Source organism: Acinonyx jubatus, chromosome X (genome assembly GCF_027475565.1).
Source record: "Acinonyx jubatus isolate Ajub_Pintada_27869175 chromosome X, VMU_Ajub_asm_v1.0, whole genome shotgun sequence".
Classification (NCBI taxonomy): domain Eukaryota; kingdom Metazoa; phylum Chordata; class Mammalia; order Carnivora; family Felidae; genus Acinonyx; species Acinonyx jubatus.
Window position 1 is genome coordinate 120850016 of NC_069389.1, and position 71599 is coordinate 120921614.

The 71599-nt window shown below is 44.7% G+C and overlaps 2 protein-coding genes and 1 pseudogene across 2 annotated transcripts; 2 read left to right on the forward strand and 1 right to left on the reverse strand.

The window, feature by feature from the left end:
• Nucleotides 1-382: 382 nt before the first annotated feature.
• Nucleotides 383-7463, forward strand: FATE1 (fetal and adult testis expressed 1). The gene is made up of 5 exons (XM_015086632.3): nt 383-690; nt 1701-1828; nt 5559-5665; nt 6073-6151; nt 6897-7463. The coding sequence occupies exons 1-5, from the start codon at nt 585-587 to the stop codon at nt 7026-7028; spliced, it is 552 nt and encodes a 183-aa protein (XP_014942118.2). The 5' UTR covers nt 383-584; the 3' UTR covers nt 7029-7463.
• Nucleotides 7464-19235: 11772 nt separating this feature from the next.
• CNGA2 (cyclic nucleotide gated channel subunit alpha 2) lies at nt 19236-28497 on the forward strand. Its single transcript, XM_053201664.1, has 7 exons — nt 19236-19314; nt 21662-21797; nt 22012-22264; nt 22670-22917; nt 24011-24118; nt 25763-25869; nt 26218-28497. Exons 1-7 carry the CDS (start codon nt 19236-19238, stop codon nt 27630-27632), a joined length of 2346 nt encoding a protein of 781 aa, XP_053057639.1. The 3' UTR covers nt 27633-28497.
• Nucleotides 28498-65099: 36602 nt separating this feature from the next.
• Nucleotides 65100-65423, reverse strand: LOC106988197 (thioredoxin-like; annotated as a pseudogene).
• Between the last annotated feature and the right edge of the window lie 6176 nt (nt 65424-71599).

The window sequence follows — 71599 nt, forward strand, 5'->3', positions numbered from 1 at the left end:
TCCCTCCCTTGGTTCTCATGGTTCCTGCTCAGGCTGACTGAGGGCATCAAAAGACCATCTCCCTTGCCTGGGAACTCCAGACTGTGGGAGACAGGATGTGCCCTGCAGAGGATGCCTATTGAAGGGTGTTGTGGCCTGGATTACTAGCCAGAGCTGGGCTTGCAGAAGTCATGCGAGGCTTGGGATATAACCATGCTTTGGCTACTGACTGGCTCTGAGCTCCTGTGCCAGTACCTGCCTCTCTTTAGAAATGATGGATGGTGGCCTTTCAATGGGGCCAAATCAGGTGACCTGAGAGCCAGGGTAGTTCTCATAGGCAAAGCTTCTGACCCTTATCTCTTCTCCCATGTTGCTTACAGAGTAGCAGGGGAGAAGGCTGTGGACCCAGCCAACAAGATACAACAAGAACAGAATGTGCTGGGTGCAAGGCCTGAGCCCAGTGAGGGAGTCTGACCCCACCCCCATGCCCAGATATATCTGACTTGAGCTCCTACCTCTTGAAGAGTTGATTTTCCAAGTGCCTCTGCTGTGCCCTGCTTCCTGTGTATCCTTGGCCATAGTTTAAAAGTAAAAAACTGGCTGCAATGGCAGGAGGCCCCTATAGAATCAAGGAGGAGATGGAAACATCCATGGCTGAAGAGCTGGTTCCTGGAAGCTGTGTGCAAAGCCAAGAGCACCTAGTGATAGCAGGTGAGGAGCCCGTGAAATTTCCCTCTCCTTGAGTGTCTGCACCTGTGCCTTCGTGGTGGGGAAGGTGTGTGTATAGCTGGGCAGATTCATATATATGCATGTATGTGTTTGCATGTATGTGTGGCTGTGTGTGTGTCTGTGCCTTGGTGTGCATATACATGTATTTGTGGTTTGACTGACAGGGAAGCTGGGAGAAAGGAATTGATGATGTGAGCATTTTGCAGCCCATGAGAGAGTAGGATGGTACCAATATGTGTGGTCCAAGCTACCACTGTGTCTATGACAAAGCATCCGGAGGGCTCAATTTATAAGATTAATCAGATCAATTCTCTCTCCTAAACCTTCAATGCCTCTCCTCATTTAGAGTGAAATCCATACTCCTTTCTGTGATCTATAAGAACTGATCAAGGTCGCCACCTCAACATATTTCATACTGTGGCATGGTGACCCACTGCAAACTGCATTTATTCTTGTCCTTATAACACGCCAAAGTTGGCTCTTCCTCATAGGCTTTGTGCTTTCTGTTCTCTGTGCCTGGGATACTCTCCCTAGATTTTCCATGGCTGGGATCTTTTTTTTCTTTTTCAGGTCTCTGCTTCAATGTTGTTTCTCACTCTTCTAGAAGTAGCCCCTACCTTCTGTCATGTTGCTCTATTTTTATCATTTTGGGAGAATGTATCCCTCATCTGAATCTACACTGACAGATTATTTTCTGTTTTGCCCCCTCACTCCCCCTGTGCACACACAGTTGATTGTTGTAATCCTGTCTCTTGGTCATTGCTCTCCCTCCAGTAACCTAGTCCAGAGCTTGGCCCTCAGTAAATACTTGCTAAACTTTTGAACAGATGAACAGACTGGGGCCTGAGATCTTCCAGTAGATAGCAGTGAATGAGTGTTGAATGATTCCTAAGAAGTTTGGGGACCCTGTCCTCTTTCTGGTGTGTCATGTGCCCAGGAAGCCTTGGTACAGCCTCTATGGGTGTTCCTGGGACCTCTGTTCTTCTCCCTAGAAATGAAAGAGCATGGATCCCAGCCCTTGGGTGCCTCTCATTGGCGACAAAAATTGGATTCAAAGGCTGCTGACTCTGGTTCAGGCCAACCAGTTTGGAATAAGACTGCCACCCGGGCCAAGAAAATGGTACTGTATGGAGGCCTTGGCATGCAGTGACTGGGTTGGGGTTGGGAGTACTGGCTGTAGGGGCTGCAGCCTGACAATGGTAGGTTGAGTAGAGCCAGATGTTGACTTGGGGAGAGGGGAGGAAACTCCTGTGTGCCATTCGGGCAATGAAGGTTAGGGAGGTCCAGCGAAAGGTCAGGGCCATCCTTTGGTAGGCTGGGAGTTCAAACTTGGGAGTGCAGAACACCTGAATCACATATTACTTGGGGACTACATGTATACTTTACTCTGCAAAACTCTAGTGTATGTGAAATGAAACTTTCCTCTATAAATAAATAAATAAATTTCTATAGGTATTTTATACATTTCTCTATATAAATATATATTTTATAGAATCTATTATATTAAATATATATTTATATATTATTTATATTTATAATGCTATATATTTATATATTATTTATATTTATAATACTATATATATATATAAACATAACTCACGAGTGGGACAAAGTAAGGCAAGTGAGGTTCCTATGCTCCCTGGCTTTTAGGAAATCCAGTCAACTTGATACGACTATTTTGTGGCCAATCCTTTAAGCTACATTTAACGTGAGTTAAGGCATGTTCTAGAAAAAAAAAGGCAGCTATATTGTCACAAAAGATACTGGGAAAAAGCAGTCTGTTTGGAGAAGAGGGAGACCTAAATGTTCTAGGGAATATCTCATTCTGTAACCAGTCCTTGAAGTTATGTTCACTGGTGGGTGAGGGAAAGTTTTAGAAATGTGGTTGCTATGCTGTTGCAAAAGTTACTGGGAAAAGACAACCAAGCTGGAGAGTAGGGGAACTTGACTGTTGGAGGGAATCATGTGAGTCTCAAGTTCTGTAGCCAGTCCTTTAAAGCTGCTTTCACTGTGGGTGAGGTAAAGTTTTACTAAAATGTTTTTTATACTGTTGCAAAGATTACTGGGAAAAGGCAACCAGTATAGAGAGGGAGGGAGACTCAATATTCTTGGGAGTCACCTGAGTCCCATTGTTCTGTAGCTAATCCTTTAAGCTACATTCACTCTGGGTGAGGGAATGTTCTAGAAAAAAAAAATGGTGGCCATATTGTAAAGGGGACTGGAAAAAGGCAGCGATTTTGGAGAGGAGGATGACTTGATGATTCTAGGGAATCACTTGAGTCTGATAGTTCTGTAGTGGATTCTGTTAACCAGCTTACCATGGTTGTTACAGTGTTGCAGAGGTTAGTGGGGGTAAGGCAACAAGATTGGAGAGGAGGGAGGCCTCCCTGTTCTAGGGAATGAGTTAAAATAAAATGCCCAAATGATTCCACTGCCAAAGAATAAAGAGAAAAAGAGCCCCCAGAGAACTTCTGGGAATGAAAATAAGCCAGAAATATTGAATTGGCTTCTTTTGTCCAAAGGTAGAAGCCACATCAAGTTGTTCCATCAGGTCAGGCTCCAGCAAGCCACCCATGCCCCTGAGACTGAGGCAGAATGGGGTGGGCATGGGAGGGCAGTTGAGGCGGGGTATAAACTCTGGAGTAATTATAGTTACCTATTAGGACCGCAGGAGTACTTTAAAAAAATCATATTGAATTTAGAAATTAGACATTTAGAATTAAGATTTATCAATTCTATTTATTATTTACTTTTGAGCAAAACAAACAAAAATGAATGGAACTGTGCCCACTTCTGAGAGAACCACAACATGAAAAGATAAAAAAGTTAATAATACTGTTCTTCTGTTTTGGGGGTGAAAAGTAGTGTGCCTTGAAAATTACATGAAAATAAAAATAACACTTTTTGCAATAGTAGAGGGAAGCTATGACTTGTTGAAATTCACAGATTTCCTTAATCTCTATCAAACTGATATAAAATGTTATATTTTATAATGCATATAATTCTAAATGGGGAGTTTCCATAATTAAAAACAAAAAAGCAACAAGACAACTGTTTTTGAACAGTTAGGCCTTATGATGAGCAACCCACAATAGGCTATCATCGACCTGCAGATGTCACATTAATTCCTGTATATTTATGTGTTAAAAACAAACTATGTTATCTCAAACAAACAAATCCCAGCCACCAGTTTCTCATCCTTATGTACCTACAAATCTCTCAAAAAAACTTTTTGTCCTTCTGACCCCAATCTGTAGGAAAATCAAGGGGATGGTGTGGAAATTATTCTAGGAGAAACTCTCAATCAAATTCCTTTTTATAGTCTTGGGATTTTCTTGACAATACTGTCACTTTTATGCTATTTTTGAGGTATCTCAAGAAGAAGATGAAGAGGAAAATCAAATAGTAGTATTACTGTCAAGTACGGTTCACACAGAAAAAGACATGCCAATATCTGTGTGCACTTCTGAGAACGACAAATTTTGCATTATTATAAAAAATGGAGTATGGAGGCCACTTGCAGTTTACTGTTGTTCTTAAGAACATAGGAGGGCTGCAGATATTTCTCAGGTGATAGGCAAGACTTGGTTGTCTATTTCTCATTAAGAGTGAGGCAAATAGAACCATAAAAAAAAAAAAAGAGTGAGGCAAATACAGCCAACCCAGAACTCTGTGTTGGTGAGAACGGAGAGACATTAAGTTCTACTTTAGCAACATGGACTGTACAAAGGGCACCTGTAAATGCCAGAATGGAGAGGGATCTGTTTTGTGGCACAACCACCCCTCTCCCCCATTCATTTAGCTCAAGTTTGGGCTTGGGGGGAACTGCCTGGCTGACAGCCAGGTTGGGTGAGAGGGCTGGATGGCTGTTCCATTTACAGACCTTCAGCCAAGGCCCCTGTCCCTTCCATCCATCCCCCGATGGGTCCTTGAGACCACCCCAGTGTCCCTGCAGCCTCCACATCTGGGTCCTCTCTGGCCACTGGCAGAAGGGGAATTCAGTGATCTACTGCTCCCCATTTGCTTCTGAGCCATAGGCCCACTTCCCTTGGTTTGCTCTCAACACCTTCTGAATGCTGCAGCTTTGCTGAGCTCTCTCACCACCTGTTGCCTCTCACACGACTGCTAGCATTTTTTTTTCTTGCTAGCTCATCTTTTGTAATGAGCAAGCAGGAGGCTTTGCAGCCTCTGTGAGAATCCCAGCAGCTAGGCTTCAGGCATTAATTAGTTAATTTGGCCAGGAGCTGAGTGCTTCATATTCCATGCCTCCTAACTTGCCATTTCCTAACAGGACCACTGAGGCACATTGCTACTAAGTGAAGAACTCTTGGCCAGAGACATCCACTCCAGGGAGTGGTTAGCAGATGGATAAAAATGAAAGCCCCTGGAATGGTCATGCACACACAGAAAGAGGCTATTGTTACCCAGTGGCTAGGGTTCTATCTTGAGCTCAGACACTTACTGTGTGTCCTTAGGAAGAAGTGCAGTCACTTGACAGGCCTCAATTTCCTTGGCTCTAAAATTGAGGTTTTCCATTCTCATCTTGGACTCATCTGATGTCTGTATGTGACAGTGCTGGCGAAGGATGGGGATCCCTGTCACTATTCTTCCTTCCCCACAGCCTGGATGGTCAGAAACTACTGAGGAACATGGTAGGTTGGAGTGGTGACAAATAGCCAACTTGTGGGATTCCCAGGCTCCTCTAGTGGTCTGAAGCTGCCAGCCTGTGATTTCAGAGGAACAGGTAGCACGTGACTCCTGATGGGTACACTATTGGTCCTGGGCAGTGTGGAGCAGCTGCTCAGCTGGGACTGAGTAGGCTACCTTTGCTGACCATTCCTTTTCTTTAGGGGCCCCAGGTGTCAATACCCAGAGTGTTGAAAGAACCAGACCATGGTGATGCCAACCCCCGGGAGTATCCTGGTGGCTTCCAAAGCAGGAGATTCCATTATGAGCGGTAAGAAAGATCCCAGGGACCCTGCAGAAAGAAAGCTGTTGCTCTTTGGGCAGGAACCACAGTGGGCCAGATGGACTGGCAAGCAGACTGACGAGGAGGGTATTGTGAGCAGCTGGCCATGCTTAGAATGTTGAAGCTCTGTTGCCTCCTTACCATAGCCCCTGAGCCTCCTGGCCTCTTGCCCATTCAGGGACTCCAAGCAACCTGAGGATTGGCTGGGCTGGTTCCCAGCCCTGAGGCCCCAGGACCTTCTTACCAGGGAAGGGAAGGACTCAAGGATGACTGAGTCATTGTCTACAAGAGACCCTGCCTTTACCTGCTTGCCCTCATGGCCTTCCTGTGCTCCCTGCCAGGCCTGGCCTGGGACCACCAGTAGCTCTGACCCTCTATCTTTTCTTGTTTCCCAGCAACCCAGAGGCAGATATGGTGGCAGAGATTGGCCTGGAAGAGCTAAATGAACTAGAGATGGAAGTTATGAGAAGGCAGGTGAGCATCTCCTATGCTCATGGTATCTTGGGGCAGGTGGGGCTCGACAACAATGACACCACCCTCTTTGAAGTCATCTTAGCCTCTAGCAGCAGAGTTGAGGTCATGCTCCCCTTCCTTTCCTCCCAGGCCTCAGGCCTCTAGTGACCCACCTTCATGGCAGCTTCAGCCCTGCCTCTCTTCCTGATATGTGGAAGGGAACAGTGGAAGCCAAAAGGAGTACCAAGAGGCAACAGAAAAGGCTATAAGTCTGTGCACAGAGAATGGTGATAAGAGGTCTGGGAAAAGATGTGTCTTCTCAAGAAGAGAACACAGCAGCCCTGGACCCGGAGGGGCATCTACCTTGGTGGCTGTCTCCGGCCCCTGAGTGTCACCCATCTTGGAGTCCTCAGTCTGGTGCTGCTGATGCCCTCATGCCAGCCTGCCCCAAGAATGAAATGCCCTTCCTCACCTCCCCCAGCACAGTTGGGATAGGCTGGCTTCTTCTAGACAACTGGGTGAACACCCAATGAGTGGGCAAAGTGGCTGGTCCTATGAACACAAACAGCCTGGACATCTATCCCATGGGCCCAACCCAGCCCCCTGGTTTCAGTTGTTCTGTCTGCTTCTCACCCAGAGGCACTTTGGCCTACCAAAGGACATCAAATCCCCTTTCTGTACTAAGTTCATACTTTCCCTAGTAGTGAGCCAAGGGCTTCTCCAGAAGCCATTGGCTTGTCATTCATTAGCCTCCTGGTCTCTGCAGCTGCAAGTGATCACCTGCCGGCTGCAAGCCCTGGAGGAACAAGGTGCCACCTGGCGCCACAGGGAAACTCTGTTCTTCACCATGCTGGTGTCAGCCTGTGTCGTCAACCTGTGGCTGTGGATGCGCCAGTGATGCTTCCTGCTTCCTGAGACTTCTTCTCCTTCCTCTCCTTCCCTTTTCTCCCTGGGCCACCCTTGCCCATCCTCCTTCCATCTCCCAGCAGCTCTTAGCAGCATCAGGGCCATTTTCTACTCTGGTTACACCCCTGGCCTGGGGAGGCCCTCGCTGCTGGAAAGTAGAGGTCTGAATGGGCTGAGGCGCAGCCACTTTGGAAGATGAGGAGGGTGGCATGTGGCCCCCACAGTGGCAGGTGCTTCCTGCTTGTCCATCATGGCTCCATGGTGACCATCTCAGAGCTAAACCTTGCCTCTTTGCCCTAAAAGTCCCTTCTGTTCCATCCTCTGTGGCAGTGACTTGGCTGTCTGTGTCTTCCCAGTTTTCTCCCACGTTGTGTATGGGACTCTGCATAGAGAACATGCTCAATAAAAGTTCACTGATAGCAGCAAACTCTGGTGTCTGAACTTCTTACATCCAGGATTCATGTGAGGACAGCAACTCTGAACAAAGTCACTGTTGCAGGGACTGGGATGATGCCACACCCAATAAGTCCTGGTTACTTCCTCCCCTTCCTCCCCAAGGCTCCCTGCCCAGGTAGAGAGCCTGCTTAGGGACAGGGATTGGCAAAGTCCTTCCTGTTGGGTTTATGCCAGTGAGTGCTTGTGGGGAAGAAGTTCTGCAGCAGCTTGTATGGGTCAGGAATTGTAGGCACTCAATCAGAGGAAATCTCCTGGAAGGGACCAGAAACTTTTCTATTTTCCCAGGAGGAAATTGAGTCCTGCAGAGGGAGAACATGGTCCTGGGTCATCCAACAATACTGAGACAGGGTTAGGGCTAGAACGGGTTCTCCTGTGTCCCAGGCTAGGGCTCTGCCTGTCTCATATAGACTTGATGGGGACAAGGCCCCAACTCAACTCTAGAGGCTGGATGCAAGGCCACATGGAGGAATCTTGAACCTCTCTCCCCCATGTCCATGACCCCATGAAGCTCACCTCAAAGTGGATTGCTGGTAGGGCAGTAGGACTTGGCCTGGATGAATATAAAGGCAGTTGTGCTCAGCTCCAGGAGGCCTTGGGAAGAGCTTTTGCCCCTTTTCCTGGGACCAAGGGATAAATACATATGTTTTGGGGGGCAGGGACCCAGAAGCTACTCATAGGCTTTGGTGGCTAACTGGACTTTCCCCAATCTTCCAAATCTGTCAAGGCTTTTCCATCTACAAAAGTAAGAGAGTATGTTAGTCATTAGACATAAAATAAACATGACTATATGTGTGTGTGAGAGAAAAGGGGGTGGGGGGCAGACAGAGAGAGAGAGAGAGAGAGAGGAGAAGGAGGATGAGAGATAGTGGGAGAGGGATGGAAAGAAGGAGGGAATAAAAGAGAGAGACTTGAGTCATGAGCCTACTTTGCCCCTGCCCCACCCATCTCTGGTGCTCAGTGGTCCCCATAAAATGAGGGTATTCTTCTACTCTTGAGTCTCAGGAACCTCCTGTCAGCCCTGAGGGATACCATACATATGGTCACTGGGGCCTGGGCCCTGCTGAAAGCGGAGACAAGAACACTTAATGAAGAAACAGTTGGGAGCTTCCCTCTTTGGTCTCAAAGTAGAGAGGGTAATGGGGTGCCAGAGGAAGTCCCTCGGTGAAATGGGGAGAGGGCTGCTGCTCTAGAGACAAATGCTTCTAGTTGGGAAATCCAAGAGGCCTGGGGAGAAGCTGAAGCCTCTGTGCCTCCTCCAAATGGGCCCTAGAGCACAAGAATCATCTGAAGGCTAAGAGTAAGGCTGGAGGACTTCTTTGCAGGCCACCCGTTCCCTCCCCACAGCCTCAGGCAGACCAGGCCCCAATGTATAGGGACTTATTAAGGGGAACAGCGACAAGGCCAAAGTTCCCACTGCCTTTGAAGGCATGGAAGACCAGCCAAGCAGAGTGTAGAGGCCTGGAGTTAAGGATGCCATGAGGTCTCCCCTTGAGTGGCTCTTTGAAAGCCACCCCTTTCTTCTGTTCCAGCTGGCCATGCCAAAAGGCTCAGAGGAAGAGAAGGGTTCTGTAGGCTGGGGCAAGCCTTTGGGATATGGGTCTGCATGTGTGAGTGAGCAGACACGGACATGTTTGCAAAAGAAGTCTGGCTGAAAATATGTTGTGAAACAAAGGTTTACTCTTGGGAGCAATTTAGCTAAGTTGCAAACAAACAGTGTGGCAGCCCCCTGGAGAAATGCTTCTCGGGCTAGGTAAGCTAAGGTGGAGAACTTGCCTAGGCCCTGGCTGGCCTCCATATTTTGCCTTGCGGTGTGACTACTTGGCTACCAGCCTTGCCTGCCCACTCCATCTATGGAGCCCTCCAGAGTGGAAATGGAGCCAAAGCTTCCCTATGCTATTCTCCATGGCAGCCTGGGAGACAGGCAGTGTGGGTCCTTCTGCAGAGTTCTGTTATGGGCCCTATTACAGGGGTTGGCACCTCCTACTAAGCCCTCTGACTATAATCCACTGGGAGCATCTGCTTCCTTGATGCTGTTTCCCTGCCAAGCTGCTCTGGCCTTGCCCAAGCACTCCAGCATTAGCCCAACCCATCTCCCAAGAAGGTTTGAACTTCTTGGGCAAGTGGAGGAGCAGAGAGACTCATTTATACTTGGATGTGGTGGAAGGGGTTCTTCTGGACTGTGCTGTTTATTGTTCCTCTATGAAACTTCCTATGGGCTGCCCAGGCTTTGCATTAGAGGAGTACATAGCTGATGCCCACACTGGATCAGGAGCTGCTAGAAGGAAGGCACTGCTTCCATTGCCTTCTGCATCCCTGGCATTTAGTAGAAGTAAAGGTCTGGTAGGATGGCCTCTGACCAGGGTCCCTGGAGAGCAATTCTGACCTGATTGCCTCCTGAAAGGAGGGCTGGCCTTGCCTTAGTCATACAAGTCTGGTCTTTAGGACATGCCCCCTGTGGAAAATACTTTGGCATAAAAGTAAGTCAATTCTGAGCACTACTTTCTTTGGTTCACCTACTATGTGTCAGCACATTACATTTAAAAAATAATTACACAAGTCCTGCTTGATGATATCTTTCTGAAAACAACAAACATTATAGGTTTAGCTAACAAATCCCTTTATCTCACAATGTTAAGCCCCTCTATAGAACTAACTCCCATGTTCAGCTTGGTGTGCATCCTTGCAAACTGTCACTGTCACATGCAGATACACGTACTTGTTTGTGTCCTGGGCCTTGTGCACACGATCTCATGTAAGCCACCCCACGCGACCTGCTCAGGGATGAGGTAATTCCCCAGCTGTGTGTACAGGTAAGGAAAACTGTAAGCCTCTGGTCATGTTTGCCCCACTGGACTCGTCCCTAAACCCCTATCAGCCCTGGCAAAGGCTGAAACTCAATATTCTAGTTTTGTCTCAGGTTGGCTTCCCAGCAGCTGGGGAAGCCTGGCAGAGGAAGGTGGGCATGTGGAGAGAGAGATGTGAGGTGCATGGAGGGGGCTCTGTTGTACCTGGTAGCAGGCTGAAATCCCGGTCTCTTGCAAAGGAGCTAATGACTTGCCACCCAAGGGTCCTTGACTTCTTTCACTTCCCCAACCATGGCCCCTCTTAGAGTCCAAGTTCAGACAGAGCTGGAGAAGAAGTAATGGGTTCCTCTCCAACCTTGTCCCACCCCAAGAATCTCTTTTGTTTCTCAGGTTTCTCCTTGGTTTGCCATCTAGTGAGGTAGTCTGGCCATGACTGTGACCAAGACCAGGAGGCAGCTGCATGGGGACAGTGAGCTGGCAGCTTTGAGTCCCCAGACGCAAGGCCCTGAGTGATGCATGCTCCATGTAAGCGAGGGCTCCTCAGGGAGCTTGGGAGGGGCTGGCTCCTAGGTCTGGGCAGACAAGCAGCTCCCACAACCAGGCAGCACAGCATTCAGCCCTTACCTGCTTATAGCCTGAGGTGTAGAAGGCCCACAGTGACAAGGTCACACATCCAGCCAGCAGGCCCAGCAGCTTCTCCAGTGGGCAGGTGCCACTCTGAGCCAGGGTCTTGAGCTTGCTGCAGCTGTGGGCATGAGCTCCTCTGGGCCACTGCCAGCCTCTCCTGTTGGTGTCAGGGAGTGTGGGGAAGCTCTCTGACTGGGGGGGGGGGTCCCAGCTGGGTGGGGATTAAGGGACCCCACAGGCTTGGGACTAGGAGCACTAGGAGGTCACTGCTGGCGTCAAGTGCTGATGATTCCCCAAGGTCTTATCTCTGATTGGAGGCTTCACAGATGGACCAATGGATGCTGACTGTGGCCAGGGGACAGCCTGCCTCTGAAACCATCTGATTGGTAAGGAAAGGGACAGGCATTGGGTTGAGGCAGCCACTGATCAAGGGCTGACACCATCTTGTGGCCAGGGCTGGTGGTCTCCATGTGGTAGGGGCAGGAGCCCATGAAAGTGTACAGGTCCTAGAGCCTGTCTTGACATGGTATTTCATGTGATTGGTCTTCCCAGGAAGCTGAGGGAAAGTGGCTGTGTGGGGAACCATTGTCCCTTGTCATAGCAGCTGAATGAAATCCTGGGGGCTCTAGGAGTATATAGACACGGAGTTCTATCTTAAGCTTGGTGCAAGGCTGCTAAGTCTTTGTTCTCTTCTAAGAGAGTGGAAGAGAGTGGTTTGAGGAGGCTTGAAGTAGAGGGGCTGAGGGGCTACTTGGCCAGACAGAGTTTGGTGGGAGAGAAGGAGAATCTTGTGGGTCTTACCTTCTACACCTGCCTCCACTGTCTGCCTAGCCCAGGGCATTTCTGTGTATCCCAGCCTCAGAGCATGGGGAGTGTGCCACTTGGAGCTCCATGGCTCTCTGCATATGAGGAACAATGGAGGTAGGGGTGGGGGTTATGTAGTGCTTCTTTCAGAACTCCTACTGGGATTTCAGTCTTTGCTTTCAGCCCTTTGAGTTCACTCTGGCTTCTTCAGAAGAGCCTTGAGGAAGAGTTACCACTACAGGCCTCTCAGGCTTTGGGAGCCAGCCCTTCTACCATTTGATTACATCTGCAATCAAGTTTTTGGAGCTTCTGACTGAGGAAAGATTCCACACCCAGGCCTAGGGCAGGGACAGGCTCTCCATTTTGGCCCCTCAGCTGAGCTTGCCCTTTATCTCAGCTTGACCCCAGGCCAGGAAGTGTCACCTCCATCCATGTTGGCCTGTGGCCATAAGAGGCATCTACTATTGAGGTGGCCCAGTCTCTAGATTTCCTGCCAGTGTCCTGTCCCTGCTATTGAAAGAGCATGAGAAGAGCCTTTAGTACCACTTGTGAGGTAAAGCCTCCAGGGTGATGGCTGCCTTACCTAAAGGGAGTGACATTAAGTGCTTGGACTGGATACATGTGCTTTGAGTTGAACCCCAACTGTGGCTGACAGGGTGTATACTTGGTTGGCCCTTAGGTGCCATGGTGGCCTCAAAACTTCTAGGACCAGACCTGGCCACACCCCACCAGGCTCCAACATGAGATGGTTCCATAAGAGATGAGGTTGCAAAGATAGGTCTGGTGAAATCCAGAAGAGATTTGAATGCCCAAATGCAGAGTTTGGAATTTGTCATGTAGATGATTCATATACCCATTCAATAAGTACTTAACACACCATGTCCTTATTCATGTCGATGTAACTATCTTGTGAGGAATAGACAATAAGCATGTAAGGAAATGACAAGTTTATGATACAAATAAAGTGGGTAAAAGTGAAAATAAAACAAGATATAGATTTGGGAAAGTGCAAGTTCAGGAAATTCATTCATTCATTCATTCATTTGTTCGTTCATTCAGTTCCCAAATACATATGTGCTTATCATTGGGCTAGGCTTTTGAGATTAATGACTAAACACAATAGACAAGTCCCTGCTCTGAAAAAGTTTATTTCTAAGGTGAGGGCATCTGCCCATTCCATGGGTTTTGGATGCAGGAGTGACAGACAGACCCTGGTATAGACTTACTGAACTCACTCTTGTAGTGTGGAAGGTAGAGACGAGGTAGGGCTGTGGGTTTGGAGGCAAAGAAGCAAAGAGTCAGAAGGCTGTGACAAGGGTTGAGGCCAGGCCTAAGGCAACAGCAGTCAGGCTAGACAAGAAAGAAGGTACTGAAGGAAGGTTTCGGCAGTAGAACCAACAGGATTTACAGATGGAGTGGGGCATACCAAGGATGATTCCTAGCTTTCTGGACTAAGCACCTGTGGGGGGAGATGTGGCTTTCTCAAGATAAGGCACTGGGGAGATAAGAGTTGGGGCTGGGGTCAGAAGGTCATGTCAGATTGGGACATGTTGAGTCCAAGGCCCAATGACTGCCCCCAGGAGATAGAGATGGCCAATGGGCACCTGGGGATGTGGAGCACAGAAGGGGCTTCTCAGTGGGGACAACAGGTATTGGGGATATGAACTACTATCTCTAGTGTCCAGCCTGTCCTAGGAAGAGCCTCCCTCCCCTGGGGTATGGACTGAGTGTGGCTGATGTCAGAAATAATGCCCTAACCCCAAGTTTGTAAGGAAACGAATTCTGTCTTGGCAAAAGAAGCCAAACCATGGCAAGTTTCTGATGTCATGGTGTCTACACTAGAGGCTGCAGCCCATTGCCAAAGGAATGGTCAACTGTGCTGGCCTACTAGACCTCTTGTACAAAGCCCTGTCTCTCTGGAGACTTTGTTCATTCAACAAATAGTTCTTAAGCATCTGTTTCTTAAAGAAGCTATGCTGGAGCCTGACCTCAGGGTGGCTGATGATAACTAAAAGTGGATAAACATCAAGGATTTACTGCCTTCCAGGTACTTACTCCACCTCCAGCTTGGGGTTGCCCACTCTCAGCTCCTGCTAATTCTCCTTTGCCATAGCTGGGCCCCTTTCAGATGTCCCTCAAAGCCTGGGGTACAAGGAGTCACTGCAATTTCAGCTCTACAAGAGCCTGCAGTGCCTGGTGCAGTTATGACCTAACTCTCCTCTTGGTAGTCATGCCCGATTTCTTGATTCTGTTCACCTTCCAGGCTGGCCCTGTGGCTGAGTGTGCTTTTGGAGCCAGATTGCTTAGGTTTGAATCTGTGAAGTGGGAATAATAATAGTATCAGACTCATCAGATTGTGAGGATTAAGTGAATTAACTCAGGTCAAATACTCAGCACATGATAGCTACTGAATGAGTGAGAAGCTGCCTCTGTACCCCCAGGTTCTAGCTTCTTCTTGGTTCTTCTTGTCACTGTCTGCCTGTCTGCCTACTTCCCTGCTTTCCTGCTTGCTTGCCCTTACCTCCCAGCCACCCATGGTGTGCATGACTCACCTCTTGGTACCATCCTTTGCCTGCAGCGTAGGACCTTCTCTGCTGTAATGGCTAGGATTGAATATCTGAGGCACTAGTTTCTGGCTTGAGACTTGGAGCCCACCTTTCTAGGCTGTCAGTCATGGAAGAATTCCCTTCCCAATCATAGAATAAAAACTCTGGCTGGTATTAACTTGAATCTGAGGCCAAGATGGCCTGGACTGTAAAAGAAGTTGGGATAGTTGGTCACCTGGAGGGAGTCATGAGATTTCCAGGAAGCGGCACTGGAGTGAGTCTCTCTACTAGCAGTTTCCTCTTCTGAGCTGAGTCTTCTGAGATTCCTCAGAATTGCACTAAGGTTTATGTTTTCTTACCCCTCTCTCCATCTCTTCCTTACTTTCATTCATCAATGTGTATATCAGTGCTTTCCAGGAGCCAGCTTCAGTGCTATGTGGGGATGCAGTGCCTAACAATGCAGATACTGATGCCTGCCCTCAGGCAGTGCACATTCTAGTACAGGACGGTGTTGACAAGAAGGGTGGCATAGTGTGGATTTCACCGTAGGACTTTGAAAACTTGGTGAGAAGCTGTGCACAGGGAGACTGAGCCTGGACATGCTCTTCAGGAAGAAGCTTGAGTACCAAGCCACACTGAAGGCCAGAAGCTGAAGGCTTGAAGTCTCAGTTGGTCACAAATGTCTTTTGAAAGGCTGATGGTGGTGGTGAATTCAGTGTGATTTGGGATGAGGTGAACTGCTGTTGTCCAAGGGGAGCCAGAGAATGATGTCCAGTTGGAAGTTGAAAGGAAAGCCTGAGAGACAGATTTTGCCTTTATTACTATCAGGTCCTACCTTTATTATTGGACATTTGATTTCAGTTTTACTTTTGTGACTACATAATGTGTCTTATTTCTCTGGTTACTTTAAAGATTTTTCCATTATCAATGGATTTGCAGAATTTGATTATAATGTGCCTTGGTATCATTTTCTTGATTTTTCTTGTGCTTAGGTCATTGAGATTTTTGTATCTGTGGGCTTATAGTTTTTCTCAAAATTGAAAAAAAATTGACCATTATTTCTTCAAATATATATTTTTTTCTCTCTCTCCTTTAGGAACTTCACCAACACCTATATTAAGCCACTTGAAGTTGTCCTACGGCTCATTGACGTTTTGCTCTTTCTTTTCCTGTTTCTCTTTTCTCTTTGTGCTTCATTTTGGACAGTTGATTTTTTTAAATTTTTTTAATGTTTATTTATTATTTTGAGAAAGAGAGAGAGAGAGAGAGAGAGAGAGAATGAGAGAAAAAGACAGAGACAGAGACCAGCAGAGGAGGGCAAAGAGAGAGAGAGACACACAGAATCTGAAGCAGGCTCAGCTATCAGCTATCAGCACAGAGCCTGACGTGGGGCTTGAACTCATGAGCTGTGACATCATGACCTGAGCCAAAATTGGATGCTTAACTGACTGAGCCACCCAGGCATCCCTCATTTTAGATAATTTTATTATGTTAGACAAAATACACTAAACAACATGAAACTTGTTGTCTTCAAGTTTACTAATCTCTTTGCAACATCTGATTGGCAATTAGTTGTATCTAATGTACTTTTCATTTCAGAATTTGTAGTTTTCATCTTTAGAAGTTTGATCTGGGTGTTTTCATATATTCCATACTCTTACCTAACTTTTTCAACATATGGAATATAGTTACTTTAAGTATTTTAATACCCTTGTCTGGTAATTTTACACTTGTATCAGTTCTGGATTTATTTTAATTGGTAGATAATTTCCTCATCATTATGGAGACATTATCTGTATGCTTGGTAATTTTTAAGCAGATGCCACACATTGTGAATTTTACCTTGTTGGATGCTGGATACTTTTTTTTTAATTCTTAAAAATATTTTTGGGTCTTGCTCTGGGATGAAGTTAAGTTATTTGGAAAGGGTTTGATCCTTTTGAGTTTTGCTTTTCAGACTTTTTCATTGGGACCAGAACAGGGTTCAGTCTAGGAATGAATTATTCTCCATTACAGTATCAGGATCCTTCTGGATACTCTACCCAATACCCCATTAATCATTAGGTTTTCTAGTCTAGTTGGTGGCATCAGACATTATTCCAAGCCCTGTGTTAGGGTTGGGAGCTATTACCTCTAATTTTTTGGAATCATTATTTCCCCAGCCATAGATAACTTCCTTCATCATAGGTGTGTGTTAATAAATGGTCAGGTGAATACTTGAAAGGGTCTCTGCACATCTCCAGAATTGTGTCTCTTTGCAGTTCTCTCTTCTCCAGTACTCTGTTCTGCAAACTCTAACTGCCTTGATTTCCTTGGATATTCTCGTCTGTCTTCTCAATCCAAGGAATCTATAAGGCTCCATCTGGGTTTCCTGTTTCTGTGACACAGTCTGGGACCTGTCACAAAAGTAATCTGGGGCAAGTGTAGGGATAATTTTCTTCCTGACTCTTAGTGGTCATTGACCGTTGTTCCCTATGTCAGGGAGGCAAACTGGAGTTCAGGTGAGAAGCTGGGCTGGTGTTATAAATTTGCAAGTCATCGGAATACAGATGTGTTTAAAGCCACAACCCTGACTGAGGAAATGAAAGAACAGATAAGGGATCCATCCAGAGACTGAGTTCAGGAAACTCCAAACTTTAAAGTTAGGAAAGAGGAAGATGCTTTTATAGGACACTGTAAGAAGTCGCCAGTGAGGGAGGAGAACAAAGAGAGTGGAACCCCTTATTTCAAGAAAGAGAGAGTAGATAAGATGTGTCAAATGTTGTTGACAAACAGAATAGACATGAATTGAGAAGTGACTCTGAGGATAACTTGTGCTCCTCTCTTCCCTTTTATTCTGGGAACAACATTTTCAGAGACTCGGCCAAACTCTTTAACCTCAGCACTTATCACAGACCTGATGCACAATAGGTGCCATGGAAATATGCATGGGATAGGTGAGTGAATAAAAGAGTACCAGGCAGCAGTGAGCATTTGAATGAGCCACAAACGGGAAGCTAATCTGCCTTTTTGTCTTGGCTGTATGACTACTTTGTCCCTTCTGTCCCTGGCTTTAGCATCTCTGAAGGAATTGTCCTCAGAATGCTTTCAACCAGGATCCAAGAAACTCCTTGGATCTTGTTTTTCTATAAAAGTTTTGGGTTGGTTGCTCAACTTGTAGGTGAAGAGAAAAGAGGTCCAGAAGTATATCATGATTGACGTCAGCCTTTTTACAGAATCATTGTGTTACTCTGAAAGCTTTCTTCCTTGGGTGTCCCACTTTCCATCTAGGACCCTACCCATTTCCCTTCCCTTTGCCAGTTACATGGTGTGCTGTCTTTCTTGCCCAGCCTAGTCCTGCCCTCACACTTACTCAGTTTCCCCTGTGTACCCCTGCAGCAGCCATTGCAAACCTTCTGGTCTCCAGTCTGCATCTACTGTTGCCTGATGCCTCTGAAGATGAAACCTCTTTCATTTCACTGAGAATGTAAGAATTCTCACATGACTGAGCCCCTTCGGGTGTTTCTCACAATATCCCCATACCCATCTAACCTGTCTGTCTGTCACCTCCTTCCTTCCTAGTCTATTCATTATTGGCCCCTCCCTCTATGTTCTTCGTAAGTCTCCCCTTACTCCTCTGGTACCTGGAGCCACCCATTATATCCATCTTTCATGAGCTCCAGCCTTAAATGGAATTGGTCACATGCACAGATACTTTCATTATCTGTTGAATTGTTCTTCAAAAACTTTATACCTGCTTTTTAAAAAATCTCCTTTTAGTAAAAGAATAACAGGAGCAACACAGAGAACCTCTATCTCTCTCCTTTCTCTCTCAGTCAAGCTTCTGGAAAGAGTTAGCTATATTCATATCTTTTCTTTCTCACCTCCTACTACTTACTTATGAAACCCTGCAAAACATGCTGTTTTTTACCACCACTCCCAGAGGCTGCTCTTTTTTTTTTTTCTTAGAAAATTTAAGTATAGTTGACACATAATGTCGCATTAGTTTCAGGTGTACAACATAGTGAATCAACTTCTCTGTCATGCTGTGCTCACCACAAGTGTAGCTACAATATGTCACCTTGCAACACGATTACAATATCATTGACTATATTCTCCACACTGTACCTTTATTTATCCTTGTTATGCATTAATTCCATAAGTGGAAGCCTGTATTTTCCACTCCCTTTCACCTGTTTTTCCCATCTCCCCACCAACAAACAAAAAGTAGAATCAAACCTATAAATACAGAGAATAATCTAATGACTGCCAGAGGAGAGGGAGGCGGAAGGTTGGAGGCTGCTCTTGCTTGAGGCAGTAGACAAAGACAGGCCCCACAGGCAATCCTGCTCTTCTTGATGCAAGGGTGGGCTCCTGAAGCCTCCTCCCTTCCTGAAAATCTCCCTTCTTTGGGGCTTGTCCTCAGTCACTCCCACTCTTTCAGCTCCTTGGGTTACCTTTCACCTTTACAGGCCCTCAGAACTCCCCTCCACTTCCTTCTATGCTTTCATCCCCTTGGAGAGCTTTAACTCCCAGCAAACCCTGATAGTGTCCATGTATTCCCTCCAGTCCAGAGCCTGGTGAGGATTGGGCCAGTCAGAGTCTGATGCAGCAGGTCTAGAGAGCAATAGTGAAGACTTGAGACCAGGCCAGTGCCTTGGGAATGGAAGACAGTGGATGGACAGATTGTTGACACTTTGGGGGTTCATTTGACTGAGGATAGAGACTCTCTTGATGTGATGATGGAAGGAAACAAAGAGTTATGGTTGACATCCAAGTTTCTGGTTTGGATGACTGGGTAGAAGGCAGGCCCCTTTATGAGATGGGTAACCTGGCGAAACCAATTTGTAGGCAAAGGTGTCAAGTTTAGTTTCAGCTATGTTGCATTTAATGTGCCTCAAAGGAGATTTCTACCAGGCAGCTGGTGATATGGGTGGGTAGCTTTGGAGAGACGCCTGGGTTCTGATCTTGCTTTGGGACATGATGGTAAATGAAGCCTTAGGACTAGATGAAATTTTTGGAGAGTGTGAGGATGAGAACCAGTGGCCTAGCTGCCTACAGGGTAAGGGGATTGCTGCCTGCCTTTGTTCCCTGCCAAGCAGCCTGAAAGGGTGGTTCTGATGAATAAAAGTGTGTGTGGCAGGGAAGCTGCTGGGCAACCAGACTGAAGGAAGGGTCTGTTCCCAGCAGAGAAGGAATAGAAATCATGGGATAGGAATCTGTCTTGGTGCTAGGACCTTAGAGAGGACATAAATTTTATGTGCCCCCAGAGCTGTCCCTTTTGTGGGCTGAGAGCCACTGCTATTAGGGATGATTAGTAAGTGAGGAAAAGGTCCAACTGTGACCATCTAGTGCAGCACCTGCACTAGATGTTTATCAGTGAGAGGCTGTCCTTAGTCCTCTGCTTGGTGTTTGCAGCCTCCCTGGGCTGGCTTGACCTCCTCTGCTCACTCTCCACTCTGGGTCTAGCCCCCTCACACCAGTGTACTTTCCATCCTTGCAATGGATTTGCCCTTTACTGCCCCACCTGTACCCCTGCTGTTCATTCACTAAACAGTGCTCTACCGAGGCCCACTCTGATCAGTGTGAATGGCATCAACTTTGTTTGCATTGCCTGGAACTTTCTGTCTCCATGGTCTGCTGCCTCTAGGGTCCAAGCAGGGACTCAGAGATGCTGCTTCCTATTCCTCAGGTGCCCTCATTAGCATCCCAGTGCAGTAGTCCCACAGAGAGCACCAGGGGAGCAGCTTTGAGGCTGCTTGTTATTACCACTCACCACGGAGCTTGATGTACCTGCCATCACCATGGTGACGGCTTCAGACGCTGGAACAGGTGGATGGGGAGGCGGAGATGAAAAGGTGGGGAGTGGCAGGGTTTCAGCAGTAAGGGCCATAGGTAACCTGGGGAGTGTGCTGACCATTTATGATCAAAATCTGGTGGGGCATGCCGACCAGCCTGAGCAGAGAAGAGCTGCCCTGAGTCTCTCTTGCCCCAACCCCCCTGACCCCATGCCAGGAAATACTGCAGAATACAATCTCCTGTCTCTCTTCTGGATTTTCCCTCTCAGGCTCCTTGTTCTTAGTCTATTTTGTGGACACCTCCTCCTCTACTCATATCTTAAATGTTAGGGTTCTCCAGAGCTCTGAACTGGTCCCTCACTCTGTATTCTCTTTTTGTGTGATTCCACCCACTTGCTCTCCCATCCATCTCTGAGTCCTGCCTTTTCTCCCTCCTGAGTAGTTTTACACTCTACTCACCTCAGGCTCTCTTGGCACCATCTTCTTCAGCTTTCTCCCTACCACCTTGCCTTCAATCTTGTTCCCCATTTAATCCAGTCTCTACCTAGCAGCCAGAGGATATTTCTAGAATATTATGCTGCTCTACCTATGCTACTTCTCAGCTCTTCCAAGGCTCCCTGTAGCCCAAAGGAGAGAGTCCTGCCTGGTACCACTGCCTATGGAGCCCATGGAGCTCATGGAGCCTATGGGAGCTCTCCCTTCTCTCCTCTTCATTCCCTGCTCGACACACAGAGCTCCTCTTTGTTTCTCAGCTTGTGCGACATTACTTGGAATGTGTGCTAGAAAGAATATAACTGGAGCTGAAAGGAGGATCCCCAGAGACAGTACCCCTGGTTGAAATAGTCAATGAAAAATGGACTCCCACCTGAGGAGCATGAGTTTTAACGTGGTCTTGGGTCAGGAGAGTCAGAGAGCCAGGGGAGGTGGCAGCTGTTTTGGGCCAAGGAGATACATCTCATTCCATGGGGCGGGAGTTTTGGGGCAGTGGCTGGTTTGGAGGTGCTCAGCAGTGTAAGCATGTGCAAGACATCTGCAAAGCCAAAGCACCAGAAGATGTCTTAGACAGTTTTTATCTATTTTTTTGTTTATTTTATTTTATTTTGAGAGAGAGAAAGGGGAAGAGGAGAGAGAGAGAGAGAGAGAGAGAAGGAAAGAGAATCCCAAACAGGCTCCATGCTGTCAGCACTGAGCCAGACATGGGGCTCAATATCACGAACCGCGACATCATGACTTAAGCCAAAATCAAGAGTTGGATGCTTAACTGACTGGGCCACTCAGGCGCTGCTGTTTTGTTCCATTTTAGCATTAATAGTCAATTTATCAAAAAATTCACTGCAGTAAAAGAAAAATAAACACATTTTGCAATTTACTCCTGTTTCCTTTTAAATTACCGGGCATGGTGGGGACAGAACCATCACCTTTTGGTGTTTAGAGCCTGGTACTTAGGCAGTGCTGGATCCCCCTGTCCTGCATTGCCATAGCAGTACCCAGGAATGCTGAGGTTTGCCAGGTGAGCCCTGGTTCTGTTCTCACTGCTCACCTGCAACTCTTCTACTTTATATGGTATCTAAGATTGTCTGTGAGCTTCCTCCTTGGCCATCTCTCTAGCAGGTGAGGATATCAGTCATACATGGAGGATGACAGAAAAATCCAATGGTGTGAAGAGTTCCCCAGCCAATAACCACAACTTCCATGCACCTCCTGCCATCAAGGCCAATGGCAAAGATGACAACAGGACAAACAGCAGGTGAATCTATTGGATTGGATGGTTTCAGAGATGACCTGGAGGCTTCTCCTTTCTCCCAGCTTTGCCTTATTGCCACAGAGCAAACAATCTTTGGGTTAAAGTTACCCTCTAAAGGGACCATGGGATTTCTAAGCACCTTCCAGGAGATAAAAGTATAATAGGAGACAAAGTATGCCCAGAGAAACCTTGGTCAACTCTGCTCCTTCCTCTACAGGCCACAATCTACAGCAGATGATGACACCTCCTCAGAACTGCAGAGGCTGGCGGAGATGGATGCCCCCCAGCGGGGGAGGGGTGGCTTCCGCAGGTGGGTTCCACCACTGCCCTCCTGCTACCTGTTCTTGCCCATGGGGCCTATCAGAGTGGTTACCATGAGTCTCTTTGTCTCACTCCAACTGAGCCTTTCTGCCAAGATCCCTAGGAAGCAGTTTTCTTCTGAGGAGGCTCCTGTGAGCAAGCTAGAAGTGGTCAGTGGATCATTCCCTTTAGAATTGTCTGTCTGCTAATTGAGAGAAGGGGGGGGGGATCTTTTCCAGCAAAAGGGTCTAAGTAGAGGACCTTGAGATCTGCAGCCCAGCGTCATAAGGCTCCATAGGGAAATCAAGAAACTTAGGCCAATCCTCCTCCTGGCCTGTCCTCCATTAGCACAATCTTTATCTTGCTCAAAACCACCTATTTGTTCTTCATAAGCAACTGACATGGCACCTCCTACAGGGAGTCTTCTCAGAGCTATCCCTTACCCCTCAGGCTGCATTCAGAGACATACCTGAACTCCTCTCTGCCCTCAGTGCTGGCCCCCTTCCCAACTCTTAGCATGGGGGACATCATAGACTGGCCTGTTTCCAGGGTCTCCTCTCCATCTCCCTCAACAGATAGTGAGCTCTTGGGCCCGGGTCCTTTCTGAACAGTATGATTCTCCTCTCTGGCTCATGCTCCCTGTCATCTCTAGGATTGTCCGCTTGGTGGGGATCATCAGAGAGTGGGCCAACAAGAATTTCCGTGAGGAAGAACCTCGACCTGACTCATTCCTGGAACGTTTCCGTGGGCCTGAGCTCCAGACTGTGACAACACAGCAAGACGATGGCAAACGCAACAAGGACGGCGAGGGCGAAGGCACCAAGTATAGTTTTCCAGCTTTTGGGACTGGAGGGACTCCCAAGCATGCAATTGTAGGGTTTGGTGACCTTTCTTATGCCATCACCAGGGACAGACTGGGGTCTATACCAAACCCTGCCATGACAGGTAAAGGAGTTGGCAGAGGAGACCTGCTATGGTTTTAACTCCAGTACATTTCCATTTTCCTTGTTCACAAACTTTCCAACTTCCAGGGGCCAATTGCCATGGGAGCCCCTGGTGGCTTTTCTTCCCTTAGCTGCCCTTTTTCATATGTCCTCTTGCTGCTAATGAGGCAAATAGCAAGGGCACCTAAATATGTACCAGCCCCTCTCAGTTTCAGCAGTCAGTAAATGCAGAGAAGGGTGAAACTGGGGAGTGCTGCTGAGAGTATGACCACACCAGTGCCAATGTAGGTACAGAGGTGGGCCTTTGGAGAGGCCATACTGGGGGCTAACTGGCTAAGGAAGGCCTGGAACAACTGCACAGGAAGGAGTAGGGAGGGCAGAGATGGAACCAGAGGGTCTATTCTTTGAGGAATGAGTAGGCAACTGAGGATGTCTGGCCAAGCCGGCATTCCACAATTCTGGCCAGTGGAGGAAAAGAGCTTTTGCCAAGACAGGACGTAGCTTCTGGGAAAGTGATTTGGGAGCTGGAGGCCAGAGACCAAACAAGGAGAGTGGGGTGGGCAGGAAGCACATGGCACTCACTTGCTTGGAGTTCCTCTTTCTTCCCAGGAGGGATCCCTGAGCCCTCATTACCATCCTGTGGAAGTCCCTCCCTAGGTCCTGAGGCCAACCCCAATAAAGACACTGCCCCTTGCCTTGCCCTCTGAGCAAGGAGTCTCCATAAGTCATTGGAGCCGATGGGCCTATGCGGGGTTAAAATAGGAAGAAGGGTGACTCTTATCTATGTGACCTCTACTCAGATGCCCAGTACCAAGTTGTGGCTTTCTGAAAATGAGGCCCTGAGCCAACTCAGTCCTTACTCTGTACATCATCATAAGTGTTACTTTTTAAGGGACCCCTAGCCTCTGGGAGCTGGGGTGCTGCCACACTGGGGACCTAGTCCCCAAGCCTGGCTTCTGTCTGTCTCCTCAGGAAGAAATTTGAACTATTTGTCTTGGACCCAGCTGGGGACTGGTACTACCGCTGGCTATTTGTCATTGCTATGCTTGTCCTCTACAATTGGTGCCTGCTGGTGGCCAGGTGAGCAGGGAGGGATCTGGGAGGGGGTGGCCAAAGAAACCCAGGGCACAGGCTTTGGGTTTGAGAGAATACCAGTCTCAGCTATGGACGCAGAGCTCATTCCAGCTCAGCCTTCTTTCTGAATTTTCTGCTTGCCAATGGCACCTCCCTCTGCCCTATTAACCCTCAATGCCCCCTCCCACCTTCCAGTTTAATATGCTACTAAAGCTTCATCTCTATCCTTTTCCTGGTATCCATAATCTGTTGCTACTTCTCCATCCACACCAACACTGTCCTTGGTAAGGCCACACTCCTTTCTCCCTGGGACAAGTACAACAGCCTTGCACCCATTTCTTTCAGTCACTCTTGTCCCCTCTAATGCATCCTTCACACTTGCAACTAGTATGCTTTGTATAAACTGGGATTTGATTGTCAGTCATTCCTCACAAACCCTTCAATTGTCCCTCATTGCTGACAGGATGAAGTTCAAGCCCTCAATGTAGCCTTCAAGGCCCTCTGGACCTGGCCTTCTCACTAGCTCTACCTTCTGGACAAACCCCAGCCCTAGCATTCTCTACTCTTGGATAATAACATGTTCTTGCCTCAAGAGAAAATTCCCTCTCCCTATTTTTAGCCTATGGAGATTCTTCTCACAATTTCAGTTCCAAAGCCACTCTCTACAGGTAGCTTTCCCATTCCACCCCATCCCCCACTTCAGTTATTCATTCAGCAAGGATTTGACTGAACATCCATCAGGTCACTGCTGTCTTGGAGCTCTCAGGCTAGTGGGAGACACTGGCAGCAAATATGAACAAAACAAATGCCCAAGAGACATGAGGTTGGTGAAAGAAACTTTCTGGGAATGAGGAACAAGTATCAAAACCTTGTCTCAGGATGGCCTAGTGTGGCTGGAGGACTCCAAGTGAGCATGAGGCAGTCACAGGACTATTCTGTAGGCTTTGTGCAGCAGAGGAGGGGGTTGGGATTTTATGTGAAATGCGACCAAGTAGTTAGAATTAACTGCTTTTCCCTTTGACTAATACAATCATTGGGCCATCATCCTGGGTTCTATCTCCTATTATGTCCATATCCTAGGTCTCTACCCATTCAGTCACCAAGTCTTGTTAATTCCTCCTAAAACTGTCCTGCATCCTCCAACCTTTCTTCATTACCACTACCTTTAGGCTAAGCCCAACTACTATCTTCTCTCTGACATGGATTGGCCAGTGCTCTGTATTGGGCTCTCAGTAGGTGTATGTTGAAAAGATGGGCATGGAGGCTATTCAGCTGTGTATTATAATTCATACTTCCAATAACTCGTTTTTCATTTAACTCACACTTGTCAAATCCTGGTGCTCTGGGCTAGAGCATGGGGCATGCAGTAATGACTCAGAGGTAGTCTCTGTCTTCTTGGCATTCATGGTTCAGTGGATGAGATAGACAAGTAATGGTCAGTGTAGATGTTTATTTAGGGATATCTATGCAATAATAAGAGTTGGAGTAAAAGTTGCTTGTCATTAAGTTTCTGCATGACACCAGACTGACTGTGAATCATCAGCATCCTGGTAGCCATCCCAAGACCTGTAGTCAGTGGGCACTCAGTTTGAGGCCTCCAGGGATCCTTGACTGGCTTTGAGGGTGAAGTCCAGTCCTGTCTTCCTACAGAGCCTGCTTCAGTGACCTACAGAAAACCTATTACCTAGTGTGGCTAGTGCTGGACTACTTCTCAGATGTGGTGTACATTGCAGACCTCTTCATCCGACTGCGCACAGGTAAGTGAATAACTGTGATGCATAGGCAGGAGCATGACCCATAGGTCCAAAATCTTGAGTCCACATTTTCAGGAAGCTCTCTTGACACAGTGTTAGACTCAACTGCCTGGCTGGGACTCGGGTTGGTGTCTGCTCCTCTTTGAATCTTACAGTCCCCATGTGCCTAGTGAGGTTTAGACCTTGGGATCATCTCTTGGGGTCCTTCATGCTAGCTTTGCTATGTGAATTTCCTATACCTCTCTTTAGGAATGAGGGTTGAATGCGCAGTTTCTCCCTTGCTGAACATTAACCAATTAGGAAGGACAGGCTTGAGAGCAGAGCTGATATACTGATTTGCATCTCTACTAGGCTTTCTGGAGCAGGGGCTGCTGGTCAAAGATCCAAAGAAGTTGCGGGACAACTATATCCACACCCTACAGTTCAAGCTGGATGTAGCTTCTATCATTCCCACGGATCTGATCTATTTTGCTGTGGGCATCCACAGCCCTGAGCTGCGTTTTAACCGCCTGCTACACTTTGCCCGCATGTTTGAATTCTTTGACCGCACTGAGACACGCACCAGCTACCCCAACATCTTCCGAATCAGCAACTTGGTCCTTTACATCTTGGTCATCATCCACTGGAATGCCTGCATCTACTATGCCATCTCCAAGTCCATTGGCTTTGGAGTTGACACTTGGGTTTATCCCAATATCACTGACCCTGAGTATGGTTACCTGGCTAGGGAATACATCTACTGCCTTTACTGGTCTACACTGACACTCACCACCATTGGGGAGACACCACCTCCTGTAAAGGATGAGGAGTACTTATTTGTCATTTTTGACTTCCTGATTGGTGTCCTCATCTTTGCCACCATTGTGGGGAATGTGGGCTCTATGATCTCCAACATGAATGCCACTCGGGCTGAATTCCAGGCCAAGATTGATGCTGTCAAACATTACATGCAGTTCCGAAAGGTCAGTAAGGAGATGGAAGCCAAGGTCATTAAGTGGTTTGACTACCTGTGGACCAATAAGAAGAGTGTGGATGAGCGGGAAGTTCTCAAGAACTTGCCAGCAAAGCTGAGGGCTGAGATAGCCATCAATGTCCATCTATCCACCCTCAAAAAAGTGCGCATCTTCCAGGATTGTGAGGCTGGCCTGCTGGTGGAGCTGGTATTGAAGCTTCGTCCTCAGGTCTTCAGCCCTGGGGATTATATTTGCCGCAAGGGTGATATTGGCAAGGAGATGTACATAATCAAGGAGGGCAAGTTGGCAGTAGTGGCTGATGATGGTGTTACTCAATATGCCCTGCTCTCAGCCGGGAGTTGCTTTGGAGAGATCAGTATCCTTAACATTAGGGGCAGCAAAATGGGCAATCGACGCACAGCCAATATCCGCAGCCTTGGTTACTCAGATCTCTTTTGTTTATCCAAGGATGATCTTATGGAAGCTGTGACTGAGTACCCTGATGCCAAGAAGGTCTTGGAGGAGAGGGGCCGGGAGATCTTGATAAAGGAGGGACTGCTAGATGAGAATGAGGTGGCAGCCAGCATGGAGGTAGACGTGCAGGAGAAACTAGAGCAGCTGGAGACAAACATGGAGACCTTGCACACTCGCTTTGGCCGCCTGCTGGCTGAGTACACGGGAGCCCAGCAGAAACTTAAGCAGCGCATCACCATTCTGGAAACCAAGATGAAGCAGAACAATGAAGATGATTACCATGATTACCTGTCAGATGGGATGAACAGCCCTGAGCCAGCTGCTGTTGATAAGCCATAAGGTCTTGGGCCCAACTGCCTTACCAGCCTTGTCCTTGACCCCAGGAACTAGAAGAGCTGTGTAGGTGTCCATATTTGTATGCATTACCCTCTTGAATTCTCCCCAAAGCCTCTCTGTCCTAGGTTTTTGGCTCAATCATCTAGGAGCCCTCCTCCAGGTCCAGCTAATAGCCAAGCTTATGCACAAAGTAGACCATGTTGGCTCAGTTTCCAGGAGCTTTAGCCTGTCCAAGTCTGAGGAAGAAAGAGAGGAGCATATGAACTGTCTTCAAGGGGTCTGTCCTAGGGCTGGAAGCCTGGGCAATGATCTGTTTTGAAGAAGCAAATCTGCAGGACAGTGTGTACCCTAATGTGAAACTGCCCTCTCTCCCGGGTCCTTTGCACATAGCCACTTCCCATTTGGTTCTGGCCCTTGCTTTTCTAATATGTGTTGTGAATATCCCCATTTTCCTGCACATGTATGTAGTTCAAGAAATGACTACAGACAGCACAGGTACCCAGTGTCTGTATCCCAAGGCAAGGAAAGGAGGGGGGCAGGTTGAAGAGTGTTCTCTTAGGGGTGCCACTCCATCAGGCACTCCAAGTCCTAGTCTGTTCATCCATTTTAATGTTGCCATCCAGGAGTAAGGTCTCTGCATGCTTCTCTGGACCAGGGAGATGATTATTCTCCTTGTTTCTGGTCCATTCCAAGGCAGGGAGTGAGGAGCAAGGAAATGCCACCTGGAGAAGGAGGTGGGTGGGAGCTCTGGCCATCACCCCTCTATACAGAACATTACTGAAGAGGCCCTGAGGCTGGCAGTGTGTGGGAGGCTCTTCAAGTTCATATCTGCAGTAGAGGCGCTTATAAGTTAATAAATTAATTTAAACTAGTGGTTATTGCTCAACTCTGCTATTCATATTCTTTCCTTTTCTCCCCTCTTTTTTCCTCTTATCCAGGACTCACCCTGCCTGGAACACTCTCTCTGCTGTCTTCTGTCTATCTAAGCCCGACTTGTCCTTCAGGGCTCAGCTCAGGCACCACCTTCTCAGAGAAAGCTCCCACATAGGCAGTCAATCATCCCCTCTCTAGGCTCCCACAGCACTTGCTAGTCTGTGTCCTGGCTATTTGCTGTATGGTTGGTTTTCTGGTTTCCCTTCCAGACTGTGGGCTCTTTGAGGGCAGGGCCAAGACACTGTCCTTCACTGCTCTGCCTTCAGCCTTGGGGACATGCCTCGCCCAGGTCAGGCTTTCAGAAAATGTTTAATTACTGGGGCAGTAAGTGAACACACTGAAACTCTTAAGTTTCCATTTGCCAGTATCCAGGTCTTGACAGAAACACTACGTCTGGTGATTCGTGGACGATCTTCTGGAGAAGCAGATATTTGAGTGGGTACCACTTGACCAGGAATCCAAAGGACAAGTGCTAATTAGTGAGCAAGAAGCTCTAGATGCAGATTTAGATGCCTTTGTGCACACCACTTATCTCTATCATCTACCTACCTATCTTTCTGCCTATTTGTCATCTATCTCTCTATGTCTCTATTTCTCTATCTACTAATCACGGTACAATACATATCAAATTTACCATCTTAACTATTTTTAAGTGTACAATTTTATAGTGTTAAGTACATGCACATTGTTGTGAAACAAATTTCCAGAATGTTTCAGCTTCCCAAACTGAAACTTTCTTCTCATTAAACAAAACTTCCCATAGTCTCTCCCTGCTAGCCCTTGGCAACCATCATTTTAATTTCTGTTTCTATTACTTGATTACTTTAGATACCTCATACAAGCAGAACTATACAGTATCTATCCTTTAGTGACAGGCTTATTTCATTTAGCATAATGTCCTTAAAGTTCATCTATGTTGTAGCATGTGTCAGAATTTCCTTCCTTTTTTAGGCTGAATAATACTCCATTGTATAGATAGAGCAAATTTTGTTTTTCCATTCATCTATCAATGGACACTTGGGTTGTTTCCATCTTTTGGCTACTGTGAATAATGCTGCTATGCACATGAGTACACAAATGTCTGCCCAATTTCTTTTTTTCATTTCTTTTGAGACTATAACCAGAAGTAGAATTGCTGCATCATATAGTAATCCTATTTTTGTAATTTTTTGAGGGCCCATCATACTGTCTCCCATAGAAACTGCACCATTTTACATTCCCAGTAACAGCACACAAGGATTTTAACTTCTTTACATCCTCACGAATACTTGTTTCCTGTTTTTTTTTTTTAACAGTAGCCATACTGATGGGTGTGGGGTGGTATCTCATTGTAGTCGTATATTCATTTCCCTTGTAAGTAGTGATGTTGAGCATCTCTTCATGTGTTTGTTAGCCATTTGTTTATCTTTTTTGGAGAAATGTCTATTTAGTCTTTTGCAAATTTTTCAGTCATGTTGTTTGTTTTTTTAAATGTTGAGTTGTAGGAGTTCTTTATATACTCGTGATGTTAACTGATATCAGATATGTGATTTGCAATTCTTCCCCCCATTCCATAGGTTGCTTTTTAACTGTTGATTGTACATTTTTATACACAGAAGTGTTTAATTTTGATGTAGTCCAATTTGCCTGGATGTAGGTGTCATCATTGATTTTCATTGGAATTCGTTCTTCTAGCCAGAATTATTTTACATTTAATGTACTTTCTTGGCCTCTTCCCTACCTTATAGTAACAAATCTTAACCAGGGGCAGACTCACTTGGAGGGATCTATAACCCATCTTACCCATGCTTAGACTTGGTCCCTGAGAGTGGGAGCAGTAGGGAGGCGGCATTCATGATTGAACAGCATTCTGTGTATGCTTCCCCTTTGGGTGCTGGGCTGAAAGAAAAGCTCTAACTAAGCCCCTTCACTTCAAGACAGACTGAGCCCCCAGGAAGTGGAGTCCTTGGGGAGCCAACCAGTTGCTTGCCCAGATACTTATAGATAAGGCTACATGAAGGAGCTAAGTTTCCCTACATGCTGGAAGCCAGAGTGGTATTAGTTTTGTTGCCCTAGAATGGCACTGGGCCCAGAATAAGGGGGAAGACTGCATTGAAAAATGTTTCCTTGGTTATAGTAAGAAATCTGCAGTCTTTCTCCCTAGAATGTGGTTTACCTTCTGTCCAGCCCCCACGGGTGCCTGATTTCACATCATCAACCTGGCAGACATTGAATCTTGGACCTGGTTTTCCCCAGTGCAAAGCAGCTGACTCATGTGGGTCATGTGGGGAACCCATTGTGTTGAGATGCAGGATTCAGGGCTCTGCTCCCACCCTCTCCCCAGACATCTTTGAATTGAATCACCCATGAGCTTTTGTGGTTCCTTGAATGTCTACATTCTCTTAGGCTTCTAGGACTTTTCTCATGCTGTTCCCTTTGCCTGGATCACTCTTCTGATTTTTCTTCCTCTGATACTCAGTTCGCAGGCTTACCACAGCCTTCTATGTGAGACTTTCTTGCATACTGGACTGTGAGGGTCTGTTTAGCAATTGGTCTCTTCTCATCTTAACACACTTTGCTCATTGAGAAAAAGATGAAAGAGTGACAGAAAGAATATCCATGCAGCTCAGGGTGTATGTGTGTGTGTGTGTGTGCCATGCAGCTCTGGGTGTATGTGTGTGTGTGTGTGTGTGTATGTGTGTGTACGTGCACACATGTGTGTGCAAACACACACCTGTGTGAGTATCTGGATGTCAGCCTAGACAGACAGTGTCTGTGTCTGTGCCCCGTCCCAGTCCCCTCCTTGGTTGCTTTCTGCAAAAGCATGACTCTTTCCTGGCCATTTCTGGCTACCACCCCCACTTCTCTCCCATACCTGGGTGTAATATAAGAACTGAAGTACATTTTCCATTATGTGTTGTATTTATTCAGCACAGTTTGATGTTCCCTGCTCTTAATTTTAAAATATTTATATTGGAATGTTTTTTATTTTCCTCTGAAAATACCCACTTAAGGTAAATTGTCCTATTTGTATATAGCCACCAATGTGCTTTTCTTTGCATTGGTGACCTTCTGTAGAAAACAAAAGTCCCTGCTCCCACCCATCACTCTCCTTCCCCTCTTGGTCTGACCTTTGGTGGTTTCAGCCTGGCTTGCAGACTGCTGCTCCCAACTCAGCCCAGCCTGAGTCCCAGCCTCAGCAGCACATATCTGTTCCTTAGTCTTGAGCCTAAAGCTAATCTGACCTCTTCCTCCTTCCTTGAAAGGAGGTGGAAGTAGAGGGTCCCCTACTGAGTAGCCTGAAAATAGGAGCTCAGAAGCCCCCAGTGTACAGAGCCAGAAAACCCAGCCACCAGAGGGCGCATGGACCTAAGAAAAGGGTGGTGGGCTCTGCTCAATGAACCCCCCCCCCCGGCCCCCCCCCCATCTAGCAGAGGGCAGAGCAGGGCTCACTGAGGCAGTTAGGTATCTACCCTCAGGGCTTCACTGTGCTGTTGGACCAGGTCTTCCTCTCTGAATGCCTCACTGCAATCCCTTCAAATGCCCTCAGAGGCTCCTGGGTGTCAAAGCCAATGGCTCAATTCAAGTCTGTGTATGCTAGGTGCCCAGATTCTGCTGAGGGTTGGGTATGAAGGAAATGTCAGGGTTGAACTTCAAGGGAATCTGGGAACTATGTTTGTAATTATTGATTTTAACGTGTATTGAGCAAAAAACACCAGTAGGTCTGTAAAACCCTTGATGTTATTGCACCCCAATGTTTATAGCAGCACTATCAACAATAGCTAAAGTATGGAAAGAGCCCAAATGCCCATCAACAGATGAATGGATAAAGAAGATGTGGTACACACACACACACACACACACACACACACACAAAATGGAGTATTACTCGGCAATCAAAAAGAATGAAATCTTGCCATTTGCAACTATGTGGATGGAATTGGAGAGTATTATGCTAAGCAAAATTCGTCAGAGAAAGACAAATATTGTATGACTTCACTCATATGAGGAATTTAAGACACAAAACAGATGAACATAAGGGAAGGGAAGCAAAAATAATATAAACAGGGAAGGGGACAAAATATAAAAGACTCTTAAATATAGAGAATAAACTGAGGGTTGCTGGAGGGATCATGAGTATGGGGATGGGCTAAACGGGTAAGGTACATTAAGGAGGATACTTGCTGGGATGAGCATAGCAGATGAATCACTGGAATCTACTCCTGAAATAATTGTTGTACTATATGCTAACTTGGATGTAAATTTAAAAATTAATTAATTAATTAAAAAATCCCTTGATGTTATGAATATTATTGCTTAGCATGGAGCTAAAGGAAAAAGTGAGCTGATTTAAGGTTGATTTAAAGAAAATGATTATATGAATAACTGTTCTAATAGCACATGAAGGTAGTGACCAGATAATGGTGAATATCCAAATGCCTACCAGATGCCACTAAGACATTTCAAAATCAACACCATCATAATTTACCTTTTGATTGTTTTTCTCCCAAACCAGCTGCATCCAATCCTCTCCATGTCAGTAATGGTTTATCCACCCTTTCAGTTGCTCAGGCCAAAACACTTTAACCCATCCTGGATTTACCTCTTTCCTTCATCCACTATATCCAACCAGTCAGGAAATAGTCTCTGTTTAACTTTCAATGTAAAGTCAGAATCCACACACACCTCTCCCACCTCCACTGTGGGCCAGACCACCATAAGTTCTCTTCCAGATACCTGCAGTTGTCTTCAGACTAGTGTCCTTGCTTCTACCTTGTCTCCCTAAAATCCTCTCCACTTACCTGCTTAAAACTTCCCAGTGACTTCCCATTATTCCTATAATAGAATCCAAACTCATGACTGTGGTCTCCAGGCCCTGTCTGTTATAGGCCCAGGCTATATCTCTGACCTTTCCTGCTCTTTCTCTCCCCCTGCTTCTCTCTGCCCCAGGCCTTCTGGTCTTTTAATTCTTAACACATGCTCACCAAGCTTGTGGCCTTGCACTTATTGTACATCTGCCTTGATCCCTCTTCTTCTATACTGTTTCTTTGTCTTCAGGCTTCTGAAGGGGCCCTCACACAGATGCACATAAAAACAGCCTGCACCTCCTGTGTCACACTCAGTCTCATTGTCCTGTTTGACTTTCTTTAAAGTATTTATTACTCTGTAATCCTCTTGCTTATTTGTTTTCTTGTTTATTGATTGTTTCCCCCATTTCACTGTCAACACCCTGAAGCAGACATGATTGCTCCTCCCCATTGTATTGCCAGCACCTAGAGCAGACACTAGCAAGTTACAGTGCTCTTTAAATGCTGAATGCTGGGAACTCCTTGAAGGGCTGCCTCCATTCCCTCTCTCTAATGGATTATATCTCATTTTCTAAGCTTCGTCTCTCTCTCTCTTCGTATCCTCATATGCTCTAGGTGTGCTGTGGCCACACAAGAGTCTTTGGCATTCCATAACCCACCCAGGGTTGTCGCATAGGGAACTCAGCTTATACCTACTTCTTCCCTCAAATTTCTGTCTGCAACATCCTCATCTTTCAAAGTTAGCCATAAAGCTACATTTCCCTGAAGTTTCCTTTGATGCTTACAAGCAGGTTTATCATACTTGTCCCCCATGCTCATCTGTGTTTGTGTCTTTTTTTCTCCTTGCTTCTTGGGGAGAGGTCTGTGTGGGATTCACAGTGCCCTCCCCACAGTCAAGGCTACTTGGGGCTACAAGTGTGGGTGGGGACCATAGAGGGCCCTCCCTAGAGGGTCCTACTGAAGGGAGAGCTCCTCAGACTGAACAGGGAGCTGGGGTAGGAAGGCATGGGATGCGATCTGTTTCCAGCAGGAGGAATGGCTTGCTATACCGACTATGGGTTCTGTAGCAGGTCACCTTCCCCCTGGAATGGACTGAGCTGCCAACTACTAAGTGATTTTGCTTTTCTCCAAGACAGACATTTCCCTGGAAGGACAGTCCAGCCCTGATTTAAAACCTGGCACCAAGCCAGCAATATTTGGCACCATTTGGGATGGTGATGAAGATGAATTTCTAGCTAAAAGGCTTGGCAAGCACAGGTCCAAAGGGGCTCAGTGCTGTGGCTGGACCCAGGGCAACACCTGTATAGGCTCTGATAGGGGTACTGGCCTGGGATCCCAGGAATGTAAGGTAGGTTGCTCCACCCCTATTTACTAGATACTTGGAAATTTCTACTGTTGGAAACCTGGGGCATAGCACAGTGGGAGAGTTGGGAAATAAGGCATTATCTTTATTTCCAATCAAACCAATATTTCTTGGTTCCACCAGGCATGGTGATGCTCTGCTCTTTCCCAGAACTTTTAACCTACTTGTACTTACAGGACTCAAACAGGGTGGTGCTCTAAGGGAGTCGGAGCAAGCTGCTAATTTGCTATCCATATACAGATATATACCTGAAAACCTCATGTTGTCTTGAAGGATGGAGAGATGTCTAGGCAAGCAAGATGATGTGCCAGGTCCAAGGATCCAATTGGGCAAATAACCTGAAGACCAAGGTCAAGGACCCCAGTCTCTGGCTGAAGTGGAACATGAACCTGATGCTCTCTTGAGTTCCACAGACCCTGGAATTAACTTGGCCTCACTGGCTGAACTTGAATGAGTTCCTTTCCCTTTTAGGCTCAGTTTCTCACTTATTTTAAAGAAAGTTTTCCAGGACCCTTTGAAGCCTTTCTGAGGAAGGGAAGGGATGAGTTTCTTAACTCATACCCTTGCATCACTCGTTTATGTAACTGCTAACTTCCAGGCAGACCTTCAGAGTTGCCAGTTTCTATGGATCAATGTATTTAATTAGATACATTTTCTTGTTTCTCCTTTATTGGATTGAGTAAGAAAATTAAATTGGGCAATTTGTTGTTAGGTTATTTAAATGCCAACTCAGTTATCCAATCTGGAGTTGTGCCACATCCCAGTCCTTCCAACGTTTTCCCGGAGTGATGGAATCAGAGGCCAGCTGGAGGAATGGGTATCCCTCAGATCCATAGGTTGATCCTCTGGCTCTTGAGGGTCTGAGTCCTGAGGCACAGCCTGCCTCTCTTTGCCAGTCTAAAAGGGCAAGGTGGGTGGCTAGAAAGGCTTCAGGGCTGGTGTTGGGTGGGAGAAGTGGTGAGATGATAGTAAACAGAAGTTCCTAGTATTGCCTCATGAATTTGTAGCCTATTTTCTTATCTGTACAATTAGGAAGGTCTCTGGAGACCCTTCTGTTCTGGCTTTTTCGAGAACTCTGGTTCTAAAGTGGTCAGGACTGTCCAGTGCTGGAGCGGGGAGAAACCTTTGTGACCCAGGTCTTGGAGGCCAAGCGACGTAGGCTGAACAGGCGGACAGTGGAGGTGAACAGCAGCCTGGACGAGAGTCTGAAATGAGCTGTCTGGCCAGGCTGCCTCAGGTTCAAGATCGCTCCTCCAGCTGCTGTTCCACTTCTGGCCGGAGAACACGGCGGGAGCGCTCTCCTGCAGTAAGTGGAGATTAACACCCAGTTTTCCAAGCCCTTGCCCACTCTACATGTCACAGGAACCCTTTTGCAGGACCTGGACTACAGGAAACTGGGGCACCCCAAGAGAAGAGGGAGAGAAGAGGAGAGAGAAGAGAGCCCCCCCGCCCCCCGGCGAGATAAGAAGTGCAGCCACCGGCACAAGGCATGGTAGGAGGAAGTTCTCCAAGCGCCAACACCGCACCCACTCCCCCACCCCCGCCCCTGCCAGTCAGCCCATCCCTTCTGCATAGGATCCCATCCCATCCCTTCACACCCTCCTGTCACTGACTGGGACCCTGACCACATCTGCCAAGAGCACAGTGGCACGCTGCAGAGCCATTTTTGGCAACCCCTTCTCTTTCTTGCCCAAGGAAAGACAGGAGAGGTGTAGCTCTGGGACATTTCCCCGTGGGACCTGCTCTGAGAGGTAATGGGGCTGCAGCCAGTAGGCCACCTTCTTGGATCCTGGCCCCCTCCCCACCCCCTGAATGAGCAGGCAAGTCTGGAGACAGGCTGCCCAGACTTGTTGAATTCAGGAAGGCATTGACAAGATGCGACAGGCGTACAGGGACAATGCCTGGAGGGCTCTAGCAGAGGCTGTGGACAGGCATTGGGGGAATTGAGCCTGGTAAATAACATTAACAAGGCGACAACCTGAGCAGGCAAATTGGGAATGCAGACAGGGCTCTGTGACTGCGCTGGCTGTCTGCCTGTGAGTCACCTCTGCAGATAGATTTCATCACTGAGCACTTGGATATGCAATGTGCTTGGAAAGACAGGCTGGGAAGGAACCCTCCCTCTAAACACTGAAACAATTTGGGGAGTGACACATGGGCCTAGGAACACTGTCTCTTTATGTGGGTGGAGGCTAGAAGCCATGGCCCTTGTCTCTTTCCTTCCTTGGCCTTCCAGCCTTTGCAAGGGCTGAGACCAGTTCCCTAAGTTTCAAGTTAAATTTGGCCTTTCCCAAAGCAACCCTGATTTGGGGGTCTCCAGAGATCCCCTTGGTCCTGCTTGATCAAGTTACCTCTTGTGGCATGATCTCCTTGTCCCTGTTCAGTGCCTGGCACAGAGAAGATGCCAAAAAATGTTTCTTGAAAGAATAAGGAAACCAGTGTATTTATTTTTTAACATGTGTGGATTTGTCTGTGTTTCCTACTATACCTATGGAATAAAAGTATAGCCTTTCAGGAAACAAGTGTGTGTCCAGTATGTCCATAGCATAGCAGTGGTTTCAGGAAATATATCAGTTCTGTGCAGATGTGGGTCAGGGAATAGGTGGGGAAACAGAGTGTGGGAAAGAGGAAATCTGCCTGAAAAGAGTCCCAGAAATGCCGCTCATTTTGCAGACACAATCTGGCGCTTTCCTTTTTGTTCTGATCTTGTGGAACAGAAAATAGTTTTCTTTGGCCCAAAGACAATGTAAGGTGAGCCAATGACTGTGTCCAAATGTGCTAAGAGTTAATTGTGCCTGCTTACGGAACACCTTCAGATAGATCCCATCGTGTGAGTGGTTCAAAGCACTGGCCACTGTGGGCAAGTGACCTGGAAGCTACTCCTGAACTTCGTCTAAAGTAACAGAAGCCCCCAGCTGAGTCACCATGGGCCCAAAACTCAGGTTTCTGGTGGGTTGTTTATCCAAGTGCAGAGATAACATTGCAGCCAGATGGAGTAAGCACTAACTGGTGACATTTGAGGATTTTGAGTTGGAGCTGGCTGGAACTTGATTTTTGTCTATTTTCAAATCTTGTAGTGTATTGAATCATTTGTGAATGGCATGAAAATCCTATATTAGCTCATTTTGCCTATTATTTTAAGAGCATATTTTTCATAGCCAGTGACTATAACTAGATCTGTAATGCCACCTTACATTTGGGGATGCCTAGTACTTTGGACTAGTGGCCCTGCAAAGCCACAACTTTGATCTGGAAGCAGATTTTCCCTTCCTACACAAAGGAGTGGAGACACTAGCTAGCAGCCAGCTGTGAGGCATTGCTGCACAAGCACCTAGGTTTTGCCTGGCTTTCACTGTGGGCTTCAACCTGGACCTGGGGCTGAATCCAGACCACCACCTACCTCATTAGGGTAGTTGAAGAACTTGGAGGTGAGGTAAAGCTGTGATCAGCTCTGAGTGGAGAAAGAAAGATGGATGGAAGGAAGGAAAATAGGTAAGGAGGAAGGGAGAGAGGCAGGGAGACTTCTGGGCCCCTATCCTGGTGAGTCATGGCCACAGAGTAATGACAGCTGGAAAAGCTTAGCTACTTCTCCAGCTAGGCCAGCACCCAACACTCAGAGCTTAGTGCTCAGCTATGCTGAGTAGTGGGCTTACCTAGTGGTGGGCTGGCATAAGTGTCTCTCATGGAGTGGAAAGAATCAATGGGTCATGCAGGTGTGCTGGCTTGAATGCTGAAGTGTCTTCTGGGAGACTGGCCAGCAGACCAATGTCATACCCCCTTTAAAATGAATCTTCACAGGCTTGGCTGGTCATTCCTCTCATCCAGGTCACAAGTGCCATCTGAAACGGTCCTCCATTGCCTTCAAGCCTTTTTTGGTTGCCTGTCTTTGGCTCTTTCCTTGCTGTTTTCTCTTCTCTCACCTTCCTTCATTCCTCTAACATTTCTTCTCTGCTTTCCCGATGCCCTCCCTGCCTCCTCATTCTCTTTCTTTGTCCACTCCTCCTTTTTCTCCCTCAGTAGCTCCCTTTCTTTGCCTTTCTTTCCCTTCTTATTTTTCTTTCTCCTCCTCTTTCCCCACCTCCTGTCTCTTCCCCTCTCTCTCCCTCCCCCACTCCATTACTCTGTTCTGCTTGCCTTTTCACTTCTCCTCATCCTTTTCGCCATTTTCTTCTCCCTCCCTCCTCTCTCTCCTCAGAATCCTTTCCCTCATCTGCTGTGCTTTCAATATGTCTCTGCCCTCCTTTCCTACCCCTCCCTGCCCTCTCTTCTCTGTGTCTTCTCTAGGTGGCCCTTGTCCCACCGTTCAGCCCTTGCTTCTCACAGCTCTTCCCTGAACCAAGTTATTTTCATCTCCCTTCTCTTCCTCAAGCTGTGTCTCCAGCCCCTTCCCCTCCTCCTTTCCTTCTTAGCCTCTCCCCTGCCCATTTCTCTGAGCCCTAACCTGTCCTGCCCCTCCATTCCTCCCTGCATCCCAATCTCTGGACCTGGTGAGGATTGGGCCTCAGTGGACTTTGTGCTGAGCCCAAGGGCCTGTACCCCAACTCCCAATACCAGCCCCACTCCCCCAGCCATCCTAAGCCCTGCCTCAGGCCGCAAAGAGTCAGAAAAAGAGCAAGCCTTGGGAGACAGGCATGCTGGGGCAGAGTCCCACCTCTGAGCTAACATGCCAAATGGGGCTGCTGATGGCCACCTGGACAATGATGAAGTGGGTCTGTGAAGGCTCCTGCACTTTAGTGAGCTGTGTGCTATCTTTAGTCAGTGTTCCATCAGTGGGAATTGCTTCTGATGGGTACCCCCAGCAATGAGCCATCTGTGAGGGAGCAAGTTCATGGGCTGAGCACCAGGCAGATCTCCTGTACAATGACCCTTTTGTCTTCCTCTTGGAACAAACGGTCCTCTTCATGGTTGGATGGCTCTCCATCCTAGCCTCTTCCTATAGGGTTTGGCCATCCTTGCCCATAAATCTGAACCTTTAGCTGCTCATTGCCTCTGCCTATGTCTCTCAATCCCAAGGCCCAAGTCCTGGCCCTTCATTTCCAGCTTGCCTCACTCTCTTCCCCTGCCCATTTTGCTGATCCGTCCCTCTGCTCCTAGCCTGTTGTGGAGCAGCCAGGGGAACCTCCTTGGGAAGCCATTGGGGCTGCTCATGATTAAAGAGGCAGTGTGGGGGAAGGGGGTTCCTGAAGGTCACAGGACAACAGTACAATCTGATCATAGGCTCTTCATCAGAGCAGGAAAAGCCATCAGTCCTCCCTAGTCATATTCCCAGCCAAATGAGGATTCTACTCTTCACAGAGACAGCCCATGAGGCCCAGGGGAACTCCTGAAGACATAGCTCACCTACAAGGTGCAATTATGTCATAGCACCAAGACCTGCCAGAGGACAGCAACAATGGCATTCTGGGGACTCTTAGAGTCCCCAAGGGAGCATGGGTAGGGTGGCTGCACAAACACTGTCTCAGAAGACACTGAAGGCCAACTAGGCCCCTAGATTCATGTAGTCCAAGAACTGGAGCCAGAAGCAAACTAGGGTGACATCAGGCCTCAGGGTACCTATATTAAGCAGAGGACTAGACTAAATGGCCATTCAATTACGGTGATATTGGCTTATTTTGCTCCATACACATGTGGTTCCATTTAAACCTCTCATTAACTCAACAAGCTGGGTTTGCCCATTTTGCACATACAATAGCCATGGCACAAGAAGTTTAAGTGATTGGCTACAGATGTGCAGTGAATAAGTTGAAGAGTTGGGTCTTTTGGCTCCACACGCCTTGGCCTGCTATATCAAGGTGTTTCCTGATGGGGTTTGTCCAGGGATATGGCACTCCGAGCTCTTGCCCAACAACAATAATTTGATGAGAATTAAAGGCCAATCTACTGGGAACAAACCTCAGAACTGATCAAGGGAGGTGGTTGCCTTTGACAAGCTGTTTTCCTTCCATCCCTATGGCTAGCTGGGAAGTAGGACACCTCTCCCAAGGCAGTGTTTGTTTATTCATTGTTTCAGTGATGGCAGAGGCTCTGAATTTTTGGTTAATTACTTGCTGTTTCTACTTCCTACATCCTCTGTCCCCCAGTCTCTAACATTACTGGCTCCTTCTTCACATTCAGTCCTCAGCCTAAATGTCACCATGTTTGGCCACCCAGTCTAAAGTGGCCATTCAACCAATCTTTGTCACACCACCTCACCTTTTTATTTTCTGGCCCACACTGCTCACTCATATTGTCTTTATCTGTTTATTTGTTCAATCTCCCTCTCAGCACCCCCTCCATCTTATTCTACTTACTAGGCTGCCAGCTCTGTGAGTGTAAGACTAGGTATGTCTTGATCCCTTTGCTACCCTCTAAGGCCTGACACTGTGCTTGGCACACAGCAGAAGCTTAATGAATATTTTCTGGAAAGCCCAGGAGAAGCAGTGACTAACCATGCCTGGGAGAGTTGGGAAAGATGAGTAGGAGTTTTCAAGGCAGAAGGGTAGGACAGGCATTTCTAGTAAGGAAAACAACATGTGCAAAATCTAAGGTAGGAAAAAAAAACCCTGGTGTTCATAAGAACAGTATAATGTTTTAGCTAAAGGGGTAGGTGTAGGAGAAGACAATAGATAAAGCAGGAAAGGCTACCTGGAGCCTTATAATGGAGATACTTGAAAGACAGGTGGAGGCATTTGCTTTGTTAGGTTGTCCATTTGCAATGTTTGAAAGCAGGGGAGATACACATTCAGATCTTTGTTTTAATGCTGTTTCTCTGCTGGCCAGCAACATAGATGGAGAGGAGGGGAGCTGTGATTAGTCTGTCTACTGAAAGAGGAGTGCATGCCAAGGTCCTCCTTAGATAGGAAGGTACATGTGGGCTGTTCGTGGTGACCTGGCTTGTAATGGAACAAAAGACACGTGTGTTGGAATGTTAGCATTACTAGCTCCAGCCTTAACCTTTTCCTACCAAAGGTGCTGAACTTGAATACCAAGGCCATAGGGAAATCTGCCTTCCTAAGCATCCTGAGATCTAGTAGTACCAATGGGGTAACTGAATGGGTCTCTAAGCAAAGAAAGAGCTGCCAAAACCTCCTCTACAGAAAGGAAATGTCTTGATGCCTCCCACTAGCTTGTCTTGCAGCATGAAAGTGTCCCATCTCTGCCAGAGCTGGCTGCTCTGAAGACATCTCCATGCAAGGTGAAGATAAGGCCCCTGGACATGAGTGTGATGCATGGACTAGATCCTGTACAAACATATGCTGTAGGCCTGGGACTCTGGGACAAAGCAACCTTTGCTTGAGAAGACATCCTGTGTATGACTGATGGTCTCTGAACTCTGGCCCCAACACACCTCCCTGCACTGTACACCTCTCAGTTGTTTTGACATCAGGAGGATGATCAAATTTTTGGCAAGCCCTGGGAAAGAGAGGATGGTTGTGATATTGCCCCCTCAAAGTCCCAAGTCTGAAATGAAAATTGGCTGCCATATCAGGAAGGAATAAGGGAGAGAAAATTGCCTTGTGTGCAATTTGGCTTGGTCATAAATATCCCCAACAATCCTTCACACCAGCATAGTGCTTTCGCAGGTGCTGAGCTCTTTCCTATACATCAGCCTACTAGATCTTCACCATGGGGCTGTGAGGTAACCAGGGCCAAGATTAGCTTATCAAGGGAGGCATAGGCAGCCCAGCTCATTGCCATCAATTCCATTATTGCACAGGGCCAGACCCAGGCCCAAGAGGTCCTTGTGCTACATTGGAGAACCTTGCCCATGGGCAGGAGACAGGGTTGTGGTGAGGAGACACCACAGAGCAAGCTGCATTCCAAGGAGCCCTGAATGGCCAGCTCCTCTTTCCTTCTCTTCCTTTCTTTTCCTTTTCGTTTGTATTGAGATAAAATTTACATAACACAAAATTCATCATTTAATCCTTTTAAAGTGCACAATTCAATAGCATTTAGTACATTCACAATGTTGTGTAACTATTACTTCTTTCTAATTATAGGACGTTTTTATCACCCCAAAAGGAAACCTCATACCCAGTAAGCAGTTACTCCCATTCCCCCTCTCCCTTTCTTTTCCTTTTAAAAGACTAATTAAAACTTATTTGTAGACCTCAGGTGCAGAGAGTTGAATTAAATCCACCCTTCATTTCAGGCCTGGCTATGAGAATCATGGACAGGGTGTACATGGTTTTGTTTTTCCCCCTTCATTCTAGATCTGCACATCACATCTTTTCCCCCTTCCATGGACACCCACTCTAATGCATTTGAGATTAGTCTCTGAATATGTATGTGTTCTTGTAAAATACATTATACAAATTGTAAAAAAATTTGCATAAATGTTATTGTGCTATAAATCTTGTCCTGTTTCTTATTTTAAAATAAAATCAGCACTATAATTTTGAGATCAGTCCATGTTGCACATACAACTAGTTACTTCAAAGTGCTGCTTAATTTTCCATTTAATCTATCCATTCTCTTGGGGATGGAAAGTGGCTCATCTCCAGTTCCATGAAGTGTCACAATGGGTATCCTTGAACATGTCCTGATGGGACCTACTTTGGGAAAGGCACCCAGATGTGGGATTGGTGGATCATAAAGTACAGTGTACATGATGTTACTAAGCCCCTCTAGTTCACTCTTCAAAACAGTAAAGTAGTTTACACTCTACCAGGAGGGCATGGAAGCTCCAATTTTACCTTGTTCTTGCTGACAGTTCTTATTATTCAACTTTCTAATACTTGCCAGACTGATGGGAGCCAAGTGAAATCTTATTGTTTCAATTTGCATGTCCATGATTACTAGTGAGCTTGTCTTTTCATATGTTTATTGGCCATTATGTAAATTGCCTACTCAACTACTTTATCTGTTTCTTTTTTTTAATCTTATCTTCTTGTTGAATGATCCCTTCTTGGTTTGGTTTTAAACATCACAAATGTATTCACCTCTCCAGTCATTTCTCTTTTTTCTCAATGTTATCATTTTGTAAACAGAAATTCTCAATTTTTATTAGTTGGATTTATCAATTCATATGGCTTTAAGGTTTTATTTTAGGTCTGATCCTGACCTCCTGAAAGCCAAAAGGATTTCTCCTACATTTTCTGCCAATAGTTTTATGTTTTTACCTTTCATATTTAGGTTTTTAATACATCAGAAATAATTTTTTATATGTGGTGTGGGTGGGGATCTAACCAGTTTTTTCAGCACTATTTATTCAAAAACCCTTCCTTTGCTTATTGATTTGTAGCTTCCTACACCAGTACCTATTGTTATTTTTTAAATTGCTGTAACTTTGTATTACATCTTAATATCTGGTAGGATAAGCCTTCGTCTTTGCTTTTCTCCTATGCAAACTGACTTGCCTATTTCAAGGCCTCTATTCTTTCAGTGTTGAAGCCTGTGAGGAAGGTAGCTGCATTTTGTGGATGAGGATGCTGAGGCTCAGAAAGAGGTAGGGTTTCCCAGAGATGCACAGTGAGTTAGTTAGAGTGGTGGGAGATAAATCCATGCTTCCTGAGCCCCTGTTCTTGGCTCTTGTCACCACACTATGCTAACACACAGTGCTCAAACAAAATAGACAACTCCTGCTCCAAAGCACAAATACTTAACGTCACCAGTCTCCACTCAGATGAACAAGTTAAAAGGGACAGCATGGCCAGAATTGCTTTGAAGAGGCAAAAGTTTAAGATCAATAGGCATTTCAAGGTAGGTCATCAGATATAGTTGGGAGGGTAATCGATGCAGAGGATGGTTTGGGAGATAGTAAAAGTAGTTGTGGAGTTAGATGAGGGGGACATAGAAGCAATTGAATAGGTCTTAACAAATCAAGCTCTCTTACACTCCAGCAGGCAAGCAGGGAACATGGATCAGGACAGGGAGAAAAGAACATAGTGGCACCAGTAACTGCAATGAGGAAGCCAGCAGTAGGCCCTGTAGACAGAGATGGCATACACAGCAAGGGTTCCTGACACATCTTGAAGAGGGGCTAAGGGTCCAAACAGGGACCCAGTCTGAGCAGCAGATCAACATAAAAACTTGTTCCAGGCACCTTATGACCATAAATATTGTCTTAGTGGAGTCTTGTAGAGGCCCAGCTGCCAGCCAGCACTCCAGGTTCATCAGGTTCACTTTTTCAAGGTCAGAGTCACTTGCCCTGGAGGTGTGCAAGGAATGATTGCATGGCCACAGGAAGATGGATGTTATACATGTGTTTGGAATGTAGATCATTCTACACTATTGGTCCACTGGTTTCCAAGATGATTTGGGAATCACCTTGGGAATGGGTTAAAAACACAGATGACAGTCCCTACCCCCAGGCAGGGAACAAGAAATGCAGAGTAGTGCTTCTCACACTACTTAGGATGGAAGGACTAGTTTTTCAATCTTCATTTTTTCACAACTGATACTTTTGTAAAATACAAAATCACTTCTGTGTTGCAGCCATACTAAGTTGCTAAAGCAGTATCTAAATATCTGCTCTTATTGTTGTACCCATCTCATCAGCAAGCATTCACCTGTGGACCACACTTTGCATAATACAGGTTCAGAGGATCATTCATTTAGAAATCATTTCCAGCCTGGAGGTTCTAGGCCACTGTGCCTCTGTTCTTGGTCACCAAAATTTGTTGTGCCTCTACTCCAGCCTGTGAGGCTTCCCTGGGGTCAGGCCCTTTCGTCTTGGTTCACCAACTGAGAGCTCAGTTTGCCATATGCTTCTCTTGGCTCCCAGTTACCCACTCACTGTGAAGGTGGCAGATTGTATAGTTTTCTTTCAGAACACAAAGACCAATGTAGCTAAAGCACTTGTCCACTCTTTTTCATTTTTAAAGGGCCTAGGCCTTCTCATTCTGCACTGTATGTGCTAAATAAAGCACACATTGATTTGGCAAACACCTGGCCTGGGTCAAAAGGGTTCCTTGTGGTCTTCAAAGTGGAGTTCCCAAACCAGAGACCTAACTTCTCGGGCAGCACATGAGAGGTTGTTGTCCAGAGGGTGGAAGAGCTTTCAGGTAAGTTTCACTGTAGAGTAACAGCTTTAAAGGTCTTTTAGGGCAGACCAAGGGAAAACTACTGGGAAGCTGAGGGCAAGGTGTCATGGTCACCTCTCTGTAGGCCAGCTCATTCACCTTCTACAACTTCAGTGATAACCTCTGTGCTTGTGACTGCTAAACCTCCAGCTCCAGCCCAGACCTATCCTTTGAGCACCTGACCCATAGCTCTAATCATCTACTGGTCATTATAAAGCTGTAAACAATATGAGCAGCAGCTGACCTAGACCCATGGGCCCAACTGCCTGGTTTAAATCTTTGCTCTTTCACTGACTAGCTGTGAAATTATTTAATCTCTAGGACTCAGTTACCTCATTTAAAAATGAAAATCATCATCATCATCATCATCATCAATCATCATCATCTACTTTATAGGGTTTGAGGAGGAGTGAGGCAATACATGTAAAATGTAGGGAAAGGGGCCTGGAACACAGAAGGCCCTCTAATGCCCTGAAAAACTGTTAGTTAATATTACCATGTTCCATTCTAATTGGTTTAAAGCAAAATTTAAGACCTTCTTCAAGTTGTTTCCCTTATCTTTGTATTTCCACTCAATAAATGTCTCTACCATCCATACCCCTTTCACTTCCCAATGTATTTTACATTATGTAGACTCTAATTCTTTTTTTTTTAATTTTTTGATGTTTATTTACTTGTGAGAGACAGAGACAGAGTGCAACAGGGGGAGGGTCAGAGAGAGAGGGAGACACAGAATCGAAGCAAGTTCAGGCTCTGAGCTGTCAGCACAGAGCCTGACATGGGGCTCAGACTCATGGACCACAAGATCATGACCTGAGCCAAAGTCGGACACTTAACTGACTGAGCCACCCAGGCACCCCTTGACTCTAATTCTTAAATATATCTTTTCTCAGCCAGCACCATCCCTTGCCTGGATGACTTCAATAGTCTCCTAAATGGTTTCCCTGCCTTTGTTCTTATCTACTTTCTCAAAGTCTACTCTCCTCACAGCAGCCAGAAGGATCTTTACAAAGCTTGTAACTTCTGTTCAGAACTTTCCATTTCATGAAGATTAAAATACAAACTCTTTCTCCTGGCCTACAAACCCTGCCTAATCTTGCTTCTGCTTACCTCTCTGACCTCATATTTTGCCTTTCTCTTCATCTTCCACTATGTTCTGGATACCCTGATTCCCTGACTCTACCTGAAACAGATAAGCATCCAACCTCAAGGAGTTTGAATATATTTATCTCTTTGGCTGAAATATAGTTAATTCCTCCTAGTTATGCCTGAGTTCATGCACAGCCTCTGCAAAGAAGACTTCTCCAATCTCCTATAGTAGATCAAGTTCTTACGTGTTCTTATTGCATCCTGGACCCTTCTTTCGTAGCCATTAACCCAGATTTGTTATATCTTCATTGGTGTGCTTATCTGATTAATGTCTATCTCTTTAACTAAAGATAAAAGATTTATAAGGGCAGAGACTTTACCTGACTTGTTCAAAATTGTGCTTCCAGTAGTTAGAAGAGCACCTAGTACATAGTAGATACTCAATAAATTGTTAAACGGTTGAATCATTGAGACAACTTTTGATTTGGGCATGGAAGATGAGTAGGTTTTTAAAAAAAATTACAGGAGAATGTCAGGTCATGTAGAAGGAGGAAAAGGAATTCTAGGTAAGAAAACAGCATGATCAATGGCATAAAGCCATGGAAATGGAGGGTGGTTTGAGAGAAAGGTGGAAATCTTGGAATGGCTGAATAAGAAGGTATATGTGGGGCATGTTGAGAAGTGAAGATGGAGATGATGGCAGGGACATGGCAAAGCAGGCCTTGTGCCCCAGGCTAAAGAGCTTCTTTTTTGTCTGGAGGGCAATGGGGATCCATGGAAGGGGTGTGACATGGGGAAGAATGGCTCCAAATTAAGGCTCTGCCTCTTCCATCTGGTTCCAGCCATCTCTCACTACAAGCCACCTCCAAATGCCGAGGGTGCATTTTTGCAAGCCAGGTTAAGCCCCAGGGAGTCCCAGAAGTTCTCTTTCTTTCTTACATTACATTTTCTCAAGTCTAGGAATGCTTTTTTTGTTTTGTTTTTGCTTTGAGAATAGCATGTGCTAAATCTTCAATATCAGATGTTCCATTAACAGTCATTTTTCAAAGTTAGACAACTAGGGACAATGGCCACAGCTACAAGTTGGAAGGAAACTGTTGGTTCTTCTGGGAAGGATTACTATAACTTCCAGATTTTACCACCTGGGAGATAGACCTAAGGCAAGAGAGAAGAAAGACATAATGAGAAAGAGACAGAGAAAGAGAAAGAAACAAAGAGACATTATCTGAGAGAAAGCCAGAGAGAGAGAGAGAGAGAGAGAGAGAGAGAATAAGAAAAGACAGAGGCAGACAGCTAGATAGAGACACAATCAATAACTATGATAGCCTAGGAGCCAGAGAGAGATGATACCAGTGAGAAAGGGCCAGAGGCCCAGCAGGAAGCACAAATGTGTATAACTAGTGATCTGGCTTGCTCAGCTTCTGATAAATGACTTCTTCCTTCCAGTGAAAGAGATATATATAAGCTCTAGAGTTGGAAGTAAAGTTTAAAATAAAAAAGAACACCACCAAATATCAAGGGAAACCAAGTAAGAAAACAAGTTTATTGGTTGTTTAAGAAGTTTATTAGAAAAAAAATTATATCCATTGCTTTTCTTCCTTTCAGTCCCAATCTGTAAAAACTATGCATGAAAGTAGGTACAGAGACTTCTCACCCTCAGAGAAGAGCTCAAAATAACCGATGGATGTCTAGGTACCCTGCTGAGTGTTTTGTTCCCAAACTGCCTCATGGTCTAGCCCCAGCCTTAACATCTTAGGGCTTTTATGGATTACACTTAACACTGATCATTATGTAAGCCATCCTAGCCTGTGTCTTCAGGGCAGGGGAGAAGAGCCACTGCTGTAGCATCTAGGGATTTGCCTTGACACTGGGTATGTGAGAGCTGGTGGCATTCAGTGCAAAATGGAAAAAAAAAAGAATAATACTTTCTGAATTTTCACTGCTGTACCGAAGAAAGGGATACAGGGTGGCATGTCTGTTTTTATTTTCAATGTCAGTTAGAAGGAAACTTCAAATATTTTGGTGATGGAGACCTGCAGCAAGGTATGGAGGACAAGGTCTGGACTGCATGGGGACAGAGCTTCATTCTGTTCTGCTACACTGGTAGATTTGGGCAAACTCTTCCCCTTTCTGGGCTTCTGTCTTACATTTCCAATAAAAAAAAAGGGACAAGTGATCACCCAGTGTCCCAGTTGTGATTCACTTGTGACATTCTAGGAATATCAGTGTTTTAAACCACCCAATCAAGATTCTCATGACTTTCTCAGAAATATGATTTGCATGTTAATGCCAATAAGTTGATTTGTAACCACCTGAGCAAATGCACCATAGTAGTGTTCATTGAGAGCTGGGGTTTAACACTGAACACAGGTCAAATGTGACATGTCCCAGAACTCTGTTCTTAACCTTGGTCAGTCCAAAATCTAAAGACATAAAAGGCTCATTTGCCAAATTTACCAGATTTATATAAGGCTTGGAGAGAAAAAAGTAGTCATTGTTGTAGCATCTTGGCCCAACTCAACAAGATGATGTTTTAAAGAGTCACATAGAAAGCCATCATATTTTAAAAAATAAATTTTGTAACCCTGATTAAAGATCTCAGGCTCTCAAGGAATTCAGAGGAAAAATAATTAGTTTGGTTGACCACAAAGCTCGACAGGGGTTCAGAGTGTGATGTGGCTGGAGAAAAAGCTGCCATAGTAGTTTGTTGCACTGTTTAAGGAAGGGGAAGTAGTGACTCCTTGTTGAGCAGACTATGTCCAGACTTTTGAGCATACTTCTGGGCCCCAGAATAGAATGGAGTTGGGGACAATCTGGTGTGAAAAAGAAAACTACTAAGACAAGTAAAGAGTAGAAAAAAGTAGAAGAACTATTCAGGATGGGGAGGAGCAGATTCCTGGGAGAACATAGCCATCCCCTTAAGGTATTTAAAAGTCTATCCTGTGGAGTAGAGTGCAGGCTTGCCCCCTGTAAGCCCTAGAAGGAAATCCTAACATAAACCATTAGGCTGCAAATTAGAGGAAGTAGTTGGCTACCAAAAGACTCAAAGCCTGAGAAATCTTTTTCTTACACTCTAAGTCATTCATTTGTTCATCATTCATTCATTTAGCAACTCTTTCCTGAGAACCAAAGATTTAGACCCTGTCAACAAAGGGATTCTAGGCCAGCAAGAAAACCCCTGAGTCACGTATCAGTGAGAACTGTGCTGGGGGCAGAGAAGCCTTCACACTGTCCCTCTACTATCAGCCCCCTGTGGAGATGGAGGCCACTTGTTGGCAGGAGGGCAGGCCCACCCTGATATGGTGCATAAAGCCCCACAGGAGCCATGCACAACACTTTTCCTGGGATTGAGCCGTGACCTTAGCATCACTGGCACTGATGTTTGCAACATTTTCCTCTTGCTTGTTGCCGGAACCTCAGAAGAATTTGTTGGCACCACAGGCAGCAGAGACATCAGGGAACCCTCCTTTGAGGAGGTGTGACTCACCAAGGATGAGAATGTCCAGCTAGCAATGACGCAAAAGCCTTGGAGATAAACTTGCCAATTAGTATGGAAAAGAATGAGACCCCAGGGACTTCAGAACTTTGAATTTATCCCTTCTCTTTCCTAGCAGCAAGAATTTTGGAGACAGCCTGGAGCCCCTTATGAAGCAGGAGAGTCATGGTGGGCCCCTGGGGACAGAGCTGTCGAGCTGCAGCATGAGCTTCTGTACTCCTCAGAATGTAACTGACAAATTCATCTACTGTGGTGTACAAGTGGATTTGGTTACCAGGGACACTGTAGGAATGCACAAATGTGGAACCTGCTCATCAGTCTCCCTCCCTGCAGGGATCCCAGATGCTTCCTTCCAATGGTCTGGGGTAGAGGCAGCCAAAGCTCATTACCTCATGCTTTGCATCCATAACCCAATGCCTTGTAAGCCCAGGCTGCAAGCCCAGTCTGTGCCTTTGGATCAGGGACTCCAATTTTGTCTTGGAATAACAAAGGAGGAATTGTGCATGTTTGCTTTCCTAGAGTCACTTGCTAGCCAGGGCATCAACAACTTCCCTGGCATCCTTCCATATGAGCTGACCTGTAGGACTGATAAGCCACAGGTGAGATTGGGCACAATGCCACAAATATAAAACTGATTTCTCAGGTTCTGTGCTTCCTGTACAGGGTTGCTCTGGTTGGATCACCAGCCACTGACTGCTCTAAGGTGACTTGGCATTTCTGCTCCTGCTGCAGAAGCCATTTATCAGCATGATAGATATTTAATCTGCAGCCAAGCTGCAAGCATGGTGATAATTCTCGATAGAGGCAAGGGGAGACTCGAAGTCCACATTGACAGGGCTGGCTTTATAATGGCCAGAAAGATAATGAAGAGTGGTGATAAAGGAGGTGCCTTTATGATCACCATGAAAAGCTCATGCTATTCCATAGTTCTGCAGCATTCTGTGAGCATTTAAAAAGAAGGAAAAGAACACACAAGCAGACAAAGGGGCTGGGCAGGGTGTTGAGCTAAGGACAGGGTTGAGGACCTTCCAGAACTAGCAGGATCCCCGTACTGAACACAGTAAGCAGGGCCACACCCAGCCCTCCATTCTTACTATACCACCAACACCAGGGCCTACTCTGGGCTCCTTATGTACACCAGTTCATGCTGGGGTTTGCAGGATTTTCCTAAAAGACCCCAAATCTCCTGTTTAAAAAGGAAGAGAGAATGGCCAATAAAGGTTCAGAGGATGGAACTGGTATTTCTTGGGATTAGTTGAGGCAAAACAAACTGGGCAGTGGATGGGTCATGGGGTCAATCAGGTTCTGCCTTTCACAGCAGGCATGGGAAATAGACACAGCTGGTTCTGGAAGACCAAAGTTCTCCTTAAATAGGAGACATGTTTAAAGTTTCAGAAGCTAGCTGAGAGGGGAGATGGCCTTTAAAAGAAAATTACATGACAGATTTATGATGAGCTACGGTGTTTCTTCTTCTTTTCTATGACCATTAGACAAGAGGAAAGGCAAGGAAGCAGGGAACAATGGCTAACACCTACTAGGTGAAAAGGGCTCTTGGGATTGCCAAAGTTATCCCCCAAGTTATTGGACCAACCATCGAATGCTTGTTCAGCTAAACTGAGACCACATGTTAGCTGGTTTCTTGGATATATAAATTGATGAAAAACTTCTGGAAGGCCTCTAGCCTACCAGAGGCAACCCTGTGGGATGCTCTCTTCAAGCCTGGCTATATCATTTGTTTGGTGGATAATAGTGGGAGGTTGGTGAGTGGGGACCTAGCTTTCTTTGCCCACTTGCATTTAGAAACCTGTGTCTCTTTTTAGAAAATTCAAGTCTAATAAATATTTATATTTGCCTGTTTAAGTAAGTTATAATGTTTCTGGACTAAGTGATTTTCAAATTCCATTCCAACCCTGAAATTCTCTTATTATATTTTGTGATAATGAAGTACTATGGGTAAATGGAAACAAAGGCTATGTGTGTGTGTGTGTGTGTGTGTGTGTACACAATTATATATCTCCAGTTAATGACGTTTGTGCAAAGCCAAAGCGTATGGACCATGAGGTCCTAAGCACAGCTATTCCCTCAAAGTATACTTAAACTAGGACAAAGTCCTGGGCAATGGTCAGCTGTTTCTGATATGCCCATCTTGTACATTTAAGTCTTGATAGAGAGGGTCAGCAGTTTGGTTGGTGCCCTTTGGAAAAGACTGGCTGCTAAGCAGACTCTTGGGGATGCTTGTTAACAGGTGAATGAACACCCAGACCCTTGTCTCCAAACATCTTTCCTAGGAAGTTTGACTGTTTTGCTCAACGTCTTCACCCCCATCTGCCAGCTTATCCCAAATTAATGTGTGACTTGGGAGAATAAGTCTGGTGGAGATGGCAGGATAATATCAACTCTGTGTTTGGGTCATCATTTCACTCTTTTTATAGTTTTTACTTTTGCTTTTGAGTTGTTTTCTTATTGGGATTTCTGCTCTTTCTTTTTCATTCTAGCTTCTTTGAGTCCTTTACCCTCGGATTTGTGCCATGCTTGCAGCTGATGGAGTTCTTAGTCTCCTGGCCTCAGACCTCCTTGATTCCATTGGTCTCCATCTCAGCTTGGCTAGCAAGACCAGACCTACCCTGAGATCTCACACCTGGATAGGCAAAAGCTGACTTTGTACCCTGCTCATCTCCCAATAGCCATTGTCCACTCTGCAGGCTTATAGACACCCAGTGCTTGGAACCCATCTTGGACCCAGCCTTCTACTGAAGGAATTCCAGGTATTTAGTGTCTGGCCTCAGTTGTATCTACCACTACACTTCTCACATGCTCAACCATCTGGGAGCTATCTCCCAAGTGCAACTTTTGTTTTCCAACCTTTCTGTTTTTGCAACTGCATTTTCTTCCACCTAGACTTCTGTCTTCTAAATGCACTAACAGAAGTTTCCATTTTCAAATCACAGCTCAAACAATAATTTCTCCCTGAAGGCTTACCTACTCCTTAATGGATTCAAAGAATTTTAAGTTGGAAGAAACTTCTGAACTCACCTAATCCAATTTTCCATTATAAAGATGGGAAAACTGAAGCCCAGGGAAGGTCAAGACATGTGCAATACCATAGAGCATGTTAGTAGCTTAGCGGGGGCTCAAATGCCACTCTCCTAACATTTACATTTCCTCATTCTGCTCCCTCTTACTCACCTGGTTGTCAGTTGTCACTAAGTAGTAGAAATAAGGTAAACACACAGAAGCCTTCACTGCTTAGAAAGATTAGAGGAAATATTGGAAGAAAACACTTCAAAATCTTAACTGTGGCTATCTTTGGGTGGGTGGAATGTGGATGACATTTTCTACTTCTTTCTCTTATTTGGAATGTTTCACATATTCTTTTATGAACATAAATTGCTGGTAAAACCACAAAAATCAAAATATGCAAAGATGGAGGAGGGGTGAGGAAGATGGAGAAAAGAAAGGCCTTGCAAAGTCAGTGTCAGTTTTGGAGCATTTTGGAGAGTCCAGTGCTTTCTTACCAGGTGCTGCACATCCCTCATGGGTGGAGGAAACAAGCCTTCTTTCCTTTATATTAAGAAACATACAGTTTCACATCAGTCCCAGCCATAGCTACAGCCCTAGATGTGTCCCAGGGGCGAGGCTGCTTGTCCCAGAATTACTGACCTCTTGACCCATATTTACAGCTGTGACTTCACACTTCATCTTTATAGGTTTCTTGGATTACTAAGCTCCCTTGCAAACACTGAGCCATCAGCTATTCAGTGTCATGTTCTAGGGTGTGGACTGTGGGGTGAATTTTATAGAAACAGGAACCAGAGGCCATTGCTGGCATAGAGGCACTGTCAGTTAAGTGAAGGAGACAAATGTGCATATAAATAAGGCAAAAGAAGGATGGGGGGAGCTCTGCAATCCCACCCCAGGCTGCTGGGTGATAACATCAAGCCCGTCTGTGAAACAGCTGTTTGAATGGGACAGCATCATAGCAGCTGCTTTCATGGCTACTAGAAAGAGCTCAACTCCTGCTTATTGAGACTGGTGTGGCCAGGGTGGCTCCTACAGGGATATTTAGCCCTTTTTCAGAAGAGGCCTGCACTCTGAGACTGAGATATCATCTCCCCAAATTTCTACCTGAATAATCAGGGATGAAGAAGACCCATGCCAGGATCAGGCAAGAGTTCTGTGAACACAGCTTCTATGTAAAAAGTCCAAGTAAATAGCTGAGTAGCCTTCAGCAGCATGATGGGTTCCATCACAGTGGGCCTTTGCCCTGCTTTCACTTTTGTGATTGTCTCCTTCTCCCCCAGTATGCCCACTCCTCCTCCAGTTCTCTGCTTATATGTGTATGGCTGTCACAAAGCTGTGTTCACATGTTTTTCCTTCCTTATTCTCTTCTCTTGCTGCCAGAGAGGCTCTTATAGCCCTGTCTCCTCTCTCTTCATACCCCAGGGGTGAAGCCCTTTAGCAGCCTGGTGGCTGGGTGGCGGAGGAGGTGCACACATATGCTTTCCAGTATAGGAGAAAGTAGGATTTGGAAAGTAGGACTACCAGGACAGCAGCTCTGGGAAACCAGGAAGTAGAGCTAAAGGGAGAGTGGATGCAATCTAATTTCCTGGGCTGTTAGAACTGCCTCAGCCCAGGGGGCCATTTCTCAGAACAAATGGAATTTCCTAGTGTGAATAAATTCTGTACTAAGTGATCAAAGAGAGTGGTGAAAACCAGGAATCTCTATGCCAAGGTCTGGGGAGTTCAGAGGAGATGGCATTGGATTTTGCCCAAAGCTTTATGGGGGAGAAAGGATTGGAGCTGGCCTTTGGAAAGCTCCTAGGTTTTTCAGAGAGTATAAAGGAGTCATGTGACCAAATGTCTCTGGGAACAAGAGCCCCAGTGCATCTAATGCTAAATGTGGTATAAGAGGAGCACTACAAGGGCGCAGAATATCTTGGGTCCCATTGGATTGAGATTTGCAGTCTCCATGCTGGATCTTGTTGGTAAAGCTGGGGTGTTCCATATGGTACCACCCCACCAGTAACTGTGGCTCAAGGATGCACAGTGTGGCAGAAGAAACGCCATCCTTATGCATGCCCCTGGACATTGTCCTCATTCTCTGCTATTTTTGGCTGGCATGCTTATTGCTGTGAACAATGAATCCTGATTGTTTTGTGTGAGTTACATGAACTTGTCAACTTCAGGGCATGATAGACAATATATATTTACTGTGTTGCTGCTGAGCCAGAATCATGGGTGTGTTTTCTACTGCTGGAAGTATGCCTTACACTTGGTTTTGGGATAATTACAGCCCTCAGAAACACACAGACTGGGCCAACTTTAACACCTGAGGGTAGAAGCCTGTCTTCACAAGCCACTATGCCACATGCCACACATCACTCAAGTGTGCACCCACCATCAAGGAAGGGTGGGATGACCCCAGCTTCCTGAGGGTCCTCAAAGGCCTCAGTTGAGCTGGGAGATATGAGAACAAGAAGCAGGGATTCCTGAAGCCAGTGTTGTTTTTAGAGGTGTGGGACATGGGAGGAAGGGGGAGAGAAAGAGAAATGACTTGTGTTCCACTAAGGATGAAGCATAGGAATCTTATTTTCTTTTTTTTAAGTTAAAAAAATTTTTTTATTGACACAGAGAGAGAGAGGGAGTGGGAAAGTGGCAGAGAGAGAGGGAGACACAGAATCTGAAGCAGGCTCCAGGCTCTGAGCTGTCAGCAAAGAGCCTGACACGGGGCTTGAACTTGTGAACCCTGAGATCATGACCTGATCTGAAGTCAGTGCTTAACTGACAAGCCACCCAGGTGCCCAAGGAATCATATTTTCAACCAATGCTTCTGTAATATGCTGAAGCATATCCCCCTAATATTCATACGTTGAGGTCCCTACCCCTGGTACCTCAGAATGTGACTGTATTTAGAGATACAGTCTTACAAGAGGTGATTAAATTAAAATGGGGTTATTAGGGTGGGTCATGATGCAATCTGACTTGAGTCCTTACAAGAAGAAGAGATTAGGACACAGAAGTACACAGAAGGAAGACCATGTGAAGACACAGGGCCATATATAAGCCAAGAAGATAGGCCTGGAACAGATCCTTCCTTTATGACCTTCAGAAGGGACCATCCCTACTGACACGTTGATCTTGGTCTTCTAGCCTCCAGAATTGAGAGATAATACATTTCAATTTTTAAACCATCCATCTTGTGGTACTTTGTTACAGCAGTTTGAGCAAAGTAATGCATTTTCTGTAGTGTTAGGAAGCCTAAAAATCACACCACAGCTGACAAAAACTACAGATTCATGGGCTCAGAATGCTGTGATGTAGTGAACCTGGGATGGGGCCCACCAGTTATTATTGCCCAAGAAGCTCTGCAGGGGACTCCAAAACATGTAGTCCCTGGGCCACAGCTTGAGAAAATGGGACCAAGATATTGGACTTAGACTCAAAAGTACTGGATTTGAATCATAGCTCCAAAACTTAGTCACTCTGTGACCTTGGCCAAGTGAGGTTGTTTCTGGGCCTCAGTTTCCCTCCCTGTAGAATGCAGTTAACACTTCATTTCCTGCCTATCCCACAGGGATGCTGATAATTATGTAAGTGAAGGGCAAAGCTCTGGTTTGCTATCAGGGGTAGTGTCTGCCATAACAAAATACCATAGACTGGGTGGCTTAAACAATAGACATTTATTTGATCACTTCTGGAGGTGGGAAGTCTGAGATCAAGGTGCCAGCATGGTTGGGTTCTGGTGAGGGCTCTCTTCCCAACTTGTAGATGGCCATCTGATCACTGTGTCCTCACATTGGAGAGAAAGAGAGAGAGAGAGAGAGAGAGAGAGAGAGAGAGAGAATCGACTGCTGTGAGGCAAAGTGAAATCTGCACTAGAGGCAGAAAAAGATGGATATAGCAAGGAGGTTTCTACTGCTGAGATACCAGGAAAATGAAAGGGGTTTGTTTTGTTGGGAATGTGGGCTTGGCAAGGGAGTTCTGGTTTCCTGATCCAAAGCCATTCTCAGAGTTTTGGTTTTCCTCTTGGAAAGGTCTGGTAGCACTGTGGAATGGAAAAATATGGATTTAGAAATATGGAAGGATAGATTTAGGTCCTCGGTTGGCTTCCAGTTCCGAAAGTGGCCTTGGGTATGACCCAGTTCTTGTCCTTTTTCTTATCTTCCTGGTGGGGAGAGTCAGACAGAACCCATGCACAGACTAGGATTGGCAAGCAATGAGAGGTGGGAGAGGTAGTATCCAGCCCTGTGCCTTACACATAAAAGGTGTGCCTGTGTGGGGACTGATTGCCAATCTACCAGGCCAGGCTCTTCCAGATTGTGATCAGGAGACAAGATGAGGGGAGCCTGATGCCTCTGCCTGGAATGTATCTTGGGAAGAAATTGCCCAGTTGGTGCATTTCTAGTACAATTACATTAAAATGGCATTGATATGGCAAAAATAGGCAGAAATCCTAGGACTCTTCAGGGACAACAGGTGCCAAGTTCAGAATGACTGTGTGAAGAGGGATCTCTGCCTCTTGGCTCCCCATTCCATGTATCTTCTTGCTTCCAGATGGACCTCTTTAGCTTGAGGGTAGGGCCTGTCACAGCAAGCAGCTTACTCTCACATCTACAGAGATATATCAGGTGGGCCAGAAAGTCTCTGACAGGGTTCACAGTCTTTGAGTGAACAATCATAGAACATCTTTGTTAAAGCCACTTTACATTTCCCTCTGTGACTGATCTCTCTGTATTATGGACTGCAAGTTTTTGTCCTTCAAAAATTCCTATGTTAAAACCCTAACCCTCAATGTGATGATATTAGGAGGTGAGGCCTTTGGGAAGTGATTAGGTGATGAAGGTGGAGCCCTCATGATGGGATTAGTGCCCTTTTAAGAAGAGACAAGAGAGAACTTGTTTCCTTTCTCTTTTATCTCTACCATATGTGAACATACTAAGAAGTGGCTAAATGCAAACCAGAAAGAGGGCCTTCACCAAGAACACAACTGAGCTGGCACCTTAATCTAGGACTTTCCAGCCTCTAGAACCATGAGAAATGTCTGCTGTTTAAGCACACAGTCTATACAGCAGCCGAGCAGACTAACACACTCTTGCCTTGCCTCACTATCTATTCTTTGCTCAGCAGCTAGAGTGTCTTTTAAAACCACTTTATTGAGGTATTATTGCTTTCATGAATAACTGAAACTTAACACATTTTGATGAATAACACTCTGCCCCTTGCTGCCACCAGCCCCTGGAAACCATTTGCAGCTGTGACTTCACACTTCATCTTTATAGGTTTCTTGGGTTACTAGGCTCCCTTGCAAACACTGAGCCATCAGCTATTCAGTGTCAGGTTCTAGGGTGTGGGCTGTGGGGTGAATTTGATAGAAACAGGAACCAGAGGCCATTGCTGGCATAGAGGCACTGTCAGTTAAGTGAAGGAGACAAATGATTCTATGAGTTTGACTATTTTATTCCTCATTTAGATGGTATCATGTAGTATTTGCCCTTCTAGGTCTGGCTTATTTCATCTAGCAAAATGTCCTCCAGGTCCCTCCATGTTGTTGCAGATGGCAGAATTTTCTTCTTTTTAAAAGCTGAATAATATCCCATGGTATATATGTATACACCACATTTTCTTTATCCATTCATCTGCCAATGGGCATTATGGTTGCTTTTATATTTTTTATATATTTATATATATATAAATATTTATATTTATATATATAAATATATATATATTTATATATTTTTATATATAATATTTTATATTATATTTTGCTATTGTGAACAATGCTGCAATGAATATGAGAGAGCACCTGTCTCTTTGAGATCCTGATTTTAATTCCTCTGGGTATATACCTAGAAATGGGATCATTGGATCACATAGTAGTTCCATTTTAATTTTTTGAGGGGCATCCATGCTGTTTTCTATAGTGGGTGCATCAATTTATATTTCCATCAATAGTATACATCTTCACCAACACTTGTTTCTCTATATCATCACCAGTACTTGTCTTTTTAATTTTTTTCAACAATAGACATCCAAATAGATGTGAAGTGATATCTCATTGTAGTTTTGATTTGTATTTCGCTGATGATTAGTGATGTTGAGTACATTTTCATGTGTCTGTTGGTCATCTTTACATCCTATTTTGGAGAATAAACAAAATCAGTAACATTGCAGCATACAAAATCAAAGTGCAAAAAACAGTGATGTTTCTATACACTAACTGAAGAGGAAATCAGGAAAACAATCCCATTTACATTAAAATCACAAACAGTAAAATACTTAGGAATAAACTTAACCAAGGAAGTGAAAGGCTTGTACACCTAAGACTACAAAACATTGATGAAAGAATTAATAAAAAACACAAATAAATGCAAAGACACCCCATGTTTATGGACTGAAATAATTAATATTGCTAAAATATTCATACTACCCAGAATGATCTCCGTATTCAATGCAATCTTTATCAAAATCCCAATGACATTTTTTATAGAAATAAAAAAAACCCCTAAAATTCATATGGAAGCACAAAAGACCACGAATAGTCAAAGCAATTTTGAATAAGATGAACAGAGCTAGAGCCATCACACTTCCTGAATTCAAAATGTTTCAAAGCTATAGTAATCAAAACGGTGAGGTAATGGCATAATGACAGACATATAGATCAATAGAATAGAGAGCACAGAAATAAACCCTTGCATATATGGTCAAATGACTTTTTTTTTTATTAAAGCATAATTAACATGCACTGCTATACTAGTTTAATGTGTACAATATAATGATTCAAGAATTCTATATATTTTTCAGTGCTCATCATGACAAGTGTACTCTTAATCTCCTTTACCTATTTCATCCCTTCCCTCCACCCACCTCTTGTCTGGAAATCATCAGTTTGTTCTCTATAATCTGTTTTTTTTTTTTTTTTGTCATTTTCATTTCAATAAGTGTTGTTCATTTATTTTGTTTCTTTTTTTTTTAATTTTTTTTAACGTTTATTTATTTTTGAGACAGAGAGAGACAGAGCATGAACAGGGGAGGGGCAGAGAGAGAGGGAGACACAGAATCTGAAACAGGCTCCAGGCTCTGAGCTCTCAGCACAGAGCCCGAGGCGGGGCTCGAACTCACAGACCGTGAGATCATGACCTGAGCCGAAGGTGGACGCTTAACCGACCAAGCCACGCAGGCGCCCCTGTTTCTTTTTTTTTTTTTAATGAATATAATTTATTGTCAAATTGGCTTACATACAATACTCAGTGCTCATCCCAACTAGTGCCCTCCTCAATGACCATCACACATTTTCCCTCTCCCCAACCCCCCATCTACCCTTAGTTTGTTCTCTGTACTTAAGAGTCTTTATGGTTTGCCTCTCTGTTTAAAAATATAAATCATTTTATCATCCTGCTTTAAAACCTTCCATGGCTGCTTCCTGCATGCAGAATAAAATCACCCTTCTTATCCTGACCTCCAAGACTTCGAGTTACCTGGTGCCACCTACTACTCCAACCTCATTTGGTGCCACTCTCTTATAATTCTCCATATGCCAGCCCCATGGGCTTTCCCCCTCTTTTACCTTAAATAGGTTAACCTCAGTCTATCTTTAGGGCCTTGGAACTTACTTTTCCACTGACTGACTCCTTGTTAATTACTCTCACCTCAAATGTTATTTCCTCAGAGAAACCTTCTCTGAACTGGCCAACCTAAAGTACCTACAGGGTTATGAGTGCTTGCCTTGAGCTTTTTTTCTTATGACTCACCACTTTGAGTTATCTCTGTAGATACATTTGTTTATTTGGTTATTGTGCATCTTTTTTTATTTAAATGTAAGCTCCACAGGGCCAGGATATTGTCTCTTTTGACCTTCACCATATTTCCAGTGCCTGACACTCAGCAGGCACTCAGGAAATATTTAGGTAGTGAATGAATGAATGAATGATGCATAGAAGTTATCCAGGAAAGGTAATGGTAAAGAAGACAGACTTATCCAATCCCCCAGGCAGAGTTAGACACCCTGGTCTCTTAGCCCTCATGCTGTGATCACAATATGTTATAATTGTGTTACTTACAATGTGTTACCTGCTACATGGGCACCTCCCTCAATACATACTAAACCCCATGAGGGCCAGGATCATTTGTGTCTTATTCATCACTGTATACTTTTTATCTCAGTATGCCTGGCACATAGGAGGTCCTCAATAACTTCTTGTTTGTTGACCTAATGACTAATTCTACCCTTTTCAATCGATGGAACATAGATGGAATGAAACTCAGCACATTTATTTTTCACAAATGAGAAATCTGAGACCCAGGGAGACTTATCTGCCATCACACCCAAGTCATGCCAGAACGCAGGTCTTAGCAGCAGAACTATTTTCCTGTAAATGATTCAAAAGTTGGCTCAACTGAGATGGCTTTTCAAATCTGAGCAGCTAAGCAAGCAGAAAGCCAATCCATCATTTTTGCTTGGAGATGAAGGGAATCTTGTTACAGAGGCAAAGGGCATATTCAATGAAATACCACATCTTCCAGCACAGGATTAGCCTGGACAAGATAGCGGAATGGAGCAGCTATGTTGAGCTCTGGTATGCACCTGCCCACACTAATAGGATTCAGGCTATATTTCCACTCTTTCAGTGCATCACCTTCCCTGAAACCACCGCCACATGCCCTCATCCTGTAGCAGGTGTTTCTACCATCTTTTGATGGTGGGGGGGTCACTGGAAAGGTCAATGTTTGTTGAGATAGCCTTGCAGAGTTCTTAAGAAGATGTTAAGAAGACACATTTTAGAGTCAAACAGATCTAGATTTGAATCCTGTATTTTCTACTTATAAAACTTGACCATGACCAAATGAGTCACCATCCTGAACTTCAGTTTCCTCTTCTGTAACTTGGGGATAATAAAAATAGGATTTATTATGCAAGGATTTGTGAGAATTAGGTGAGATGTGAGTGCTTGGTAAACTGCAGCTCTGTGTTCATGCTCTTTTTAGATCTTTAGGTGTCTTCCCTGTTTGTATTTAAATTACTGCTTATGCTCTTTGAAGATAAAACTTTTTATTTCATCCCTGGGCATCTCATTTGTGCCCTGCGCAGACAAGGCACAGAGTGTGTGCCATTTCAGATTGCCACCCTCTCTGGGATCTAATGCTCAATAAGGATAAGAAAAGCTCTTGCCAACAGACTGGCACACTTAGGTCTTTACATGTGTGCAATTGAAATAGTGGGTACCATACCTAACTCTAAGGGGACAGGCAAACTAAGTTTCTTTGCAGGCAGGATGGTTTGTGGTAATGCAGTTTTCCCCATAGTAGCTAAAGTACATGAAGGCAACCCTAATGCTGGCCCCACAGTGTTTTCAGAATAAATTCAGAGGTGGCTACATGCAGTTACTTACCATTACCCCGTCCCAGCCTAAGTCAATTCTAAGAACCTAGCCTACTAACCACCAACAAAAAAGCAATGGATATAGGCCAGAAATCATGGCTCCTGTGTTTTCAGCTGCTGAAAGAAATTCCTTGGTTTGGTGATCTGAAACGTGGGAAAAGGAATAGACAAGATTGAAGCAGCAGAGCAGGTTGTGGAGAAAGGGTGGGTCTAGATCACTGTTGGATTAGAGATCTTGCCTAGGAGAGAGACAAAAGCAAAGCCTGCTCCTTGGCTACAGCCTGAGCTACAAATTACCACACAACCAACGCAGAATCACTCAAAAAGCAAGACTGCAATGGATTCAAAGGATACTTCCTTATTGCCTGAAGTGGAGGCAGGACTGACTTTAGAGAAGACACTTATTTCTTTGGAATCTTCACTCTGAGAATCTGTATTGATTATGTTCTTAGTAAATATTAATATAAAGCACATCCCAAACCAGCACCCAGAATTTTATGGCCTCCTCACCTATCACAAGCCCCGGCCCGTAGTCATGTCTACGGTGAAGCGCAGAGTAAGCTCTTCACTGACACCATTAAGTTGGGGGAGAAGATAGTCATCAAATATGGTAATGCCCAATGATTGAATTTAAAATTGGTGCCTGACAAGAGTTTATTCTATTGCCTATCCCTTTTCTCTTTTTCTATCACTCTCCCTTGAATTTTCATTCCTGCCCAGTGACTGTCCCAACTTTCTCCTTTTTACCACCAAATTTTTGAAAGAAGTAGTCTGGTCTCACTCCTTCCTGAAGCCACAACAATATAGTTACAACCACCCCTACCACTCTACTTGGATATCCCATAGGGATATCCACATGTCTAAAATTGATTTCTGCCCAGTTCCAATGTTCCAGTCTCAGTAAATTCTGTATCAGGCATTCAGTTGGCCAAACTAAACTTTGGGTGTTATCTTTTACCTCTCCCTTTGCCTCATGCCACCTTCCTATATATCTATCTGTTCCATTTTAGTTTGCACCGTATTCACGTTTGATCATGCTACTTAAATCACAATGATTTTATTTCTGTTCCTTGAACACATCATGCTTCCTTCTCTGACCTCAAGTCTCCCTTAGACCATGCACTTCTCCTTTAGAGAAGTTTTAGAAAAATTAATAGACTTTATTTTTTTAAATGTTTATTTATTTATTTATTTTGAGAGAGAGAGAGAGCGAGCAGAGTAGGGGCAGAGAGAGAGAGGGAGAGAGAGAATCCCAAGCAGGCTCTGTGCTGTCAGCACTGAGCTTAATGCAGGGCTTGATCTCATGAACTGTGAGATCATGTCCTCAGCCAAAATCAAGAGTCAGATGCTCAACCAACCAAGCCACCCAAGCACCCCTAGACTTTATTTTTTAGAACAGTTTTAGATTTACAGAAAAATTAAGCAGGTAGTACAGCCAGTTCCCATATACCTCCACCCTCACACAGTTTCCCCTTATTATTAACATCTTACATTAACTTAGTTATAATAATGAACCAATATACATATATTATGAACTGAAATGTGTAGTTCACTCAGATTTCCTTATTTTTTTACCAAATGACCTTTTTGTGTTCCAAAATGCCAAGCTATATTTAATTGTTTAGATATACGTCTCTGTAGGGTTTTCTTGACTGAGACAATTTCTCAGACTTTCTTTGTTTTTGGTGACTTTGACAGTTTTGAGAAAGACTCATCTTGTATTTTGTAGAATGCCCTTCTGTTGGGATTTGTATGATGTTTTTCTCATGATTAGACTGGAATTATGACTTTGGGGAGCAAAACCACAGAAGTAAAATGGCATTTTCATCACATCATATCAAGGCAACACATGATCTACATGATTTATTATAGTTGATGTTGACCTTGATCACCTGGCTAAAGTAGTGTTTGTTCAGTTCCTACACTGTAAAATGATTTTTCTCCCCCCATTTTCCATACTATCCTCTTTGTTAAGAAGTCAATATGTGCAGCCCTCACTTAAGGAGTTAAGTATTATGCTTTCCTTCCTTTAAGGTATCTGCATGAGAAGCTATCTCTTCTCCATTTATCAACTTATTCAATTATTTTTTATATCACCATGGACTCATGAATATTTAATTTATACTTTGGAATATATTTTAGTATTATTTTATTTCTTTTGTTGTTTAAATTATTTCAGACTTGGCCATTGAGAAATCTTTCAGTTGGCTCCTGTGTAATTTTGACACTTCATCACAGTGGGATTTTGTTTTGTTTCATTTTTAGCACTTCTTTTTTTTAAAGGGCAGAATTAATATTTTATTGTCACTTAAAATCAGATGGCAGTTGCATATATAGTCTTAATACTTGATCATTCCATTTTGTAAATAAAAAATTACAAGTTTCCAATAGCCAATGGCTGGTTATGTTTTCAGAAAACATAATTAGATTAATTAACTAATGGTAGCTTCAAGTTTTTCTTTATTATCTCCAGAAAACTCACCCACCTTTTATCCCTTTTTAAAAAACTGGAAGGTTGGCATGCATTTAACTTCACGCTCTGAGGCAACATCCTGATGGTCATCCACATCTACTTCAAGGAATGAGATGTTGGAATACTTCTCAGAGAGACAATGAAAGAAAACTTGATCCTTTTGCAAGGCAGGTCCACATAACATGGCTAATAAGTCAATTACTACAAGTTTAGGTAGTCCTACACTGTTCAAGGCTTCCTGAAAAGCATACTTGCTCTTAATCTGTTTCACCATTTTGGTGGCTGGGTCTGACAAGAATGGTAAGGACTGATGAAAGTGGATCCAAAAAACAGCAGACAGAGCTTGCATAGCACACAGGTCACCTTCCCTTTATAGCAACTAGCATTTTCAAAAAATTATTATTTTTATTTAAATCTAGCTGATACACAGACTGATGGTTGCCAGAGGAAAGGGAGCTTAAGGGATAGGCAAAATGGGTGAAGATAAATGGGAGGTACCAGCCACTAGTTATGAAATGAATAAGTGACAGGAATAAAAGGCACAGCATAGGGAATATAGTCAATGACATTGTAATAGTGTTGTATGATGACAGATGGTAGCTACACTTGTGGTGAGCACGGTGTAACATAGACTTGCTGAATCACTGTATTGTACGCTTGAAGCTAATGTATTTGGCACTTCTTTACTTTCTGGTGCTAAGATACTTGGTTTATCTTGTATATTTCCTTACCTCAGTCCTAGAAGCAGCTGTTTCTCCAAGGAGTCCTTGGTTCTTTTTATTGGAGAAAGGTATTAGTAACCAAGATCTAGGTGCTACGTGTGCTTGCTGTAGCACACTTTTATTAGTTTCAATTTTACATCTGTTTGATTATTTAATGAATATCTTTCTCATCCACAAGATGTTCCAGTAAGGTAGGGACCATGTATGCTTTTGCTTCTGTTATGTTCCCAGTGCCAAGCACAGGCTCTGTTACATAATATGGATTTAATAAATACTTTCCAGATGAAAGAAGGTTTATGTTTCAGGGAAATGTCATCCTCTTGGTCATCCAGGACAGAAATATCAGAGTAATCTAACTCTCCATCATGTTTTTCGACTTTCACATCCAATTATTAAGACATGATATTTTCTAGAATGCATTTCCTAATTTCCACATATAACTGCATTGATTCAAACACATATTTTTCTGTTTTTTAAAGTTCATTCATTTATTTATTTTTTGAGAGAGGGTGGGAGAGAGAGAGAGAGAAAGGGAGGGCACACGTGCAAGTGGGGTTGGGGCAGAGAAAGAGGGAGAGAGAGAATCTCAGGCAGGCTCTGTACTGTCAGCACAGAGCCTGATGCAGGGTTCAAGCTCACAAACCTTGAGATCATGACCTGAGATGAAGTCGTAACCAACTGAGCTACCTGGTGCCCCTCAAGCACATATTTCTTATCTATGGACAACCACAATAACATCCCAAATGGTATCCGTGCTTCCAGTTCAATCTACACTTCATATTGGTAGAAACTGACAAGCTGGTTCTAGAATTTATATAGGAATGCAAAGGACCTAGAAAGCCTGAAGCAATATTGAAAAATATAGGCAGAGTTGGAGGACTAACCTTTACCTGACTTCAAGCCTTTCTCTAAAGCTATATTAATCAAGATAGTGTGTTACTGGCATAAATATTGGCCAATACATCAGCATGACAGAATAAAGATCTCAGAATAGATCCACATTTATACATTTTATTTTTGACAAAGGTGCCAAAACAACCTAATGAAAAAGGAAAAATATTTTCAACAAGTGGCATTAAAATAACAGTCCATTCATATGAATAAATGAACTTTGGACCTAGCCTCGCAACATATACAAAAAATAATTTGGTGCAGATCAGGGACCTACACATATAGTGAAATGCCATAAACCTTTTAATGGAAATTGTAGAAGAATATTTTGCCTCTTAGAGTTAGTCAGTTTCTTAGCCAGGATACAGAAAACAGATAGAAAATTGATAAATTACAATCCATATTTTTAAAAAAAATTCTGCTTATCAAATGACACTGCTTACTAAATATGTACTGGGAGAAATTATTTTTAAAAACTTGTATTTGATAAGGGACTAGCATTCAGAATATGTAAAGAACTTCTACAGCTCAATAATAAAAAGAGAAACAACCAAAAATGTGCAAAAATTTTTTTGAACACTTTACAAAAAATATACAAATGGCCAATAAGCACATGAAAAACTGCTTGCAGTATTAGTCATCTTGGAAATGAAAATGAATCACAATGAGATACCACTACACACTCAGCAGAATAGTTAAAAATGAAAAGATTGATAATCCTAGCTATGGATGAGGATATGGAGAAAGTGGAACTGTCACCACCATACTTGGTAAGAATGTAAAATGATATAATCACTTTGGGAAAAGGTCTGGTAGTTTCTATAAAACTCAGCATCCACTTACTCTATAACCTAACCATTCAACTCCTAGGCATTTACTCAAGAGCCATGAGAATACATGTCTATAAAAAGAATCATATAAGAATGCTCACAGCAGCTTTATAAATAATAGCCTAAAACTGGAAACAGGCACTGTTGCAGAGGGCTCTTCGGAAGATGGCGGCGTAGGAGGACGCTGGGCTCACCGCGCGTCCTGCTGATCACTTAGATTCCACCTACACCTGCCTAAATAACCCAGAAAACCGCCAGAGGATTAGCATAACGGAGTCTCCGGAGCCAAGCGCAGACGAGAGGCCCACGGAAGAGGGTAGGAAGGGCGGCGAGGCAGTGCGCACTCCACGGACTGGCGGGAGGGAGCCTGGGCGGAGGGGCGGCTCGTCGGCCAAGCAGAGCCCCCCAGTCTGGCTTGCAAAAGCGGAGGGGCCTGATGGACTGTGTTCCCACAGCAAGCGCGACTTAGCGTCTGGGAGGTCATAAGTTAACAGCTCTGCTCCGAAAGCGGGAAGGCTGGAGGACAAAGGGAGGGAGAGCTGCTGAGCCCCCGGACGACAGAGATGTTTAGTGGGGAACAAAGGTGCTCGCCAGTGCCATCTCCCCCCCCCCCCCATCCCCCAGCCAAAATCCCAAAGAGAACCAGTTCCTGCCAGGGAACTTGCTGGTCCGCGCAAACACCCAACTCTGTGCTTCTGCGGAGCCAAACCTCCGGCAGAGGATCTGACTCCCTTCCGCTGCCACAGGGCCCCTCCTGAAGTGGATCACCTAAGGAGAAGCGAGCTAAGCCTACCCCTCCTGCCCCCGTGCACCTTGCGTACCCACCCCAGCTAATACGCCAGATCCCCAGCATCACAAGCCTGGCAGTGTGCAAGTAGCCCAGATGGGCCACGCCACCCCACAGTGAATCCCGCCCCTAGGAGAGGGGAAGAGAAGGCACACACCAGTCTGACTGTGGCCCCAGCGGTGGGCTGGGGGCAGCCATTAGGTCAGACTGCGGCCCCGCCCACCAACTCCAGTTATATACCACAGCACAGGGGAAGTGCCCTGCAGGTCCTCACCATGCCAGGGACTATCCAAAATGACCAAGGGGAAGAATTCCCCTCAGAAGAATCTCCAGGAAATAACAACAGCTAATGAGCTGATCAAAAGGATTTAAATAATGTAACAGAAAGTGAATTTAGAATAATAGTCATAAAATTAATCGCTGGGCTTGAAAACAGTATAGAGGACAGCAGAGAATCTCTTGCTACAGAGATCAAGGGACTAAGGAACAGTCACGAGGAGCTGAAAAACGCTTTAAAAGAAATGCAAAACAAAATGGAAACCACGACGGCTCGGATTGAAGAGGCAGAGGAGAGAATAGGTGAACTAGAAGATAAAGTTATGGAAAAAGAGGAAGCTGAGAGAAATAGAGATAAAAAAATCCAGGAGTATGAGGGGAAAATTAGAGAACTAAGTGATACACTAAAAAGAAATAATATACGCATAATTGGTATCCCAGAGGAGGAAGAGAGAGGGAAAGGTGCTGAAGGGGTACTTGAAGAAATCATAGCTGAGAACTTCCCTGAACTGGGGAAGGAAAAAGGCATTGAAATCCAAGAGGCACAGAGAACTCCCTTCAGACGTAACATGAATCGATCTTCTGCACGACATATCATAGTGAAACTGGCAAAATACAAGGATAAAGAGAAAATTCTGAAAGCAGCAAGGGGTAAACGTTCCCTCACATATAAAGGGAGACCTATAAGACTCGTGACTGATCTCTCTTTTGAAACTTGGCAGGCCAGAAAGAATTGGCACGAGATTTTCAGTGTGCTAGACAGAAAAAATATGCAGCCGAGAATCCTTTATCCAGCAAGTCTGTTATTTAGAATAGAAGGAGAGATAAAGGTCTTTCCAAACAAACAAAAACTGAAGGAATTTGTCACCACTAAACCAGCCCTACAAGAGATCCTAAGGGGGACCCTGTGAGACAAAGTACCAGAGACATCACTACAAGCATAAAACATACAGACATCACAATGACTCTAAACCCGTATCTTTCTATAATAACACTGAATGTAAATGGATTAAATGCGCCAACCGAAAGACATAGGGTATCAGAATGGATAAAAAAACAAGACCCATCTATTTGCTGTCTACAAGAGACTCATTTTAGACCTGAGGACACCTTCAGATTGAGAGTGAGGGGATGAAGAACCATTTATCATGCTACTGGAAGCCAAAAGAAAGCTAGAGTAGCCATACTTATATAAGACAAACTAGACTTTAAATTAAAGGCTGTAACAAGAGATGAAGAAGGGCATTATATAATAATTACAGGGTCTATCCATCAGGAAGACCTAACAATTATAAATGTCTATGCGCCGAATACCGGAGCCCCCAAATATATAAAACAATTACTCATAAACATAAGCAACCTTATTGAGAAGAATGTGGTAATTGCAGGGGACTTTAACACCCCACTTACAGAAATGGATAGATCATCTAGACACACGGTCAATAAAGAAACAAGGGCCCTGAATGATACATTGGATCAGATGGACTTGACAGATATATTTAGAACTCTACATCCCAAAGCAACAGAATATACTTTCTTCTCGAGTGCACATGGAACATTCTCCAAGATAGATCATATACTGGGTCACAAAACAGCCCTTCATAAGTTTACAAGAATTGAAATTATACCATGCATACTTTCAGACCACAATGCTATGAAGCTTGAAATCAACCACAGAAAAAAGTCTGGAAAACCTCCAAAAGCATGGAGGTTAAAGAACACCCTACTAACGAATGAGTGGGTCAACCAGGCAATTAGAGAAGAAATTTAAAAATATATGGAAACAAACGAAAATGAAAATACAACAATCCAAACGCTTTGGGACGCAGCAAAGGCAGTCCTGAGAGGAAAATACATTGCAATCCAGGCCTATCTCAAGAAACAAGAAAAATCCCAAATACAAAATCGAACAGCACACCTAAAGAAATAGAAGCAGAACAGCAAAGGCAGCCTAAACCCAGCAGAAGAAGAGAAATAATAAAGATCAGAGCAGAAATAAACAATATAGAATCTAAAAAAACTGTAGAGCAGATCCACGAAACCAAGAGTTGGTTTTTTGAAAAAATAAACAAAATTGACAAACCTCTAGCCAGGCTTCTCAAAAAGAAAAGGGAGATGACCCAAATAGATAAAATCATGAATGAAAATGGAATTATTACAACCAATCCCTCAGAGATACAAACAATTATCAGGGAATACTATGAAAAATTATATGCCAACAAATTGGACAACCTGGAAGAAATGGACAAATTCCTGAACACCCACACTCTTCCAAAACTCAATCAGGAGGAAATAGAAAGCTTGAACAGACCCATAACCAGCGAAGAAATTGAATCGGTTATCAAAAATCTCCCAACAAATAAGAGTCCAGGACCAGATGGCTTCCCAGGGGAGTTCTACCAGACGTGTAAAGCAGAGATAATACCTATCCTTCTCAAGCTATTCCAAGAAATAGAAAGGGAAGGAAAACTTCCAGACTCATTCTATGAAGCCAGTATTACTTTGATTCCTAAACCAGACAGAGACCCAGTAAAAAAAGAGAACTAAAGGCCAATATCCCTGATGAATATGGATGCAAAAATTCTCAATAAGATACTAGCAAATCGAATTCAACAGCATATAAAAAGAATTATTCACCATGATCAAGTGGGATTCATTCCTGGGATGCAGGGCTGGTTCAACATTTGCAAATCAATCAACGTGACACATCACATTAATAAAAGAAAAGATAAGAACCATATGATCCTGTCAATCGATGCAGAAAGGCCTTTGACAAAATCCAGCACCATTTCTTAATAAAAACCCTTGAGAAAGTCGGGATAGAAGGAACATACTTAAAGATCATAAAAGCCATTTATGAAAAGCCCACAGCTAACATCATCCTCAACGGGGAAAAACTGAGAGCTTCTTCCCTGAGATCAGGAACACGACAGGGATGCCCACT

Coding starts and splice junctions, on each gene's coding strand:
- FATE1 (XM_015086632.3), top strand. CDS start 585: ATGGCAGGAGGCCCCTATAGAATCAAGGAGGAGATGGAAACATCCATG. Junction 691..1,700: donor AGAGCACCTAGTGATAGCAG/GTGAGGAGCCCG, acceptor TCTTCTCCCTAG/AAATGAAAGAGCATGGATCC. Junction 5,666..6,072: donor AGGAGATTCCATTATGAGCG/GTAAGAAAGATC, acceptor CTTGTTTCCCAG/CAACCCAGAGGCAGATATGG.
- CNGA2 (XM_053201664.1), top strand. CDS start 19,236: ATGGTAAATGAAGCCTTAGGACTAGATGAAATTTTTGGAGAGTGTGAG. Junction 21,798..22,011: donor GACAACAGGACAAACAGCAG/GTGAATCTATTG, acceptor CTTCCTCTACAG/GCCACAATCTACAGCAGATG. Junction 24,119..25,762: donor TGGTGCCTGCTGGTGGCCAG/GTGAGCAGGGAG, acceptor GTCTTCCTACAG/AGCCTGCTTCAGTGACCTAC.